The sequence below is a fragment of the Myodes glareolus genome, chromosome 7 (genome assembly GCF_982192425.1).
Source record: "Myodes glareolus chromosome 7, mMyoGla1.1, whole genome shotgun sequence".
NCBI classification, from domain to species: Eukaryota; Metazoa; Chordata; class Mammalia; order Rodentia; family Cricetidae; genus Myodes; species Myodes glareolus.
Window position 1 is genome coordinate 2,110,181 of NC_142032.1, and position 71,820 is coordinate 2,182,000.

Consider the following 71,820-nt stretch of genomic DNA (forward strand, 5'->3'; position numbering starts at 1 on the left):
GCCCCCTCTGGAGCCCTAGGGACAGCTGCTGTCAGGAGAACTCAGAGTCCCGCTTCTTGTTCCATCCAGGTAGATGAAGCCAGCCTTGGGCCTCTATATGCTTCCAGAACATAGCCCATTCATAATTAGGGTCTGTCTCCTTAATAATTATCAGGTGGTAGCAGTGGCCACAGAGGGCCCTTCCTAAAACACAGTGAGGGTCTAAGATGGAAGGCAAGAAACAACACCCACTGTCCCAAGGTGGCCAGGATCCTGACTCCAGGATCCTCTAGGACCAAGCCCAACTCAGGGAAAATATGGCTCCAGCAACTCTCTCATCCCCTCCTTGTCTCGTCTCAGTTCATTGTGCTTTTTACAAATCACTGCAGCGCTGGGCACTGGTGGTGCATGTCTTTAATTCCACCACTCGGGAGGCAGAGGCAGGAGGATCTCTGTGAGATCAAGGCAGCCTGGTCTACAAGGGCTAGTTCCAGGACAAGCTCCAAAGCTACAGAGAAACCCTGTCTCAAAAAAACAAAAATAAAAAAAATCACTGCAGGACAGAGGACACAGAGAGTGTGAAGCAGCTGAAAGAAAGATTATCAAAGGTTGCGGGTGAGCTGCTGAGAGCAAGGCAAAGCCAAGAACAAGACTGTGCACCTGGTTAGTGAACACCGGCCACCTGAGACTATGGAGTATTTGAGCCAGAGCAAACTGAGGTCTGTGAGGGTAGACTGGGCTGGACTCTGAAGACGTTGTACGAAATCAGACCCTAAGTTTTGGAGACCTAGCTATTCACCAGATACCAGCACGCGAGTTTCCAGATGTTGCGTGCGATAACTTATTAAAAAAAAAAAACCAATAGTGGTTCACACCAAAAGCTTTGATCACCTGCTCTAAGTGTTTGTTTATTCATCTAGCCCTGCTCTGTAGCCCGGCTCTGTCTTTATGTGAATGATGCCATCTGAGCACAGACACAGCCAATGACTGCAGAAGGCAGGCGTCTCATCACAGGGGGTCAGCAGTGCCCACAGAGGCAGCCCACGAGTCAATAAAACTCCAAGAGCCCAGCTGTTGCCTTTGTGACATGGCGAAGGGAAGAGCTGCTGCAGTAAGAGGTGCAGTCTGGGAATGGAGCTTTGGTTTGGCTTTGTAGGCAGAGCCTCATGTAATTTACAGCACAGCAGAGGATGACCTTGAATTCGGATGCTCCTGCCCTTGAGTGCCGGAGTTAGAAATATCCACCATCATACCCAGAATATGGAATCAAGGAAGGAAAAATAAAGGCCTTTGAGTAGGATGTGTGGTTAGAGGATTTATCCTTCCACGAACTGCTCATGCAAGCCGCAGAGGTTTGTTTCTCTGTGTGAACTTGGGAAGTTCCTGTCCACTCCCTAGGCCTGTTTCTCCACCTGTCAGAGATCGAGCTAGACTACACGCTCTCTCAATCCTGCCGGATCCAGGGAGATGCCTCCTTCCACACGCCTGAGAGCGAACTGCAGGGCTAGTCGGCTCTTTTGGTGAGGAGTAACCTCTGGAGATAGAACAAAGAGCCCAGACTTGAAGAGCTGGCTGCTCTGGGAACTCATGGGATAATGCCGTTGACATATCTTGCATGTGTCTGGCACACAAGACGTGCTCGATAAATGCTGGCTCATGTTGTCATCCAAGCAGCAATGGTCGGATCAGCTGATTGGCCAGTTCTGGGTCAACACATTCAGGTGCTCTGGCAATGACTATCCTGAAGCCCCACCCCAAACCTGACACACTCAAATGATGATTTGATCTGAGGCAGCTTCACCTTGAACTTAGCTTTTGAAGGTTTTGTTACTGTTGCAACTCAATTCCCTCATGGGTAACAGAAGCACCCGGGAAGAGGGTTGACTGACCAGGGGTGGGTGTGGGGTCTGGATTTTGTAACGTCATCTGTTGGAGTGTCAAAAACAAGACTAGAGGCTTTACAGCTCCGGGTGAGTTAGGGGCTAAGTTCTTTCCCCAGATAGTAGGGGCAAACGAAATTTTCTGCCCTTTGGAGGAGTGACGCAGATCGTCCCCGCTGGCCTTCTCTACCCCCTCCTCCCACCGTGGGAGACTGGCTGACCTTGTTTCTATTCAACGCTCTCTCAAATTTTTACACCTGAATTTTGGTAAACAACCTCCTGTGCCATGGATAGGGGCCTTATCGGCTCCCCAGCGGCCTCCTACACCAAACGCTTTTGTTAAGGGGAAAAGCTTGCCTTAGAAGTAAGTGGGGCGGGAGTTCACTCCTCCCCAGCTCTATCTTGCGTCGGCCAGAATCTTGAGATCAAAGCGCCGCCGCTCAGCCGTCTCTGGCGTTCCTCGGCTGCCCTCTTCTGGGAAGTCCTGGTATGACGTGGTCTCCTGGCAAGCAAGCTAATCCGCTGGGATGAGGCCCGGGTACTCAGTCAAAAAATATTTATTGAAAAGAAAATGCGCATGCGTCATAGTCCCGGACACTTGGGATTTATCACGGAACAAAATAGACACATAGCGTGTCCTCCTGCTTCGTGGTTGTGCAAAATGATCAGTGGGTCAAAAAATAAACAGAACGGAATACTATGACAGGGGAGTTGGAAACAGCAGGGGACACAAAGCAAGCTGCAATTCAGTTTTCAGAATCAGCTTCACGGCAGGTGACTTTTGGCCAAAATCTTGAAGAAAGCGAGTGGGGTGCTGCTTATCGGTGTGCTCACCATGGCTCCTTCTGCTTTCTTACAGAAGCCAGGGCCACCAGTCCAGAGAGAGCACCGTCCACAATGGGATGGTCCCTCCCCCACGGATCGCTAATGAAGAAAATGTCCTACAGGCTTGCCTGAAGCCTGATCTTCTAGGGGCATTTTCTCTCGCTTGAGGTTCTCACCTCTTATATGACTCTAAGCCTGTGTAAAGTTGACATAAAGCTAGCCAACTCACTACGTAAGTGTGGGGACCTGGGGTCAATTCCTCAGAACACCGAATATATACATAAAAGAGTCAGGCAGGGTGGTTCAAGCTTATAATTCGAGGGCAGGGGAGGTAGAGGCCGGCGGATCACTGGGGTTCCATGGCCAGTTATGGAATCAGTTGAATCAGCGCGCATCGGGTCCCAGTGAGAGACCCTGTCTCCAAAAACAAGATGAAGGGTTCCCAGGGGGTAGGGTGGGAAACACCCAAGGTTAATATTTGGCCAAATTGTTCACACCACACATGCACACTCACACACATGTACACACACAAAAGAGTGTGACTGGTAGAGGAAGTGGGTGCAAAGACCCTGGGGTGGCAGTTAGGGAGGAGCCAGAGGGGTGAGCAGAGAAAGGAAGGGAGTCAGATGCTAGGGTCTCTTGGGCCAGCTTTAGAGAACTGTCTCTATTACTCTACTCTGACTGAAAATAAACTGTAAAACAACTCGGGAGGGACCTTGGCGGGCCAAGGGGCCACGTGGCGGATGAGAGCCCACGGTGGGGAAAGACAGACACGCCACGCAGGCAGAGCTTGTGTGGGAAGTTTTACTGGGGAAAGGGAAGGGAGAAAGGGGGAAGAGAAGACAGAGACAGGGAAAGAGAAAAAGAGAAGAGACAGGAAAAGTTCTGCCTCCCCCTTCATAAGAGCAGGAGGAAAGAGAGATCTGGAGTGGGAGGAGCTCGTCTCTTAAAGGGACCTCTGCATAGTACCATAGCAGCCATAGGACCCTGGGCTGCCTAGGGTACTGCCTGAGTTCATAGCCAGATGACAGGCCAGGCCAGCAAAATGACTGAATCCTAACACAAGTACCACAGGCTGAGTGACTTAAATGCCACACATGGATTTCCTTGCATTTTTAGAGGGTGAAAGCTCAAAATGAATGTGTTTCTGCAATTCTGTTTCTGCAAGGACGCCCTTCCTGGCATCCCTGCTGCCCCTGGCAGTTTTCTCACTGAGGTCTTTCACTGGGAACTGCAGCAGGCATGCAGCATTCGACGTAAGAATGTGAAGTCCTCAACTCCCTGGTTTTTGCTTCAGAGGTGCTGTTGGAGGTGGGGGACCATGATGCCAAGACACCAGGAAAGTGGAGACATGGAGACTTGGAGACACTCTTGTGAGTCACTTCATTCACAGTGCAAATCAAATGGGCCCCAAACTGAAAACTGTCAATGTTGAAAGGCATTGTGTGAGGCACTCTGTGTGTGTGTGTGTGTATGTATGTGTGTATATCTGTATGTATGTGTGTGTATATGTGTGTATGTATGTGTGTATATTTGTGTGTATGTGTATATATGTGTGTGTGTGTGTATGTATGTGTGGGAGATGAGGGTATGAATGTGGGTGTAGGGGTGTGTGCATGTGTGTGTATATGTGTATATGTATGTGGGGGGTGTGTGAGGGTGAGGGTATGAATGTGGGTGTAGGGTGCAAGAGTGTGTCTGCGTGGGTGTGAAGGTATGAGTGTGTCTTTTTCGTGTATGGAGCGTGGAGGTGTGAGCGTATTTATGTGAATGTGCGTGTGGATCGGCGTGCCTATAGAGGGTGTGAATGTGTTTGTGTGGGTGGGATGTGGATGTGCATCTATGTGAACGTGGACGTTGTATTCACACTTGTGTGTCGTACCCTGCCCTTTGCCTGGGTGTGTGACAGAGCTGGGAAGGTCCCATCTGCTAACACCCTAGGGATTTGGCTCTTGGGGGCTGCAGTGCAGCCAAGGAGGCAGCAAGAATGTCTCTGCCTGCTGTCCTGCTCACCTACCCCAGCTTTTGTTCCTCTGGGGAAAGTGTCTCCATCTCTTGGAGGAGCTGGGGGGGGGGTCTCTGCTATTTACTGAGCACATTCTATGTGACAAGCTCTGGTGTGTGTGCTGCAGGTGTGCTAACATGTTCTATGTGACAGGCTCTGGTGTGTGTGCTGCAGGTGTGCTAACATGTTCTATGTGACAGGCTCTGGTGTGTGTGCTAGAGGTGTGCTAACATGTTCTATGTGGCAGGCTTTGGTGTGTGTGCTGGAGGTGTGCTAACATGTTCTATTTCAGTATAAAGTTGTGCCACTCACTCGATGCCAACATTTCAGATCAGAGCCATCTTCTGGGGGTGGGCTGTCCTGGCATGTGACATCCATGCCTGTATCCCTTACCCAGCTTTTCCCTTCCCTCCTCTTCCCTCCCTTCCACTGCCCTGCTCTCCCCTCCCTCCCTTTCCCTTCTCTCCTCTCCCCTCCCCTTCCCCTGAACTCTGAGAGGCTCAGTACACTCCTCCTCCCCTCCAGGTCCCAGTGGTTGAAGGACCAGTGTGCTCCTATCCAGGTCTCCTATTCCATACTGTTCCTCCCAGTAGCTTCATGAATGCCTCTGTGGGGAGTGTCCAGTCCTGTATGACCCTTCAGTCCCTGCTCTGACAATTTATTCTAGATTTGAAGTCTCTGCCTCTTTATATCCAGGGCCATTGTTTTAAAGAGAAAAGTGGTTGTGGTATTGTTTTTTTCCTTAATGTCATCCATGACAATGAGAAGCTGGGGACAGCCTAAGTGTGTAGCAGGGCATTTGAAAAACACTTCCTTGAGATTAACCCCTGGCCTATCAGCCTGTCGTGACCACAGAATAAGTGCAGTTCACACAATAGAGTGAGCAATGGTTTTCCCAGATCTGGAGACAAGCTGCTACTTTTACACCAACTGTGCCAGTGTCCAAGTTGGGAGGAGGAGGCCCAAGTCCAGGAACAAGACTGGAGGTGAAAGTCAGCCTCAGAGTCATCTATCTATCTATCTATCATCTATCTATCTATCTATCTATCTATCTATCTATCTATTTATCTATTTATCATCTATCTATCTATCTATCTATCTATCTATCTATCTATTTATCATCTATCTATCTATCTATCTATCTATCTATCTATTTATCATCTATCTATCTATCAATCATCTACCCATTTATCTATCTATGTATCTATCTATTTATCTATCATCTATCAATCATCTATCTGTCTATCACTTGTCATCTATCTTCTACCTATTATCTATCAATCTATTTCTATCATCTATCTATCATCTATGTCTATCAATCATCTATCATCTGTCACCTATCTTCTATCAATTATCCATCATCTACCTATTATCTATCAATCTATTTCTATCAACTATCTATCTTTATCTATCATCTACCTATAGCTAATATCATCATCTATCCACCCATCCATTTATCTGAGGAACAGGTTCAATTCTCTTTCTAGGTGTTGTAGTCAACTCCAGGTGAAGGACTGGGGAGACTGCTCAGGGGTTAAGAGCACTAACTGCTCTTCCAGAGGACCAGAGTTCAGTTCCTAGCACTCATGTCAAGTAACTCACAACCACCTGCAACTCCAGGGGATCCAATGCCCTCTTCTGAACTCTGCAGGCACATGAACACACACACACACACACACATTCATATTAAAGGACAAAGGGAAAAAGTGGTTATCATAGACAAGATTTTGCAAAGAATGCTGTGTAAAGTATTGAGATAGCCAACAGGTGTCAATGGCACAAACACACACACACACACACACACACACACACACACACACACGTGCCCCTAGCCTTGAAACTGGAATTGGAGACCAGTACTACTTCATACTGACTCACAAGTTCTTAGACGGCACATGTGGCCCAAGACACCAGGCAGGGCTAGCAGAAGAGCCATCAAGTCCTCAGGGTAGACTTGGGTGCATTACTGAGCCTTCTGGAACCATTCGTTCACCAGAAGGGTATCTCTCTGTGGCACTCTCTGATCTGAATGTGGTGATCAGGCAGCAAAGGGCCCATCTCCATGTTGATACATGGAGGGTAAGGAACTTCCGTCCACAGTTTGTTGGTGCTATTGCACAATGAGGTCACTGTAGCACAATTAATAAAAGCTCAGACTAATATTGGGGTTCAACCTGAAAACCCCCAAAAGCAAAGCAGCCAGCTACTGGCTTTTACCTCAACCTCAGTCCGAAATGGCAATCCTGCCTCCAGGAATCTCAGAATGAGACTGTTCCTGAGAGCTGTCTCCTCCCGTTTTTAATCCTCTTTAGTTCTGGGGTTAAAGATGTGCACTACTACTGCCTGGCTTCTATGGTAAGCTAGTGTGGCTATGGGGATTAAAGGTGTGTGTAACTGCTGTGTGGTCTATAAGGCAGGCCAGTGTGGCTGTTTTATTTTTCCGATCCTCAGGCAAGTTTTATTTATTAAAATACAAGTGAAATGCCACTACAGGGAACTTTCACAGACAGATGGTTTTTCTTTACTATTCTATCCTATGGTTTGATTTGGTGATGTCTCATACTGTAGCCTGTGCTGTCCATGAAGTCTTGTCAATCCATCTAGGTCTTGGATTACAGGGGGCAGAAGCCTGAAATGTGCTTGAATTTGCTTTGGTCTTTGAAACTTGATTGTGTGCTCCTGACATTCTTCCATCATGCTTCTGTATCTTGCTACTACCAGGGCAAGAAGTATATGGAAGGGCATGGAAGTTTGCAAATATCTAGAAGTAAGCATGGCCATTGAGAAAATGACCCAGGGGCCCTGGGGCTGAAGATGTGTGAGAATAAAACCTCCATTGGGAGGTCAATCACTCCTTGTAATAAGAAGTGAAGGTTCTGGGCCTGGGAAGAAGGCTCAGTCAGTACCATGTTCGCTATGCAAGCATGAGGACCTGGGTTTAGATTCACAGCATCCATGGAAGAAAGCCCTGCATGGTTGCACACCTCTGCCACCCTAGCATAAAAGGAAGAGACTAGCCAACATGTTTAGCCAATTGGTGAGCTTCTAGTTCAGTGGGAGACCTTGTGTCAAAAGATAAGGTGGAGGGAAGGAGTAAATATGATCAAATTACATTGTATGACTTTGTCAAAGAATTAATAAGCACTATAAAATAAGGTGGAAGGGGGGCCGGGCGGTGGTGGCGCACGCCTTTAATCCCAGCACTCGGGAGGCAGAGGCAGGCAGATCTCTGTGAGTTCGAGGCCAGCCTGGTCTACAAGAGTTAGTTCCAGGACAGGCACCAAAAACTACAGAGAAACCCTGTCTCAAAAAATCAAAAAAAAAAAAAAAATAAGGTGGAAGGGGATAAAAAGACAGCAATCCACTACATACAGTACCACACCCAATCACAATTGAGCACACACATGCCCACATCTGTGCAAACACATGGACACTACACATACAAATGATTGTAAGAGCTCTTTCTGCTTTTATATTAAATTGTTTAATTATTAATAATAATTAATTAAAATCAGCTATTTAAATCAATATATTTAAAAGAATTACCTGGGGGTTTAGGGTAGACTCTGAGATTTTTCTGGGAGCTTTTCACCTTATCACAAAGGTGAGAAAGGTTGTATCTTTGTTCTAAGAACTCCATCTTGTTCTGCGGCACTTGAAGCTGCCTTGGACCAGTATTAATGGTTGAGAGGGACCATTTTTCCTAAGATCCACTTTGCCTACTGAGTGTCATTATATAATACAATTGTTGCATGCCCCAAGGGGGCCGTGAACTTGAAGAGAAAAGAACCCCACTGTGTCCACAGGGAAGCCAAAAGCAGCTGTGGAGGTTTCTAAAGCAGTAGTAGAAGAATCGACCTATTTCTTTTAAGATGTTGAAGCTGTGAACACAAAGTGACTCTAAGTTTCTGCTTATTATCTTTTTAATGAGAAGATCCCTCCGTAGTGACAGTCTTTGTTTTGTTTCTGATACTATTCCTGTGTCTTCTTTGTGTTTTGTTTTGTTTGTTTTGTTTTAGATTTATGTTTACTGTTAGTCAGGTATCTGTGGTTATGTCAGTATGGACGTATGCCATGTGTGCGTGAGTGCCCAGTGAGGCCTCAGGAGGGCCCGGGTCCCCTGGAACTGGAGTTATATATGGCTGTCAGCTGCCCGACAGGTGTGCTAGGAATTGAACACGGGCCAACTGTAAGAGCAGTAAGCACATCTGTCAGTCCCCTGGTTTTCCTTCACTTTGTATCCATCTTGCTAGAGATGTATCTTTTCTTTTTTTTTAAGAACTGTCTTTCTGCTTCATTTGGTTTTCCTGTTTTCAATTTTACTGCTCTGCTCTGTGCTCTTGTTTTATTTTTCTTTATTTTGCCTCCTTTGGTTGTGATTTTGCCTTTTTTTTTTTTTTTTGGTTTTCTTTGGTGAAACCCTGATCACTGGCTTAAAGTGTTCCTCCTTTCTAATCTCAGTCTCCCGTGCTATGTGCACTCCTGTCTCTGTGCCCAGAGTTCTGTGCAATTTTTTCTTTTGAAATTCCTTTTTTGGCCCCATGAATCATTCAGTGGTGTGCTCTGTGATGTCTAAGTGTTTGGAAGTTTTCCTGTTATTTCTGCCTGCCGAATTTTAACAACAATCTTGGGTATTGTGTGGCTGTGAGAACAACATGTAGTCCATATATTCTGCTGTGATGTCACAAAGCAGAGCTCAAGACGTATGTGCTCAATAAATAAAAATGAATGGATGATTGGCATGGTAACTTAACAATCAATGAAGAGGGAGTTGCCTGCTGCAGGGGTGAGGAAGATGGCAGGACACTGACAGTGACTGTCCCCGGGTGAGGAAGTACAGCTGCCCATGGTTTCTTCTTTCTAGTTCCCATGTGTTCTGTCCCGAGCAGGCTCTGGGTTCACAACCAGGCTGCTGACCACTTTCACTCTCTCCTGGCAAGTGGTATCAGAATTTGAACCGCTGAAAGAGCCAACAGAGGAAGGGATTTGGGGTCCCACACCTGCAGAGAGCAGCCTCCCTCTTGGCCCCACCCCCAAGCAGCTCCAGAGTCAAGAAAAGGAAATAAGGAAACCAGGCAGGAAGAATGGAAGAGCAGCTCAGACAGCACTGAGCTCCCACTATGCTCTCTTGACCCAATCTTTAAAAGAAAATTATAGTGTGTGTGTGTGTGTGTGTGTGTGTGTGTGTGTACCTGTAACATCAGGTATAGAACTCTAAGGACAACTTGCAAGGGTCACTTCTCCTTCTACCAGGTGGAATATAGGAGCAAACTCTGGTCTTCAGTACTGGCAGCAGGCACCTTTTCTCACTGACCCATCCCCAGCCCCATGCAGTCAGGACCATTTTAATTGGTTCTCTGTCCTGTGGAACTGCCCTCTGTACACCACATGGTGGGCTCCATCCCCTTTGTGTAGACCACGTTAGAGGTTTCTTCCTCTTCCCTAAACACCATATTAAAGACTCTTCCTATGGACCATATTATAGGTCCCTGGTTAGTCTGGTCAGTGGGGGCCAGGGCAGAAGGGTGAGAATGGGTTATTCTTCCTCTGTCTCATTCCTCATAGTCACCTCAGATCGACTGCACCCACAACTCCCACTGAAGGTCACAGCTTCTCTCAAGGTCACCTCTCCTTATAATGGCCTCCTTCCAGATTCAGTTAATGCTGAATCTGGAAGCACACACTCACTCACATGAGTACACACACTCACATGCACATACACGCTCACATGCACATACACACTCACATGCACAGACATATGCACTCACATGCACTCAAACACTCACATGCACACATGCACACACTCACATGCACACATGCACACACTCACATGCACACTCACTCACATACACATACACGCTCACATGCACTCAAACACTCACATGCACACATACTCACACACATGTATACACATGCACACATTCACATGCATGCACACACATTCACACGCATACACACATTCACATGCACGCGTACACATGCACACACACTCACAGGCACATACATACTAAACTTAATAATTTTCTTTTAGAGACTGTGTCAGAAGGCGCTGAGATGAGCTTAGCATCCCTCCTATTGGTTCATACTCTGCTTGATTCACTTTTCTTGACTTTGCTTTGGTGTGTAATTAAAGGTGCAGCTGATAATGGAGGAGGAAACTTGAGGAAGTGTTGACTCTTAAGCAAGAAATGAGTACTTACAGGGCTGAGTGTCTTCCTGAATGAAAAGAAGGCTTTCCTCTTGACATACAAAGGCAGAGGGGACAAATCATGGCTTTTCCACCCAGGATGAGTTGAGCCCCGACCATGGTTAGGGCCTGGGTCTGACACTGCTCTTGACAAATCCTGGAGTCAGGATTTGGGGCCATCATCAAGCTGAGAAGTTCCCCTGATGCCCCCTTCTCTGGCATAGTTGACACCAGAATTCCATCTGTTATGTTTAACTTGAACTTGGGGACGTGAGACAGAGGCCTAGTGTCTAGGGACAGTTTGGCCTTTCCTTTGAAATTCCACCCAAGCTCAAAGGTGCTTGGGGAAGGAGCTAGTCCTCTCCGCACCTGGCAGTCCCCTGGGGGAGTCCTGCGGAATAGTCAAGGAGCGTCTCCATTGATTGACTCATTTTCAAAGTGGATAGTGGAGATGCCCTCGGGCTGGGCTTTGGGAGAGTTCCAGGCCAGAGCTCACTTTCTACCCTGAGACCACTCAGCTCCACCTCCTTTGGGAAGACGCCCCAGGAGGAGGTGGACCCCAGGAATCCCAGAGTTACCAGAAGCAGCTGGAGGTGCAGACAATGGCTTGCATACTGGGTCTGGATCCTAGGGAGGCTGGGTTGGGGCCAAGTAACAGAGTCAGAGGAAGCTCAGGTGGTAATTTGTAAGATTTAGGAGTTCTGAGGCTGTCATCAGATTTTACTGTCACTGGTGACAAGCCTAAGTTCTCTCCGGAGCAGGAAAGATGGGAAGAAGGAAGGCCAAGTATGCCTAAGTGCCAGCCCTGCACAGCTGGAAGATGAGACTAGGCATGGAGGAGGGGCCGGATGCTTCAGAAGGCTGAGAATACATGCTGGGGCCTGGGCTAGTACTCACCAGGCTGAAACTCCCCCAGTAGAGCCTGCCTTAACAATAGCTTTCATGAACACGAAAACATGTTCTTTCAGAAAGCCAGAAAATGAATGCTGCTTCCATCCATTCCCCACATAGCAGAGAAGTGTCTCATATCCCTAAAGATAAACCAGGTTGGCGAGGAGTGGCAGAGGGGAGGAGCATAAGGAAGTAAGAAGAGATCGAATGGGGCTGCCCTCAAGCCTTGCCTCATCGCTCAGCTACTGGAGACACGCTTTGCAACGCCTAAGATCTGGACTTTCCTTCAGGGATGACCCAGCTGGAGCTTCCCAGTGTACTCGATAGCATCCACACCTGCCCCAAGTCTTGTAAGTGATAATTTCCTAAGCCTGGCCTGAGACTCTGCATTTAGAAGAGGCCACCCCTGGTCAAGGTCAACGTTGCAGACCTATGGACACACTTAGATAAGCAGCAAGGCATCAGAGGTCACCAGCTCTGTTCGGTCATGCTTCTGGATACCTCCAACTCAACACAAAACCACAGCAGATATGAGTGATCTACTTCAGCAGCTTGGTGATAGTGACCCATGCCTCGACATTGTGCCCACGTGGCTACCTCAGCCCTCCCCAGCAAGAGAGAGCAGCGTGCTTACTCCTCTCTAGTGAAGGGGGAGCTGCTCACTAGTTCACTAGTGTAAATATATAGGACGTCTTGCCTTCCCAAGCTACAATGTCCCTAGATCTGTAGGCTCAGGAGTGTGACTTGTCATTCATTAATTCACCTAATCACTTTTTCAGTTCTCAATCTGAGGGAAGAGCGATCAATAGGGACACAGTGTCTGAGTAGAGCCGCTGCCTTCTCGGGAGCATTTATAAAAAGCAGTGCAGATGCTGGTGATGAGGGGTGGGGGGCTTAGACCCTATTAAGACCACATCCAGCCACGGTGCTAAGCTCTTCCCAGAAAACACTTCCTTAATTCTCACAGCAGTGGGAGTGGCAGGTCCTATGACAAAACCCACTCAAGAGACAAAACAACTGATGCTCAGAGGGAAAATGACTTTTCTAGGGACAGCAGGAAATGTGGGAGGGCGCTGGACTGAGTGTCTGCACAGGAGGGGTCTCAGTACCTATTCTGGTCACTTTCTTTCCATGCAGGAGAGCTGGGACCAGTGAGACAAATGCCCAGTGAGTCTGGGTTGGAAGAGGTATCCTAATCGTCTCCACGATATGTTACAGAATTCCCTTCCGAAGCAGCTTAAGGAAGGAAGGGTTTGTGCTGGCTCACAGTTTGAAGATGCAGTCCATCGTGGTAGGGAAATTACGACAGCAGTAGCTTGAGGTGGGTGGTCACGTGATCTCCAAAGTCAGGGAGCCGAGAGTGGTGAAGGCTGCTGATACCCAACTTTCTTCCTTTTATTAAACCCGGGATCTCCGAGTGTGGGATGGTGCTGCCCACATTCAAGGTGGGTTTTCACGGCTCATTTAAACATGGATGGAAACCCTCTTATAGGCACATACAGAGGGTGTTTCCATGATGATTCTAAGTCCCATTGGGTTGGCAGTGAAGATTAACCACAACATCACTGGCTGATGTTGACCACAGAAGCACCAATCGCCCTACATAAGATGACCTGACCAGACACCCCTACAGCACAGGCCAGCTTAATCTCTCACCTTTGGGGAAGGTTAAGCTTGACTTGGCTCTGTCTTGTTAAGAAAAGACAGTGTCTCGTTTTTCTTGGAACTCACTGTCTGCTGGCCTCACGTGTACACACACACACACACACACACACACACTTCTGAGGGCCTCTATCTTCTGGGCTTGTCTGACATTCTCTTCTTGGGAATTCTCTTGCCATGTTCCTTTTACTTAATTCTAAAGACAACTCTATTTCCCTGAACCCAGGCTCCACAGGCGTCCCTTCTGGGACTCAGAATTGCTGTCACCAGCTGTGAGGCCACGTCCTGTGACACCTGAAACACTGAGGAATATGTGAGACAGTCCTAGCCTAGATGACTGTCGAGGACACGCTCCACCAGGTTGGGTACTCTGCATCCCTCAGTGCAAAGGCTGCATGTTTAATGCACAGGAAGTGCCCTGTGTAGCTTACTCAGTCACACCAGGCTTGACCTTGGCTTGTTACTCCTGCACAGTTCCGCTGCCCAATGTATGCTGCGCCTTGCCGGTAGCCAGCATTCTTTTTCCATATTCAAGTTGCCATATTCCCTCCTTTCTTAACCACGTCAGATGGGGCAGCTTCTGTTAAGCTGCACTAGGGTTCAAGGGCTGCCTGTGCTGTGCTCCAGAGTGAAGCCCCCTTAGGAGACAACATACACATCCTGCAGGCTAAGAAGTCATGCTCAACCTAGGAAACTGTGCTAAAGGAGTCTCGAGAGAGGCATTGCAGAGCAGGGAGCACAGAGGGCTTCCTGGAGGAGGTGAGGCTTCTGAGCCTTGTTAAGAGTTGGCTTTTTATAACCTAGTTCAAAGTTCAAAGGGTCAAGAGAAAGCTTATTCGGGAGCAAGGTCATAGTCAGGTCATAACAGACATAATTAGGTGAAATATATTCATATTGCAGTAGTAAGGACCCCCCAACTCAATAGGATTGGACCCCTAAAGGGGAACAGGCACCAGGAGAGAGCACCACAGGAAGGTAAGGCAAAGATAGGCGATGCCTCTGCCAGCCAAGAAATGCCAGATGCTGATGGTGGGCAAGGGGCCCCTCTCCTTTAGCTGCAGAAGACTGAAAGGAAGGAGTGTTGTTGACCTTGTACTTCAAACCCCCAAACAAGCGACAAATGCCTGTTGCTTAAATGCCTAGTCTGTAATACTGTCCCAGAAGGACTAGCCAGGGATGCAGCTTAGACGCACAGCAGGGGACGCAGCTTAGACGCACAGCAGGGGGCTGATGTGGCACCCAGAAGGAAATCTTGCTGCTAGCTCAGCATCAGCATTCCCCATTCCCACCACAGTCAGCAAGCACGAGGACCCAGGTAACAACTCAGGCATCATGATGAGCATTTCTAATCCCAGCACTGGTATAAATGGAGATTGCTCGCTCGTTTCCCGACTGCTCAGACCCGAATAATCACACAGAAACTATATTAATTACAACACTTTGTCAATAGCTTAGGCATATTTCTAGCTAACTCTAACATCTTAAATTAACCTATTTCTATTAATCTGTGAATCACCATGAGGCTGTGGCCTACTGGTGAGGTTCTGGCTGGTGGCTGGCATCTTTTGGCAGCCACATGGCTTCTCTTTGACTCCACCTACTTTCTCTATCTCTGTTCGGATTTCCCACCTGGCTTTACTCTACAAAACCATTGTCTGAAAAAAAATTCTTTAATAACCAATGGTAATGAAACATATTCATAGCATACAGAGGGAAATCCCACATCACACTGGGAATGCAGAGACAGGCAGCTCCTTGGGGCTCACTAGCCAGTCAGCTTAGCTCAGTTGGTAAGCTCCAGGTCCCAGTGGGAGATACTGTCTCCAAAACAAACAAACAAAAAACAAAGAACAACAGCAAAATGAAAGTCAATGGCTTCTGGGTTCCTGAAGAACAGCATCCAAGGCTGACTTTAGGCTTTCAAATGCTCCCATATATGTGTGCTTGCACTTACATGCACACATGGGTGAATGAACACACATGTACACACACACATACCCACGCTCACACACATATGAGTGTTGAAAGGCATGCAGCAAATAGACACAGAGGCCAGGGCAGAGAGGTGGGTAGCCATGGGTTCCTGTGTTGCAGAACAAGTTCAGTATCCATCTCTTTGCAGATGAGCCCACAACCAGGCAAAGAAGAAATTGAAGGGAAACCTTGGCTAGATCCCCACCAGCTTCCCTGGCCCAGGTACGTTCTATGCCAGCTGGCTGGGTTCTCCACTGTGTACCTGGCTGGGAGTCAGTAGGAAAACAGTGTGTGTTTGTCAGGCCCTGAACTGAAGGGCAGTAGATCAATGCAAAGCTAATAAATAAGGGAGAAATAGGATTTGTTGGTTCACAGAGGTTAGAGCTATGGAATCTAGGGTGAGCTTGGGCTCTTTTCCATGGCTCGGAGCAGCTGTAGAATAAGCCTGTGAAGAAAAGTACAGTTCTAGGTTGAATGGTGTGGCCCTGAGTTGAAGGGAGCCAGGGACTAGAGTGATGTATTTGAAAGCCAAGGAGTGCCTGAGCTTGCTCAGCACCATCAAAAGATGGAGGAGATGAAGACACCTTCCCCGTGTCCTCAGCAGGAGCCTGGCCTTGCCAACAGCTTTCAGGCTTCTATCTCCAGAATGGGATGGAAACAATGACATCATTTTCAACTCTGTGGCTCACGGTGCTCTAGGAAGAATTCATAATCTAGCGGTCAGGAGAGGCTGACCTAGAGGTCAGTCAGCTCTAGGGACTAGCCTTTCTGTGCTTCTGCCTACCTCTGCCCTGCAGAAAAGCCGCTCTTTCACACTTACCCACCTCCAGCATTATACCCGTGTGGCGTAGCAAGCACCCCTTGGGGATGAGGGAGGCAGACAGTCGGGTAGTGGAGCTTCCTATTTTGACCCTAGGAATCCACAGGCATACACAGACCCCAGAGCATTTTTCCCATTGCTAAGACTTCTTCCCGGAACAAGTCAGGGTTTTCTCCATACTTTATTGCATAGATACAAAAAATCAAAGCAAATGAAGTATTATATTGGTAAACATATGCACAATGAGTCTATGACCTTCCCATCTGATAGTCCTCCCTCTCTTAGAATCACTGGTTCATTGTACACCATTGATGGGTTCTATTTTTCTGTTTCTTTTTTTGGAGGGGTACTTATAAATAGGCATTCTCCTACCAGCTTCCCAGCCCACCCAACCAGACAAAACTATACTACATATCCTGAAACTTGCTTTTCAAAACTCCAATAATAAATCCAGACCATTGCCCTAGCTCATATGCAACACAAACTGGACTCACTGGGGAACGAAGAAGAAACACTGTCGCTGATACTTTCTTTGGACTGCCAACCAGCTCCCAAATAAAGACATGGAGAATTATTATTAATTATGAATGCGACCTTAGCTTATGCTTGTCCCGTTGGCTCTTATAACTTAATTTAATCTGTTTCTATTCATCTGTGTTTTGCCATGGGACTTTTTACCTTTCTTCCATTCTGCAAGCCATACTTTCCTGCTTCCTCCGTGCCTGACTGGCCGACCCCCCACATCTCCCTAGTGTCTCTCCCCCCCCCCAGCTTAATTCCACCTCCTGCTTACTCTCCCTGCCCAGAAGTCCTGCCTATACCTTCTCCCTTGCTATTGACCATTCAACTTTTTATTAGACCCATCAGATGCCTTAGATAAACAAGGTAAAACAGCAACACATCTGTTGTAGAATATTAGTTTAAATTTTGTTACATTTGTTTTTGCTGTGGAATATTTGTTTAATGATGCAAAGATGTTATTTTTTATGTTGTATTTGTTTAACTCTATAAAGCTGTGTTACTTTGCCTGTCTAAAACACCTGATTGATCTATTAAAGAGCTGAATGGACAATAACTTAGGTAGAAGACAGAAGCAGGCAGGGCTGGCAGGCAGAGAGAATAAGAAGGAGAAGAGGAGGAGGATGCCAGGGGCCAGCCAGCCAGCCATGCATCCAGCCACTGGGTAGGAAGGAAAGAAAGATATGTAGAATAAAGAAAAGTAAAATCCCAGAGGCAAAAGGTAGAAAGGATAATTTAAGTTAGTAGAGCTGGCTAGAAACAAGCCAAGCTAAGGCCAGGCATTCATAAGTAAGAATAAAACGCCTTGTATTTATTTGAGAGCTGGGTGGTGGACCCCCAAATAGCAAAGAGTTAAAAAAAAAAAAGAAAACAGCCAAACACATCTTTAAATAATTAAGCAAATGCAACACATCTTTACAGAGTTAAACAAATGCAGAATATCTTTGCATAGGTAAACAAATATTCCACAGCAAATAATCTCAACGTAGGGTAGGAAGCAACAGGAGGGTTGAGAGGGTTATAAGAAGGGGAATTGGGGGCACACATACATTCAAAATACACTGTATGAAATTCTCAAAAAATTACAAGAAGGCCCCCGATGTTTCTGAAAGGTAGGGTCTGGTACAGAAATGCCCAAACATGCATGAATCAGTCCAGAGGGAAGACATTGTCATCCATCCATCTATCTATCTATCTATCTATCTATCTATCTATCTATCTATCTATCTATCTATCTATCATCGCCTGTCACTCACCAAGGAAAACCACTCACAGCCCTGAGAGACTGACAGGGAAGAAATAGCTCTGATGTGTAGTTTCTCAGACACCAACCAAAATACCCCGTGGTTACTGCTGGTCTGTTTTTAAATGCAGATGGCATCTCTGGTGGAAGGTTGGGAATGCAGGAACGAGGTGAGGTCATTGCACTGGGAAGTTGTGTGTGATGGAAAAGGTTATGGCCATAGGACATCACAGAAAGGCTGACAGCTACAGAGAGAAGGGAAGTCAACCAGCAGGCTCTCCACCCCTGCAACTTCACAAGTAGGCGCTCCGCGGCCCACACTCAACCACCAATAAGATTATAGTTTCTGGCCCTGGGTAGTTAAACTTTCTGGAAGATTCCTGAGCTTGTAGCAAGAAAGGGTGGTGATTGAAAGCAGCTTTGCTAGCTGACAAGCCCGGAAAGTCATATCCCTACCCGGTGATGCTCTTCACAGATCCTACATGAGTGACAGCCAGTTTTTTTTTTAAACAAGGTTTATTTAAAAACAAAAACAAATCAGCTTATTTTCAGTGTGAGATGGGTTGCGTTTGGCCCTAATCCCCTGTGGTCAGCCAGCGTTCTTCCACTACACCAGCTGTCCAGGTCCCCACGGACCGCCTCAGTGAAGGTTACGTCCCCTGTCTAAAGACAAAAAGCAGAAACCCACTAACGCATTCAGCGCTGTGAAAATGTAATCCCAAATATAATTTCCACTCGTATGAGGAGAGTGAACTGGCTGAGTGTTCAACTCAACAAACAGTGTTTCTGAATTGAGGTCATCATTCCCTTAATGGCCCCATTGCTGCTCCTGCGGGGATTTACACCAGGTAGCAGGTCAAAGCGTGCTGCTGGGTTTTCCTTATTGGGCTTGTGGGTCCCTCCCGGTAAGTGAAACCGGCGGAGAAGGGTGTGCAATGTGTCCTATACATGCCAGCAAACCTCCCAGGACACCCAGGTATCCAGATCACCAGCACAGGGTTGCTAAAGATGGGCCCCTCTGAAGTCCAAACACCTTAGAAAAGCCTCTTCTATAGGGGTTCTTTTGCCAGAAGGGGGGCTAAATGATGGGGAGACTATGAGCCTATAAAGAGAACCCTAGATTCCCTCAGCAAGGAACTGGATCAGCAGAATTCTCCGGGGGCGGGAGTGGGGGGAGACAGCCAAAAACTGTCTGTAGAGAAAGACTAGACTAGATTGATTATAAGGAATTTATTTACGCGGTTACAGAGGTGAAGTCCCACAGTCTTCAGGTTGAGTGGCAAGTTCAAGGACCACAAAGTGGTATGGCAGCTTGAATAAGAAATGGCCCCCAAGGTCTTGGGCTTTTGAGCATTTGGTCCCTAGTTGGTGGTACTGTTTGGGGTTCAGCCTTGCTGGAGGAAGTGCGTCACTGGGGACAGACTCACTATTACATTTGAAGATGTCAGCTCTCAGCATCCAGTTCCTGGCTGCTATGCCTGCCTCTTGCCACCATGCTTCCTGCCATGATTGACTCTTATCCCTCTGGAACCCTGAGTCCAAACAAGCTCTTCCCTCTGTAAATTTTCCTTGATCGTGGTATTTAATCACAGTGAAAGGAAAGCAATGAGCACAAGAAGCACTTATACTCCAGGAAATTGCAGTCTTTTTGTTCTGTGCAATTGATAGGTAAGGTCCGCCCACAGTGAGGAAGGCCATCTGCTCTTCTCAGCTTCTCAATTTCCATAATTATCTCTCCACAAACACACCCAGGATAATGGCCGGCCAGGTATCTGGGCCACCCCGTGACCCAATCAAGTACCCCAGGCATCCAAAAAACAAGGGAAGTAAAGATGGCCTCCAGGTCCAAAAGGAGAGTGGGCAATGGTCTCTCTTTCAATACGGAGATCAAGTAGGGCTGTCCCTAGCTCTAAGGCCTCTCGAGACAAGGCCATGTTTTCTCTGTCCATCCCCACTGCTGACTTCAGTCTCAAAGCTTTCCTACTTAATGCTAAGTCTGGAACCTGATCAGTCAATCATAAGGGAAGAAGAGGGAATGAGAACTCAGAGAACTTCTCCACATCCCGTTCTAGATAACGCTACACACATATTATCTCATTTGACGGAGGTGGCAGGGCCTGCCTATCATTGGTCACAGTTATTCATAATAGGCACCACGGTCTCAGTAACTGTCCCTGTGCCTTGCGATTTTAATCAATTTAACTAGAATCTCCCTCAAGGACAGGAACCATTATTCTTCTCATGTCGTAGACAATCATGAGACATTCAGAAGTAGTGTTGTCTTGCCTGGGCCCCACAGCCACAAGAGTCAGAGCTAGGATTAGACCCAAGCAGCCCTTTTGGAGTTAACTATTCTATACCACTACCTCCACCACCACCTACTGTGAGGGATTCTTTCTGTGGGATCCCCTAGGTTCAGAGTTACAGACTGGGCAGCTTGGAGCCTGAGCCAGGTGGAATAGGCTTGCTTTGGCCCTGGAGTAACAGGGACCCTGTCTCTCACCTTGCTGCAGATGCCAGCACCCTAACAGACTCCATTCATCCCAGCCTCCTTCTAAGGCAGGCTTCAGGCTGTCCTTTTCCCTGAGGAAAGACTAAGCCTGCTGAGCCCTCCCGTCAAGAATGAGTGCTGCATTTCAATTCTGGATTTAATTCTGTGGGTTGATCCGGGAGCCACAAGGAGATGGATTAGCAGCGCTGACATTCAGAGCCTAGTCTTTGGAAAAAGCAACATTAATTATTACCCACGAAACCCAACCCCTGCCATAGGGTTTCTCCCTATGACTCAGGTGAGGCTTGCAAGCAATGACTACTTCAACCTCCACTTAGGGATACCTCGCTGAGCCTGGCAATCTCATGGGGAGGCAACAAAAGCAGAAGAAAATGCAGCAAGAAATATGAGGACCGAAGCATAGCTTCTTGGGACGGGAGGCCTAAGGCCCAAGCACCCAGTGAGTGCTTGCTGCATGCACAGTAGGCAGGCTATGAAAGCAGGGCTGTGTGAGCCATAGCCCCCCAGAGAAACAGAACCAATATGTGTATGGGAGACAGGAAGAAAGAGGAACTATGGGGGAGGAAAGCAGGGAGGGAGAAGAGAAGAAAGGGAGGGAGGGGATGAAGAAGGAGGAAGGAAGGGAAAGAGAGAGAATTATCTCATTATCTCACACAGTCAAGGAGGCTGAATAAAGCCCATGGCCAGGTGGCTGGAGCCTAGGGAGATCAGTGCTACCCCAGTCAGATACTAGAAGCCTACTGTCTTAGTTTGCTTTCAATTACTGTGATAAAGACCATGACCAAAAGCAGTTTGGGAAGGAGAGAATTTATTTGGCTCACACAACCTGATCACGGGATCAGTGAGAGAAGCCAATGAACTCAAGGAACCTGGCAGGAGCCTGGAGGCAGGAACCGAAACAGAGACCATGGAGGAATGCTACCTATGGGCTTGCTCCCCTTCCCTTGCTCAGTCTGCTTATTTATACCACCCAGAACCACCTACCTGGGAGAGGTACCACCCACAGTGACCTGGGCCTTCCCACATCAGTTATTAATCAAAAAAATATCCCCATAGGCCAATCTTATAGGGGCATTTTTTCAACAGAGGTTGCTTTTTTTCTCTGATAACTCTATCTTGTTTCAAGTTAACAAAAACCTCAACCACACCAACAGCTTCATACCAGGAGAGCCACAGAACAAAATCCAGAACACTGTCCCCAAATCCCAAGACCCAAAAAGAGGTGGGTCAGATCCAGTTACAGGAAAGACCAATGCCAAGCAACAGGTTTGCCCCTTGTTTCTAAGAGTGCCAACCTTTGAGATCCACTCAGTCCTGCAAGGTGCCGGAACAGGCCAAATGGCATGAAAAAAAGCCATCTGCTTTACTCTGATTGAAGTATTAATCTTGACAAAACATGCTCAGAGAAAAAGCCCAGAATGGTGTTTGACCACATATCTGGGCATCTAGTGGCCTAGTCAAGTTGATACATAAAGTCAGCCATCACAGGATTCAAGGTCGAGAACGAGGGCACAGCATGAAAGCACTCAGTTCTACGTTCTACGTTCCAGAAGACTCACGTGATAGCCAGACAAAAGCCTGAGGTTCACACAGGTGCCGGGGCAGGGAGAGCAGTGAGGAGCCACTGGGAAAGACTGAGGGTGGAGGCCAGGGTGAGGGCATGCACAAAGGACAGACAACCCGGGCTGTGAGTCATTGACTAATACACCCATCAGGACTTTAGAGACTGCAACCTTCTGTTCTCTGTGATGGTGAAGCTACTTTCCATGGTTTCGTCAGAACTATCTCCCCATAGGCTCATTACCACCATGATGTGAGAAGACGTGTGTTCCTGCTGCCATGAAGTCTGCTATACTTCCCCTCCGTGATGAGTAAAACTTTGTCCCAAATAAACCTTCTCTCCCTTAAGCTTCTTTATCAGATAGTTTGTCAGAACAATTTTTAAAAGCCATGACTATATTACTTACACCGATGCTTCTTTGAGACAAACATTACAGACAACCTATTCATGAAATCTTTGGAATTCTTGCCAACTCATTCATGGGTAATTTTTCATTTTTTTTTCTGGCTTCTACTACTGTGTGTGGATTGTCACAGACACTTACAGGGCAATTCCCATCACACTAGTTTCTTGGAGTCTAATTTTTCTGTTACAGTCACAGCTGCCTGGAACTCTGGTCACACATCATTCCTGAAAACATGGTCTGGATATAGAGAACCCTGGTCCAGCAGCTGCCTGCCCTGCCACAGTGAAGCCACCTCCACTTCCATTGGCTATTCTGGAGTGACTGACAGGTATGTCTTCATTTTTACTGTCCATCCGCTCTAAGCCCTCATCCTCATGGCCTTCTCTGCCATGACCACCTCTTCCGAGCTGCTGGGGATAGTATTCTTGGCTGCTTTGCAGTCTCGCTGACTCACACTTTTTTGCCATCTGGTGAGAGATTTCACTCTTTTAATGAGACATTGGCAATATGTTCCCAGTGTCTGACAAGCCTGCCTGAGTCACGGGGACCAAGGGGCACAGGAGGTGTTGGAAAAGAGAAATTTAAAGTAAAGGGTTCTCTTTATGCAACCTCAAGAGTCCACTGAGGAACTCTAGGATGATCTGGAGAGAGAAGAGAAGCTGGGAGAACAGGTATGCTTTAAATATCTGCATTTTATACTCTTAAGTACCCAATGGCAGAAATTAAGGGCAGATCACTGTAGATAGATAGATAGATAGATAGATAGATAGATAGATAGATAGATAGATAGATAGTAGATAGATAATAGATAGATAGATAGATAGATAGATAGATAGATAGATAGATAGATGATAGATAGAAGATAGATAGATAGATGATAGACAGACACATAGATAGTAGATAGATAATAGATAGATAGATAGATAGATAGATAGATAGATAGATAGATGATAGATAGATAGATAGATAGATGATAGACAGACAGACAGATAGATAGTAAATAGATAATAGATAGATAGTAGATAAATGATAGATAGATAGATAGATGATAGGTAGACACCGAGATAGATGACAGATTTTATATATATATATATATATATATATATATATATATATATATATATGGAGAGAGAGAGAGAGAGAGAAAGAGAGAGAGAGAGAGAGAGAGAGAGAGAGAGAGAGGCAGACAGGCAAGTAGGCAGGCAGGCAGACAGACAAGCAGCAAGCAGCCAGGCAGACAGATAGACAGGCAAGCAGGCAGACAGACAGACAGACAGACAGGCAGGCGGGCAGACAGAGGCAGACAGACAGGCAGGCAGGCAGGCAGGCAGACAGACAGACAGGCAGACAGATAGACAGACGTGCTGCATGTACCCAGGCTAGGCCATCTGGAGGGCATTCCATACTTACTTCCACATTTTTTCATGCTTCCCAAAAACCTCTTTAAGGAATTTATTTCTCACATTTCACTTGAGACCAGTGGCATTCAACCAGAATGTCTTTGTCTCCCCATTCACCCAACACATGAAGGTGTAGAGGGTATACCAAGCACAGGTATTGGCTGACTCACAAAGACAAAGGTCTTGCCTTTGTGAGACCCAGCAAGGCAGGCATTAAAGAAAAGTTCTCAAGGTAATATGCCTTAAAACACACGGGGAGTAAGTACTAGCCCGTGGAGACCATGACATGGGAGTCATATCTCATGACTAGGTAAGCTGGGGTATGGGGCTTACCTTCCGAGTCCAGTACTACACAGGTGTTACTCATATCTCAGGCCATCAATGCCCAGGGTTCTGCTGCTGAAACTCCCTCCTTGATTTGTCACATGGAGTCGTGATGTCACCCAAAGGCAGCTGGTGACGGTCTTCCATATTTGCTGCTGCACTGTTTGTAATAGCTGAGCTGTGGAGCGTGCCCAGAGGTCCAGTAGCAGATGGAAGGAGAGAGAAAATGCAGTACCTTTGCATGATGGAACTTTGCTCACCTGCAACAAGGAATTAGATCAAAACATCTGCAGGAAGATGAACCAGAGATCATCATGCTTGAGAAATAAAAGCTCAGAAAGACATCATATTTTCTCCCACATGCAGATTTAAATGTATATGCGTATGCGCTCACAAATGAACATTGAAAGAACCTTGTGAGAGGGAGGAAGAAGTTTAAAGGTGCAGAGAACAAGAGAAGATTACAGAACGTTTGTGACTTGAAATCAGAAGGAAGGCGAGCAACAAGAAAGCAGTGGTAAATTGGTGACGTTTCAGTGTGGAGTGAGAGCTAGAGTCTACCCAGAACGAGGCCGAGACAGGGGTTCTGCACAAACTGCAAGAGGCCCAGCAGTGATCGGGGGTCCCCCTTTTCTAAGTGCTAGCCACATGGTTGTGAATGAGCCAAACCTTCTATGGCTGATTGTCATCCCTGAGTCTTCCCGTCTACATCCTCACCCTTACCATGTCCTGTGGTGGGCTGAGTCCATTTCCCTGTTTCTACCACGGGGCTCAGCCTTGGGGCTTGTTCTAGCCAATGGACTGCAAGTAAATAAGCTGCCCTAAAGGCCTGAAATGTGTTTGAGCAGTCGCTGGCATTGACTCTCTTCTGTGTCTTGTCATTACTGTCAGAAGAGTCCTGGGCTTTGTGAAACTCAACAGGTGGACTTGAGCCCACCAGACCTTCAGCTTGAAGCGGTGACCAGCCTGGACAAGGCTCAGAAACACCCAAAATGCTCATTAATTATCATGTGCTACCAAGATAAAATGGTTGGTTATTGCACAGCCATTCCTGGTCAATATACTTTGAACCGCCGCCACTCTGAGAGGCAGACTTTCTTCTCTCACCTCTGACCACTGTAGACTCTGAGGTTTACATATCGGCCAGCATCATAAAATTAGCAAGTGGCACTGTTGGGATTTAAATCTAGCAGACTCTGGAACTCTTATCCTATGTATGGGTTTTAGTGCTGCTTCAGGAAAGCCCCACAACGATGCACCCACATGTGTCATGTAAATTTGGATGTGACGTGGTGACAGCTGTGCCCTACATCCCAGAGCTTCCCAGATGCACACTCAGCCAGTCCTGTCACAAACTTTCCAACGACGCTCTTTACCTTCACGGCTGGGAACGTCCAGTCCATATTTCCAGCATCGTAACAGCTTTTACTATATTACGATGAGATGAAATTCAGGAGGAATTGTTATCATAAAACATTAGTGTATGCTGGGAAAGGGGTAAAAAGGAAGGGAAAGAAGTGGACTGTATTTTAGAAGCAAAAGTCCCAAAGAGAGCAAGATATGATTGTTATTTGCTACAAGGAGAGGTGTGATATTCTCACTTCAGCAACAGATCGGGGTGTGGGGTAGCAGAACAGGGATGGACAACTCAGTTCCCTGGGCAAATGCGCAGTGGTTGGATCCAGGATGAGTCAGGTAGGAGACCGAATGCTGATCCGTGTGCGCTAAGCCATAATCCAGAGGAATCGGGCAAGTTCAAGGCTCCCCGCAAGTTTTTCTCCTCAAACACTTCTCCAGCTAACTGGATTCCTGATCCTTTCTCCAGCCTGGGGCAGGAAAGTGAAGTGAGCTGGCTACAGGGCAAGCCAGCAGCAAGGAAAATTCCATGTCCTTGAAGCCTCAGAGGGCAGGAGGGGCTGCTCCCTAGTGATACTATTTGTCCTGACTTTGCTCAGTTGGGCAGGGGAGACACTGACTGCTGCTCCAACTCAGCTCGCTGCAAACCCGGACAGAGGAAGGCCCCAGTGCTGGGTCACACTTAGTAATGGGTCACAACTAGGGAGATTTGCGAAGGTCGGGCTTTCACAGAGGCCATGTGTGGGGAAAGAGTAGTCGGGGAAAAGGAATTTGGGCTGAACTATTTTGGATCCTGGCCTGCCTCTTCTCTGCTCATGAATTGAAAGTCAGAATGGCCTTAAATTCTTTCTTTCTTTCTTTCTTTTTCCTTCTTTCTCCCCTCCCTGCTTCAAGCTGAACTCCCATGGGAGTCCTAGGGGACAGGACACCACACACCCTTGTAAGTGTTAGGTTATCCCAGGGGGCTGCGGGCATCTGCTTCATACACCCGCAGAGCTTCAAAGGAAAGACAAGGAAAAGTAAGGACGAGAGTGTGGCTCACCACAAATGCACCAGACTTCAGCCTGCTGCCTCCCCGGTGCCTGCTCTGCCCAGGGTGGGTCGCCTCTCCCAGATCTGGCGGCTGGGTCACAGCTTTGCTATGTGTTTGTCTCTGAGCAGGCCTGACTTCAGCAGTGACTAAGCTTGGAAGCTGTAAAGCTTGGTAATAAACCTGTCAGTGAGGCTGTGGGCTGAGCCAGCATGCTGACCCTGGGTGTCTTCCTCAGCGGGGCAGAACCCCCAGGTCCCCCTCTTCCCAACACCCTAGCAGCCCTGCCTGCAATGCGCTGGGAGCCGGGTACCTCCCAGGGTCTTCCCATGCAGCCACAGCATCAGATCCAGGTCGAAGAAGATCCATTCTGCTCACTGAATCTGTCCTTTAGTCAGAGTGGGCAGAGGGAGCTGATGGCAGAGATCGATGTATGAGCATGAGCCAGGCAGAGTTCCAAGCCAGTCTCCAGTGTTACAAGTCAACATGGCCTTGGGCGCCTCAGCTGCACCTCGGCTTACCAATCTGAAAGGTAAGGATGGTGGTGCTTTAGGACAAAAGGACACTGTGGGCATTTCCTGAGGTCCTGAGGATGATGGTGGACTCAGGTGGACCCAACTGGGTGGGGGCGGCACAAACAAGTGCTCAGAATGGGAGAGGTCTTTCTCTGTGGGCGGATTCCTTTCAGAGTTTATTGCCCTTCTCCCTCCCCCTCATCTATCCTCCCCTTCTTCCTCCTCCCTCTACTTCCTCCCTCCTCCTCCTCCCCCTTCATTCCCTCTTCTATTCTTCCCGCAATCCACCCTCTTTGCTGCAAACCTCCCCATTTGTCCTCCACCCTCTCACCCCTCCTCTCTTCTCCGCAAACACTTGGGACCAGAGATAGCTCCCAGCCTGCCTCTGCCCTGTCCCCAGGTGGCTAAGAGGGTGCAGGTCCAACTCCTGATGGCAAAAGTAGGCATAGCTTGCCTGTGAACAAGCGCTGTCCTTGCTCTGGGTGGTCCTGTTCGTGGGACTTTTCCCTTCGAGGCTGAAGATGCATTGAGTTCCATTCAGACTCCAGGCATAAGATCCTCTGGTGGCCGTGAAGGAAGGAAAGGGGAGTTGCTGAAGAGAAACCTCTCACAGAAGCAGGAGGCCAGGAAAGTGGAACTGGTCTGGAGTTCTCAACCGCAAAGCTTCAAGAAGGAAGTCGAGACAAAGACCACTTAACAAAATCATACCAACCCTAGTCTGGAAGAAGTGATTGCACTTCATCTTTCTTCACCCATAATCTCCCACCCCCTCCTTCTGATGGGTGGGCCTGAAACAAAAGCATTTAAAACCAGAGGTGGGTGAAAGGCAGAGACGTCTGTGGCACCTTCCCGCCCAGCTCAGCACCAGGGATCAAGTCAAGAGGAGGCCCGATCGCCTTGCCAGATGATCTGCATACAATGAAGACATAAATCAGTCACCACCAATTTTTATCCTGCCCTGGTCCACCCTTTACTGCGGAGGCTGGAGGCTGGTCTGAGCTTCAAGCAAGGATAGGGTGGGGGAGAAAGGGGCACCTGGCCTGCCTGGGTGACTCCGGTCCTGGAGCTGCCACCTATCCTGCTCAGGGAGACTTGTGTCCAAAGACACGGGGAGACAGATTAGCTGCCATCTGGCACCCAAAGGTGGAGGCCAGGTACCCCAGCATAGTCTTCCACTGGTAAAAATAAATAAATAAATAACAGGGACTGGGGAGGTGGCTCGATGGTTAAGAGCACTGTTCCTGCAGAGGATCTGGATTCAATTCCCAGCACGCACATGGCAGCTCACAACTGTCTATACCTCCAGTTCCAGGAGATCTGACACCCTCACACAGACATACATGCAGGCAAAGCCTACTCTGGGAATGCAGAGCACTCCCAGAAGCTGTCTTTCAGCTGCACAGGGAAGCCCTTGCCAGCTACTCTTCCCCTGCCCCTCCCATTCGGCTTCCTCCCTTCCCTCTTCTTCTTCCTTAAATAATGGCTTCCAAACCTTCAAGACCGATGGGACCCTCAGCCCTACCTACAGTATGCTGTTGCTCTGGAAACCGCTCCTGATTCTTGGGCTCGGCAGAGACTGACATGGTGCTACCTGTTGGAATTGGACGTTTATGGAGGCAGTGGTCATGGAGCTATCCTTGGCAGAAAGAGACACAATTCAACCCGAGAAGCTCCCCTTAGAGATGGAGACTCAGTTGCAGCTGGGATCTTCACTGATACACAGAAAAGAACTCCAGGACCAGTCAGCGTGAAGCCGAGTTGGAGTTCACTAGGCGAACGGAAGTAAGCTCTGGATAGATCCCAGTGTGGGCATTAACAGACACGTACTTGGATGTCTTAGAGCACTAAAGTGTCTCTATGATTCAGTGGCTTTGGATACATTGTTCAAAGGTTTAAATTTAGAAAGCTTTTTAAGTTAACTTGTTTGCTTGCCTCCTTTTGTAAACAAAACTGTAAGGTGCCTTTTCAGGTGCATTGTCCAGGCTTGTGGCTGAGAAAGGAATGCTGGGAAGATTAAAGCTGAAGGGTTTAAGATATGTGTTTTGGCCCTAAGTATGGTTCATTACCTGTTTTAATATCCTTGTTTGAGATATTGCTCCCAGAACGGCTAGAGTTGGAGCCTGCGCAGTCCAAACAAGGCTGAGCCATCCATCCACAATAAGCCAAGCGAACAGAAGAGCAATAGAGAAAAGCCGCGGTGAACAGATGTATTAGACAAGGTCATGTGGGGAAAGGAACAAAAGGGTCCTACGAGACGTACACACACACACATACAGAGAGAGAGAGAGAGAGAGAGAGAGAGAGAGAGAGAGAGAATAAAACACCTTAATTGCAAAATTTAAAAAGGGACCTCAACTGTAAAAACTACAAACAAATCAAACAGGCCAGGCGGTGGTGAAACATGCCTTTAATTCCAGCACTCAGAAGGCAGAAGCAAGTGGATCTCTGTGAGTTTGAGCCCAACCTGGTCTGCTGAACAAGTTCCAAGACAACTAGGAGCTACATAGAGAAATTTTGTCTCAACCCCCCACACTCCAAATCACAAATTACCATCCAATGAAAATGAGACAATGTCACTGGAGACACCTGTAGTCTGCCACAGCCAAAATTGAAGGCTTTAAGTGTTTAAAACAGTATTCTTCAATATACTGAATAGACTTCAATAAGAAGTCCACAAATAACAATTAATTCACATACATGATCAAAACATAACCTAGACCCCCAAAAACCTCCCTCATGCCCAAACAAAAAGCTTAGTTACAAAAAAATTCCAGGTCTCTAACCTTCTGATCTGCAGTTGATAGATGAGAATTGAGCAACATCAGCCGCCGGCCCTAGAGAAACTGGGTGCTGCAGCACGCTTTCTCTCTGGGGACCTTTTCTCCGGTGAATAAACTGACCATAGCACTGGACACCCTCGGAGAACACCTGACCCAGGAGGCCATCTCCATGGGTGTAGTCGTGACTATGTAACATAGACGTCACTTCCTGGACGTCTATGAGGTGACAGTCAATCAATCACAAGAGGATGCTGGCTTTTTAAACAGGGGCTATGTTTTCTCTGTTGTGTCTTTGTGTCCCTGTGTTCCATTTCTGGATCTGATTCTGGCTGGGACTGTGTGATGTCTCTTGGATCTGAAGTCTCTTGACTACCAATCCAACTAGCTCTTCTTTAGCTGTGTGTTTAAACCTTTGCACAGCTAATAGCTGAACTGACTCAGTGGTAGGGTTCCAGCCGCATGTGTGTGAGGCCCTATATTGAATCCTCAGTACAAGAAGGAAAGAAAGGAGGATGGAGGAAGAGGCACGGGGTGGCAGGAGAGGGAGGGATGCAGAAGGAAGGGGGGGAGGATGGAGGAAGAGGTGTGGGGTGGGGGAGGGATGCAGAAGGAAGACGGGGGAGAGGATGGGGGGATACAGAAGGAAGAGGAGGGAGAGAAAAAGAAGGAGGAATATTTTGCTCACTTCAAGAAAGAATCATGAAGAGGCAAGAAATGTCATTGCCCTGGAACCTGATCTAAGAGGACAGAGTGTGCTGGGTGCCCTCTGAGAAAATAAAGAGGAGAGCTTAGACAGTCCAAGGTGTTCCCTGCTGCTACCAGAAACCGCTGGGGACCCGCCATTCTGCACATGCTCATTGGGGACCCGTCATTCTGCACATGCTCATTGGGGACCCACCATTCTGCACATGCCCATTGGAGACTCGCCATTCTGCACATGCCCATTGGAGACCTGCCATTCTGCACATGCCCGTTTCTTTGGCTTTGAAGGAAGCTGCTGGTGGGAACAAGCTCTAAAGGATGCTTGGACCACCAGAGCCTGCTGCTTGTTAACAGAAAGGCAGGGGAAAACCGGGTTCTTCTTCTTCTGTCTCAGTTTCAGCTGTCTTGCCTTGGGTTTCTCATCTGAAAAATGGAATAATGTTGAGATGATCCCTAGACAAGTTGCGACCTACAGCAATGGAGCTGCACTTAAAGCAGCCACTTTCTCCCCGTGGAGACAGAGCTCTATCTACAATTAGGCGCCAGCCATCCCCGTAAGTAGCCCAGGCTAGCCTCCAACTTGCCACCCTCCTGCCTCTGCCTCCAGGGAACTGGAATCACGGCTGTGCACCCCTGAGCTCTCAATGGGGTCTCGTATCCCAGGCTCTGCCACCTTGAACTTGTCGCAGTGCTCCCTACCTACGGCTCCAAAGTGAAGGGATCGCAGGAGTGTCCCACTGTGGCAGACCTGACAGCCCCTCTTCTGCCTTTTGAGACAGCAACATCCCCTATCCTATCACAGCTGATTGCCCAACAGGCTCTAAACGCTGGATCCACAGAACTCAGCACTGGCTCTGACTTCTTTTTCCCTTGGATCTGGGCAGTGGTCCTGCTGTCGCAACCTTCTCTAAGACTTCTGGATCATTCCAGGCTGCGCCCTCTCTAAGATTTCTGAAACACTCCAGGCTCTCTGTTTTACTTTCACGCTGCCTCCCTCTCTCCCTTCAGTACCCTCTTCTTACTGCGCCAACCCATATATATTTAGCTCTTTTAATCTTGCTTCATAAATCATTGCTGCATGTCAAGTTCCTGCACTGCTGCCAAGGCATATCTAAAATACTTCCTTTCTGGCCAGTGCTTCAAGGTCTGCCCAGCTGTCAGAGCTGCCTCTTACCAGGACGGTCGATAAGGAGGCTGCCAGAGCCGCTCTGGCATAGGCTGCAGCACTCCCAGCCCTTTCTTTGAGAGCTGTTGAAACTGCACTGGAAGATCATGGAGGTTACTGACGTCACCACTCTCCGCTGAAAGTGTCCCCTGATGGCTCTGACTCCAGCATCAGCATCTGAGCTGAAATCTGCATCTTTTATTTGCTGAGAGTTTTGGTTAAGTTCCTTAAATTCAATGTGCCTAAACATCCCAAGCTAAAAGATGGGGTGAATGCTCGCTTTGTTGAGCAGCTTTGAGAATTAAATGAGATAATGTGCATATTAATATAACTCTCAGCACAGTGCCTAGTCCTTTGTAAATGTTCAAGAGTTTTTAGCTCATCCTATTGACTTTTCCTGTGGTTCATCCACTCCTTTCACCATCCTTATTTGTGAGACCCTGGGTTTTTGTTTTGTGGGTTTTTTGTTTTTGGGGTTTTTTTGTTTGTTTGGTTTTTTTAAATCATGGATGCCAATACACCCAGTTGAAAAAGTAATAATGAAAATTTTTTTCTGTCTTCTTTTCAAGCCAGAAGTCATTATGCAACATGGCTCTTGCCAAGGAGACGTCAGCTGGAGACTGGAAAGCTTTTAAAAGGAAGCAGATTAAATTGCCGTGGCCAATCCACGTCTCCTTTCCTCTCTTTGCTTGTCCAGAATAGGGATGTGATGTCTGGAGCTTCAGCAGCCATACCACACCATGGGTCCAATTTGAGACTGGCAGTCACTGGCTCAGGGTGATGGAACAGAAGGGAAAGGGAGGGAGCCTGTGTCTCTCCTCCCAGGCTGCACTGTGGGGCTGCCCAACCTACCCTGGACCACCTGCCTCTGGAATCCTGGTTGGCAAATAAATGAATAAATAAGTCTATTACCTCTTCTTTTGTCATATTGCTAGCAATCTTTCTGATGAGTAACAACCCCAGTTAAAACTGAGTAAGATATGGAAGTACTTTGCAAAAGGAGTTCTGTCGAGCAGAGGGATTCCAGGGAGCCACTCTCAGACTGGGGATCCACGGGGCAGGAGTAAGGAGCTTGCTGTCTCTCCCACCTCCCCCTTTCCAGTTACTTTGCTTTAATGCATTGTACTGAAGAGAGGTGACCTAGTTAGGTTTTGTTTCAAGAACAGAGTCTGAGCAAATAAATAAATAAATAAATACGAGTTTAGGAAAAAAGCCCTTCTCATCCAAGCTCCTCATTTTCCAGATGAGTGATCTGAAGCCCCAAAAGTAGCTGGCCCAGTCCACTCAGCCAAGCCCAGCCAACAGGAGCCAGAACTGCTGATCTCCCCATGGCCACTGTAAAGTACTGGAACAACCACACACACACAAAAAAAGCAGATGCAAAAAGCTCCCCATTGCTGCCCAAGTCCCCATGCCAACAGATCCGAGATGCTGGCTGCAGGAGGGCAGGCCCCTCCAGTGAGATTAATGAGACTAGGCATGCCCCTTCGGGTCCTTCTGTGCCAGCCTGCCCTACTGCTGGGACAGAGTTGGACCCACTTCCTCTTCTGGCCCTGCAGCAATCCATTAATTGCTTGTTTGTTTATTTAAAAGCACACACTGTGGATGTGTGGAGCAAAGGGGGGGGGCGAGTGCCTAGAGACATGGGGTTCTTTGTCCCGGTTCTCGTCCTTCTCCTTCGCAATGGCTGGCTCAGCTGGTCACTTCCTCAGCGCCAGATCAATGGCCGCCAAGTCACAGCTGTGAACACCACCTCATTCAAGGTCAATTAGAGAGCAGCCGAGTGTTTTGTGAAGGGGAGGGGGAATGTTGGGGGCTTTTTATCATACAGCCTTTAGTAACTGTTTAGAAGCTCTCCGTTCTGTAGATTTGCCCTGCTAGGGCACAGTTGGTCAAATGGGAAAAGTAAAAAAGATGGCTGTTTGAGTGCAATCTTCAGATGCTATGACCACTGAGAATATCTAATTCCAGGACTTCAGCTAGACTCTCTTTATCCTTCCAGACCATTCCGTCTGTCCAGCCTACCTGTCCATCTGTCCAGTTTGTCAGCTGTTATTGTTGTTGTTTTGGTTTTTAGAGATAGGGTCTCTCTATGCAGCTCTGACTGTCTGGAAGCTCACTGTATGGACCAGGCTGACCTCGAACTCAGAGATCCACCTGCCTCTGCCTCCTGAGTCCTGGTATTAAAGTTGTGAACCACTATGCCTGGCTTTTCTCCATCTGCTTTACCATCTACTCATTCTATCGTCCCATCAATTCCATTCGTCTACTGATCCATTTCATCCATCCATTCTGTTCTACCCATCTATCATATCAATTCCTCTATCATTTCTGTCCATTAAACCCATTCCATCCCATCCACCCATTCATTTATCCATTTTACTCATTCATCTATCTATCTATCATCTATTTATCTATCATCTATCATTTATCATCTGTCTATCTATCATCTATATATCATCTATCTATATCTATCTATCATCTATCTAATCTATCTATCATCTGTCTATCTATCATCTATCTATCATCTATATCTATCTATCATCTGTCTATCTATCTATTTATCTAGTCTACTCCAGCCCATCTTTTCATCCAGTCAATTCATCCATGCAACCGTCAATGCCAGCTGAGCACCTATTCAGCTGTCTAGGCAAGGTCTCTTCACTTGGGGGAATAGGAGAGACAAATATACACAACTGAGCCTGTGTCCGGGCGGCCACCAGTAGGGGAAGAAGCAGGGAGGATGCACACTTACCCTCCAGCTTCTGGGGATAGCCAAGCCCTGTTGTCCCCTCTCAGTGCTCTGATTCAGAGTGCAACTTAAATCAGGTTCAGGACATGGGTCAAGTGCTTTCTATGGATTCTACTTAACTCTTTCTGGAAACAGGCTTTCTTCTCATCCCTCTGTCTTCCTCCACTGAGGACTCACATGCCCTAAGAGAAGCCAAGAGGTCAGTGGCTCACTTGGTATCTGAACAACAAGCGAGGGCACAGCTGCCGAAGGACTCTTGTTTGTTCTTGGTCACTGTTGAGAAAAGTCAGTTGAACCAAGACTCAGAATAACAGAACCCTCCATAGTTCATCCAGCAGCTGTTTTCGGGCTGTGGAGGGAATTGTAGCATACACTAGACTTGGTCTTCGAGACCACAGTTCAAATCCTATGGTTACCACCCCACATCCTCTGATAAGCCTAGAACTTCCTGAAGCCCTGTTTCTTGACCTGTAAAATGCTATTGTACCCTGAATTTTTAGGGAGAACTTGTAGAAAGTGATACTCAACATACATCTGGCTTATCATAACTGGTGGATAAATTGGGCTTGGAGGCTTAGGAGGGTAGTATAGAGTCATAGAACTTCTGACCCAGGGAGGGGACATAGTAAGACATTGAAGTGATAAGATCACTGAAGATCAAGGACTTGTCCACCATCTGGACACATGGGGACAAATGTCTGTGAGTGGAGGGAATCAAGGGCAACTTGGGATATCTAAGGAGTGGTGGTACCGATGAGGATGGGACACCAGCAGTATTCAGTGTGGAGATCAAGGTAACCAATGATATCTCAGGAGGAATATCGGGGTCTTGGCAGTTCTTCACTGTTAAAGCTGCAGAAGTGAGGAGCATGCATGTGCTCTTGGAGAAGGGAGTGCACACCCCTTCAAAAAGCCACTCCTCTGCTCCTATGGTAAATCTGGAAGGGCTCCTGTCATTGACTCTGCGCCATACGATACATCCCAGTGGGAGCATTGAGCCAGCACAAGACGCAGGACACTCAAAAATCCCTTCCCAGTGCTTTCCATTTGGAGGTGGAGGGGAAGGGCTTTACCTTTGTTCTGTGTTGTGTTTGCTTGCTTGCTTGCTTGCTTGCTTGCTTGCTTGCTTGCTTGCTTGCTTTGTGGGCTCTCTACATAGCCCTGGCTGTGCTGGAACTTGCTATGTAGACAAAGCTGGCCTCATAGAGATCTGCCTACCTCTGATTTTATCTTTCAACGAAGTCTTTCCCAAGGTGGGAAGATGCTGTCAGACATGTGTCCTAAGGTAGGAGGAAGCTGATTGGAGGAGACAACGAAACTGAATCAAGCAAGAAGGCTAAGGAGAGGAGAGGAGTGTAAAAGTGCCTCCAGGCCTCTCTCTTCAGAGCCCCTATAACTACAGCTTTCCTTTTAACAATGCAGAAAAAACTGGAGGGTGGGTATGGGAAAGAGAGAAATAAATCCCCTCATCTTGGGATCCGATTTATCTTCCCATTGCCTGAAAGAAACTTTGACACGGTGAATATAGCCACGAATGTCTGCAGAAATAATGCATGCTTCCCTAAAGACATTACCAACAAGGACATTGAAAACCATAAACTATGACCACTTAGAGAGGCACAACCTACAATCCCAGCACTTAGGAGGTAGACGCAGGATGATCGTGAGCTTCAGGCCAGCCTGAGTTATATCTTCCAAAAAAAGAAAGAAAGAAAAAGAGAGAGAGAGGGAGGGAGAGAGAGAGGGGGAAAGAGAGAGAGGAAGAAAGAAGAAAAAGTGAGGGGGGAAGGAGAGAAGGGAAAGGGGAAGAAGAAAGGGTGAAGGGAAGGCAAGAGAAACCTTTGCTTACTTAGGTCAAATGTTGTGAACTTCAAGCTTATCCACATCAGCACTTCTTTCTCATCCCTAGACTCAAGCCGTGAGACCTCCTTACAATTTCATTTATGAGAGAAAATTGTTTGGATAAGAGAAGTAAATAAACAAGCTCACATAGCTCTACTTTATTTAATATGTAATATTTTATTCATACTTTGAGAATTTTATACATCTATATAATGCATTTGGATCATATTAACCTCCATTCCTGCCCCAGTGCCTCCCAAATCTACTCCCCCTTTCCCACCCTCTCCCAAGTTTGTGTCCTTTTTGTTTGTTTGTTTGTTTGTTTTAAATTATCCACCGAGTCAAATCTGTGCTACCCATACACTCACTGGAGTGGGGCCAATCACTGAAGCATGGTGGATTATCAGGGGCCACACCCTCATAAAAACTAGCTCTCTTTCCCCCAGAAGCCATCAGCCATTAGCAGGTCCTCAGTTAGGAGTGGGCAGCTCATAAGTCCTTTCTCCTCCATCTCGGACACTGACTGGCTTGACTTGTCAGGAAACTAGAAAGGGACCATTGGTGGGGAAGGCAAGAAAACACGCTTGGTGGAAGAGGAAATAGCAGAATGATGACACTGAGGGAGAAAGGGGAACAACTGGGACAGAGGTTTAAATGGGGAGAGGAATGGCAGAGGGTAAGGCAGAGGAAACCACGAGGTGTGTGATAACCAACAACAACAATGTTTGAAAAACACATATGGAAATCTACCACTCTATGAGCTTCATAGACACTCGTAGTCATATGAACAAACTTAATTGGGGTTACCCTACCCAGGGAATAATGCAAATAATAATAATAGATTTATGTGCCATCTCAGGGGAGTTTCAGAGCCTCTGAGAGGACCTCGGCTCTCCTCACACCTAGTTTTTAGCCCTGCGGAATTCATATCAAGCTGTAGACCCCCAGCAAGGGAAGACAAATTTGCATCACTACAAAACACCGAAGGTTTGGTCATTGGTTATAGCAGCCTCGGGAAGTTTATGAGTGAGATATTCCAAGTGTGGGCATGAGAGGAGACGACATGGGAAGAACAGGGGCCCAGGAGCCGTTATGTCTGGTGAATCCCTAAGATGTTGCTAAATTGCCTTGAGGCCGTGGGAAGTCCCTCAACCCCTCTTCCAGCTGTAGATTCACCATCTGTGGAGAGGAAGTGTCAGTGTGGGTGACTTCTGGGGGCCTGCCAGCTCGGCTGCTGACCACAGGCCCAACTCTTTGGCTACTGGACAGTGACAGACAAGTCCTATAGGCCCCGGGCTTTATCTGGTTTGTCAGAGAGGCCACGGGAAGATGATAGCCAAGGAAAGTCAGTTACCTTCTGCGGAGGTGGAGCCTTAAGCCGCCAAGTGAGTACCCCCACCTATGTAAAAACACAGGTGTAACTCCAGGTCCGGGGGGTTGGGGGCCCTTTTCTGGCCTCCATGAGCACTACACGCTCAGGGTACACAGACATATGTACAGGTAAAACAACCACGCTCATAAAAATAAAATGAAAAAAATAAATTGTCTAGTTGTGTGTGTATGTGTATGCACGCATATTCCACACTACACAGCTGGAGGTCGGAGGACACCTCAAGGAAGCCACTTCTCTCCCACCATGTAGGTCCTAGGGATCGAACTCAAGTCACTAGCCTTGGCAGCAGACGCCTTTACTGGCTGAGATATTCCTAACAAGTTTGATTTCAGAACATTCTGTAGCACAAATAATAAAACCCAGAGACGGAAATTGGGGTTTAACCTGAAAACCAGAAAAGCAAAACAGCCAAGCCACTAGAAAAGTCTCACCTCCACCAAGACTGGGTGACCACAGACTAAGCAGTTTAAGCCTCTCCTCTCATTTTATATTCTCTCCAGTGCTGGGATTAAAGGCATGACTCCCTAGACTTGAGATTAAAGGTATAGGCCACCACCACCTGGATTTGTTTTGACATTGATATTGTGCAGCCCAGGGTGACCTTAACTCACAGAGATCCATCTGTCTCCTAAACCTGGGATTAAAGGTATGTGTCACCATGACAGCTAGTGGTTTTAGCTTTGTCTCTGGTCTTCAGGCAAGATTTATTTACTAAAAAACAAATAATATACCATTATAGTCCTCCTCAACGTTGACCTATAGAGCAGAATCCACAGGCGAAGGAGCCTCTCTCTGGCAATCTTTGTTTAAGGCTGATGCCAAACTACTACTTGACCTCTTAAAGATGTTTGCGATTAGGTAAGACCTCAAAAATGGTGTTTGTCACAAAGAGCAGACTGTGGGTTGGTTAACTAGCTCATCAAGGTTCAGGTTGGGGGAGGTCCTGATTTCAGTTGCTGGAAAACCAACTCTGAGCCACAGAAGGGAAAACATCAAAACCGTGAAGAAAACATTGGAATGATCACGAAATCCAACACATAGAGAGACGAGGCAAGGCCGCTCAAGATAACAGCGGTAACACAGTCATGTTCATACCACAGTAAATCTCAGTTGAGACATCACTGTTGGAAACACAGGCACTCCCCAACCTGGCAACTATTCTCATAGCTCAGTAGCTGCCACCCTGAATAACCTCCACTGGGTTGGAAATCCCAGGCACCCGCTTGAGTATAGGTTACGTGCTGCCCCCTAGTGGTTGAGTGTAAACAGACAGCCTTTCTTCTAATCCAGTTTACTCAGTGCGCTGGGAAGGAGGTGTGTGTGCGCGCGCGCGCGCACACACACACACACACACACACACACACACACACACACACACACACACACACACACCGCCCTTCATCTACAGGATGTACCAAGAGTCTAGCGGTTTCACAGGCCAAATCCTCTTGAAAAGGCTGAAGGTCCCTTTCACTTTCCCCTGGGATGTCCTTACTAGCGAAGTTGTACTAGTTCTTGCTAGACGTTTGGATCTATTAGTCTGTGACTTTCACGCCCAAAAGGGTGGTTAGTTAGCTCTGAAACTGAGACTGGAAGGTAAACCTTCGAGTTCCCCCGCACACAGTCATCCCATTCCCTCTACATTGTCCTGTAAACTCCAACTGCCCTATTCCAGTGTAGGACCAGGAGGCTGAGGAACAGGAGGACTGTTGCCGTGACAACCAAAAAGCACAGTTTTATCCAAGACGAGATGAATTTCTCGGACTTTCATACTTCTCCGAGGATGGGTGCGAAATCACTCTCCGTTAATCTTTATCCCTTTGTAAACATAACTTCGAGATGAAAACGTTGATAGCACAGCTAAACAAGTCTTTGCTGGGCTTGACACCCCTGCGTGATCTTTTGGAGATGATTGCCGCAGGGACAGGTCCCGAGGGGGGCGTCTGTGGGCAGCAGGACAGCAGGGAGCCACGGGGTCTTTGGTGAAAGAACGAAGAGAGGAGCCCAGCAGCCAGTTCGGGTCTGGAGCTTTCAGAGACTTCATTATTGTGCAGCAGGCTGGCACAGCCACACTGTGTCTCGGCTGGACAGGGCAATTAACAGCTCCCTGAGATCCTAATGAGTCGTTTTCTTGAGGTTTAAGCTGCCTGCAGAGTTTCCCAAGGGAACTTGTTCCTGGAAGCCGGTTCCTCAGAAGTGGCCTCCACTGGGTGTGCCCAGTCCAAGGCTACTGGATTTGGCCAGCTGGTTGGAAGTTAGACTCCCAGGTCCAAAGACCAGCTTGTAATTGTCACCAGCAGCGTGATAGAGTTCTAACTTCGACATTTGTACTGGGACCAGGCATCCCTTTCTGAGGCAGCTAGGAAGCACCTTCTGAGACCCTCTTTCCTCAAAGATTCACCCTGCATTGTCCCTCACTCATCTGGAAATGGATACAGTCCTCAAGGCACTGTTTATACACTCAAGGCCCAAAACTCTGTCCTAAATCAGAATCTGAGCTAACCTAACCACCTCCTGCAGAAGAACTTCAACTTGAGACAAAGAGAAAACTCTTTCTCTTCGCAGTAGCAAGAAACACGGAACTAGAAGCTGAGAGGAGCCAAGTTTGAAAAGGAGGGAAAAGGGTTTCCACTTGACCTCTTGCAAGCATGCAGAGGTCCCTCACAACACACCTGTGGCCTGAAGCAGTCTGACCTACAGGACCCCGCACACATCCTCACACAGGAACAGTGGGTGATTGATGCTGAGCTGTCAACTACCTCACTCAAGCCAGAGAGCTCCACTGTCCTCGTGAGAGAGCCCGCATAAATCAAAACACACCCCCAAGTCTTTGTTTTCTATTGTCTATGGGTTAAACTCCAGAAACAATCAGTGCCTCAAGAGGGATCAGTCTTCTCTAGAATTTCATTCTTTAGAGTCCCTGGGGAGAGCCAGAAAGCCATGTTTCTTCCACCCTAGGATGATGAAAGAAGGTGAGAAACATTTGGTCCTGTGGAAAACGCTGCCATCCATCCCAGGGGAGCACAGTCCCCGGGCCTGCGTATTTCAGTATGACCTGCAAGTTCCTTGCAGCCTGAAGCCCACCCTTACCTTATGCATGAAGCTCCAGCCACACGGTTGCTTCTGAGATATTGTTTCCTGGACCTATGCTTCTTACTTCTCAAATTCTTCCTATCCCTAGCTATGTAATCAGCTCCAGCCTAACCTTCAGTACCAAATAGTCTAGAATATGGACACTGGCTCAGATGACTGGAGGTTCTGGGACAGCTTAGATAGAAAATCTTACTTCTTTCCAATAAGGACAAGAGAGGATCACTAATGAATTTGGGGGTTGTCATTCTAGAGGAGTGGTTCTCAATGAGAGGCAATTCCCCACCCCCACACAGGGAACACTGACCTCTGTCATGAATAGTTGCTGGATGCTGCAAACGTTCACTGGGTGGAGCCCTACAGATGCTACAAACCCAGGACCAAAGCACCCAGGACCACTCCTTCCATCCCAGCAAGGAATGGACCAGCCCAAAATGTCCTTGGTGCCGAAGCCCAAGGTTAAGAAATCCAGCACCAGAAGGACTCCTGTCATCTTGACTTGGTCCCAATGACACCCAGTCTCTGAAACCTGGTTCAGCTGGAGGAAAATTTGATTGGCTCAACATAAGTACTTAGCCTTAGCCAGGCTTGTCAGGCATAGCCATAATGGACAGGATACCTAATAGAGACTTGAGGCAAGGGTTCCTTCTCTCCAATTTTGAGATTTTCTCTTTTTTTAAAAAAAAACAAAAAACAAAAAAAACTTGTGTTCCATGCAATGGGTCCTAAATCATTGAGGTCAAAGGACAAAGAGACTAGCCCCTGCTAGTCTGTTTCCCTACCCTGATGGTAGAGACATCTCCTGCCCTTCGGTTCACCATTAAATCTGGAGTGTTTGGTTCCACCACATTTTTGCTGATTGGTTCACGTGTCTATCTCTCCCAAAAGACTATACCCTGTGTGGGTCAATAGTGGGTCTTACTTAGTCCTACAACAATCCATGTCAGGGTTCTGGTTACACAACATAACATTGCACCATGACAGACACCCCCTAAAACTTAGTCATTTCCAACATCAGGCTTTCCCCCTTGGTGATTACATGGGGAGTTAGAATGCTTTACACTGTCAGTGACTTGGTGGTGTTCAGCTGGAGAAGAAGCTGAGACAGAAGATCCAGGATGGTTCCTGACATAGCTGACCCCTCAGTGGGGTAACTACGGGGCTGGAATCAGCTTTGCCCTTCCTCTAGCCTCAAGTCTCCTCCAGATGATCTCTCCTGAGTATCTGTTTCCTGGGTGGCAGATCAGAGCTCAGAATGCAAAGGTTTCAAGGGGAAACAGGCAGAAACTGAGAGCCTGCTTGGGACCTTCTGGAAGGTCCTGGGCATTGAGTCAGTTGCATCCTGTGGGTCAAGCAACTCACTAAGAAGGACCATGTTGAAGGAGATAGGAACCAGCCCACTCTTCTCACATAAGGAGCAGCATGTGAAAACAGAAAAGAAAGAAACTTATAGTTATATCCTTAGGGAGTTTCCCACAGCCTGGTATAGGAACTGTTCAGTAAACATAAAACAGATTCATTAATAGGAAAATGTATTAGTCCTACTGTTTTTACCCAGTTGGCAGAATAGTTAAATGAAAAATATAATCTCATTAAAATGCTTTCACAACTATCAAATACCATGAAGAGATGGGGTCTGTGTTAGGAGGAAACTTACTCTAATTTATACAGGAATGGTTCTTTTGCCACTCTCCCCTTCCACACAGAGGGCTGCGGTAGACATCACTAATCAACTGCTTAGGGCTGTGATAGACATCACTAATCCATCCCAGCTCTTCCCCTCCAATGCTATACTCACTCTCAGAATCCTTCTCAACTCAACGTTCTAGTCTTCTGCTACTAATTGACCAAAGTTGACAAGAGACACGGGATGCCAGTTGGGTGTTTGAAATGCATTGCACAAACTCCGCGTGTTTGAACACTCCGTCCTCAGATGGTAGCACTGTTTGGGGCATGGGTCATGCTGGCAGTAGTAGCTCACTAGTTGGCAGAGCATTGAGGGTTACACCTCTTTCTGGTCCTGGTTGTCATTCTCTGCCCCTTGCCTGCCACCAAGATGTGAGGAACCCCAGCCGCATGCTCCCCATATCAACCTTTGCCGTAGCTTCCCTGACAAAGCCTGTGAACCTGTAAGCTAAGGCCAAGCCTTCCTCTCTTTAAGCTGTTTTATCTGGTATTTTGTCACAGTTATGAAGAAAGTATCTAACTCATTCTTTTTGCTTAAATCCCTATTATTAAACCATCCTCCCAAAGCCTAGATTTTTGGTTTCTTTAACATGTACATGCACACAGTTGAAGCTTTAATAAAGATGACAGGTCAGACACAGTCCTGCAAAATCAAATTTATAATGGAAACAGAAACTGGCCGTGGCTGTGGCAGGGAGTTCTGCTGTTGTGGAGTGTTTGAAAAGAAAGTAGCTGCATGCAAGAGTTGGCATGTGGTGTCGCATAAAAGAGAGACTCTGTCTGCCTTGACGTGGTTTCCTCATGAAAACTCCAATTACATGGTGAGATAAGATAAAACATGTACAGCTGGAAGTGGGCTGCTATCATCTGCCTCGATGCATGTCAACCCCTCCCAAGCCTCCCTACTGTCCAGTTTCCCTGCCATCCAACCGTTAAGAGAATCTGGGAAATGGATCTGTGCGTGTGGGCATGTGTGTCTGTGTATGTCTGTGTGTTTGTGTGTCGGTGTGTCTGTATATGTCTGTGTGTCTGTGTATGTCTGTATGTTATAGCGCATACATGTGCATGTATATATATGGATGCCTTCCACATGTGTGCACATGTGTGGGTAGACAGAGGTTGATACCTGATGTTTTCTGCTATTGTTCATGTTATTTGTTTTGGAGGAAGACTCACTGAACCCAGAGCTCGCACATTGGCCACCCCTAGATGGCCACTGAGCTCTGGCGAGGCTTGTCTGATTCCTCAGCACTAGAGTGACAGACCACACCGAGCTTTTGCATCAGTGCTAGGGATTCACACTCAGATCCTGATGCTCACACAGAAGCCATCTCCCCACCCCTGGTAAATACAGCTTCACAACTCAATGGAAGCCTCCAAAGGAGAAGGGGAAAAAAACGACAGAGGGAAGACAGAAACACATACAATGGCTTCTGCTTCTGACTCTGGGCCAGCATCAACCGTGTTCCACAGGCAAGTGATCCCAGGAACTGCTTTTTGTCCTTCCTACACCCTGGAACTCCACTCCTACCTGCAAGCAAGAAAAAAATATATCAGGCTGGAAAAGACTGGAAGGCGCTGAGGAGACCAGAGGATGCTAACGGCCTCGGGTTTTGGGATGTGCGGGGTTAAAGGTGGCTGGAAGCTACCTGTTGTCAGAGGTCCCTGAACATCCCCGAGGGTGTTTGTTTATGACGTGGGAGTAACAACAAGGGTGACCTTGAGGAAATGATCAGGTCAAATGCACTGGAGGCTCCTGGTCACTGCCATGCCAGGAGATGGCAGCACTGTGTGATACAGAACAAGAGGACAATTAGTTTTCCAAATGCCAGCCTTCCAGTTTGCTCCAGTGTGAGTGAGCTATACAGCTGCCCTCCTCTGGATGGCAGTGCCCAGGCTCTGTTGGGCGTAACTGGACTCTGTGCCATCAGCTTGGCAAACCTCAGTAAGACTGCATTGTAACCCACCACACTCAGAGGATTTTTTAAAAGATTTTGTGTGTGTGTGTGTGTGTGTGTGTGTGTGTGTGTGTGTGTGTGAGTCAGCCTGTCCATGTCTGTGTAAGCATGTGCACATGGAAGGGGTGCACACAGAGGCCAAAAAAGGGAGCTAGGGATGCATCTCTCGGATGTATCTGTGGGTTCCCTGCTTGTTACCTGCGTGCTGGGGTCCTTACCACTGTGCCACATGCGCTCTTCAACACTGAGCCACCTCTTCAGCCCCACACTCAGGGTTTTGAAACAATTCTACAAAGAAAGCATGAGGCCATAGCATACAAGGAAACAGAGGCATGAGGTCAAGTAAGTGACCTAAAGTTTCTCAGCTAACAGCAGCTAATCCAAGACCCCAAACCACAGAACCTGCCTCGCTTGACTTTGACTGCCAGGTTATCCTGTATCTCTAAAAATGGAGACGGCTAAGAAGGGTCTCTCGCCTTGAGCCTCTTACACTGTGCAAGCAGGGTTTTCAGCCTCACGCCGCACTGAAATAATGAAGCATGGCTGCTAAAAACACTGGTGAAGCTCAACTCTACCATCATTGTGTTGAATGAAGAAAAGAGAAGAAAGATCCATTGTCACTACCTAATGCTTCTTCCTTCCTTCCTTCCTTGCTTTCTTCCTTCCTTTCTTTCTTCCTTCCTTCCTTCCTTCCTTCCTTCCTTCCTTTCTTCCTTCTTTCCTTCCTTTTTTCCTTCCTTGCTTTCTTCCTTCCTTTCTTCCTTCTTTCCTTCCTTTTTTCCTTCCTTGCTTTCTTCCTTCCTTTTTTCCTTCCTTCCTTCCTTCCTTCCTTTTTTCCTTCCTTCCTTCTTTTCTTCCTTCCTTCCTTCCTTCCTTCCTTTTTTCCTTCCTTCCTTCCCTTTTGCCTTCTGTTGTTGCTGTTTCTCAAGACAGGTTTTCTATGCATAACAGTCCTGGCTGTCCTGGAACTCGCTTTGTAGACCATACTGGCCTCGAATTCACACAGATTCACCTACCTCCACCTCCCGAGTGCTGGGATAGAAGGTGTGCACCACCACCACCCGGTCCTTTTTGCTTTTTGAAACTGCCTCATTCTGTAGCCCAAACTGGTCTAGAGCTCATCACTATATAGCCTAGATTAGCCTCAGACTTGAGACAATGCCTTCATGTCCCCACCTCCTCTGTGCTGGGATTACAGGCTCAACCATCTTGTCCATTCATTGACATGAACTCTTACAACATCACAGAAGGTATTACTAAGATTCTCTTACTTGTATAGATAGAGACAGCACCAAGACGTTCCTGGGCAGGAAGAGCAACACTGTCATGATTCACCTTGCAAGCAGGAGAATGTACTGTGATTTGAATGTGAACTGTCCCCTGCAGGCTCACTGTACATGTGGTCCCCAGATGGTGGTGCTATTGAAAATGAGTATGGGACTCAAGGAGGAGGAGCCTCCCGGAAGCAAGTAGGCAGGCCTTGGGGGGTCCCAGGGCTCTATTTCCTATCCCCCTTCTGCTTCCTGGTCCCTGGAGATGTGGGCCACCCCAGACCTCATGCTTGGCCACCATGAAGTCTGCCTTCCCAACCCCTGTGGGCTGTGCCTTCTCAACACTCCTCTCCTAGTCATGGTGATAAGAGTAGCAGATATGGGACATTCCCAAAAGGCTTCAAGGATTCCTTTAATTTTAGGTCAACTTGAATGGTAGGGGCATGAATAACTGGCAAATTTCTCTCTAGACCTTTCTGTGTAACTGGAAATACTTATTTAGAAAATACTTTTCTAATATTAACATCCCAGTGTTGATATCTGGTTCATCTGTCCCTAATTTATATTGCTTCCATTCCTTTTATCAGGATGTGGTGGTACACACGTAATTCCTACTATCTGGAAGCTGAGGCAGGAGGTTCAGAGGTTGGAGGCCAGCAGCACAGACTACATAAAACATTCTTGCCTTGAAAATAAGTAATTAAACTAAATGGACTATAGTGAAGGTTGACCCTGGGGTTACACTAATACCTGTCATATATTATATTTTGAATATATGTGTTGTACCATGTGCGATCTCTATCTCAACAAAGCGGCTTTGTTAAAGGTGTAGCAAATGGGACTTCGGTGATGGGACAGGATCTGAGCAGAAAGAACTGCAGGTTCTTGTAAAACTGTATGAGTCTGTGTGGGAAACAAAACAGCAAGGGGCTGGGGGCCGGAGGCTGCAGCCAGGTAAGGGCAGTGGAAGTCTCCGCAGGTAGAAGGCTTGACTTCAAAGCTTGACTTGGAAGAGGTGGAAATGGGGTTTTAAGCCAATAGGTCTGAGTAGAAAGGATGACAGGGACAGTTAGGGGCCAGAAAGAAAGCCAGTAGGCTAGGTGATGTCCTTATCACTGCAGTAACAATGTAATAACTTCTCTCACTCCCTCCCCCTCTCTCTTACTCCCTCTCTCCCTACTCTCCCCCCTCTTTCCCCCTCCTTCTGCCTCTCACTCTCCCTGTCCCTCTCCCTTCCTCACCCCCTCTCTCTCCCCCTCCTCCTCCCCCTCTCCTCCCCCTCTCTCACACATACTGAGGAATTATGCTATTACTTGTCTTTCTCAACTTGTTGGCCTCATTCCTATGTCTCCCTCTGATCTCTCAGTCATCCACATAATTGCTATCATACTTCTGTTCCTGTGAAATTCTTTTGTCAGGACCCAAGCATTTACCTGAAGATGGCTGTGAATTTGGAAGATTGCCCAACCTCTCTATAAATGTGTCCATGTCTTTACCCTAAGACTTAACCTCTCTGACCCACTGTCCAGGGAAGCCAAGGCTCTGTCACCACCCTCATCATGAGTAAAGTCAAATAATGTGGCTGTTCAGGCCTAACCTAGCAGAAAAACAAAGTGCATTGAAGAAGAGTAGCCATGAAAGCCCCCAGGATCTGTCTCCACAGTTAACAGAAGAGGAAATGAGGGCTTTCTACCTATCACCAGCTAGAAGAACAGATGGTCATCTCTCACCTGGGAGTCCCCCACCTGATCCACTAGCAGTTTGATGAATCCATACAGATCCACTCTGTGGACCTTTCCAGGTCCTAGAACGGCTAACTCAGAATTCACCAAGTGAGCCTCCACCAGTCATAGACCATACTGCTTCGTCTCAGCTGATGAGAATGTGGTATGTTGTACATAACCACACTGTTGATCTGGGAAGCTTCCATAAGTCAAAAAAGCTTCCAAAAGAAAAGGCATGGAAAGGCAAGGCTCATATGCCAGTCTGGAGATATCTGACTAAGTGTAGACTCTCCTGACTACATGAGGAAAGGCAGGAGGGTCCTGGGAAATCCTCCTAGTTCACAGTCCTGGTTGCACAGTTCCATGAGCTTGGGCAGAAACACCATGTCAGCGGAAGAATGTGGCGGAGGAGATCCTCCCCCTCCTAGAAGACAGCAGATGGAGAAAGAGGAAATAGCCAAATCCAGAATAACCTTCAAAATCCCAGTGACCTACTTCTGACAGCCGGGCTCAACTCCTCAAGTTTCTGCAAACTCCTAGCATCACAATCTGAGGACCAAGCATCCAACAGAAGGCCTGTGGGTGACACTTCACACTCACATCCTAGCATGCACTGCTAAAGATGGAGTCCAGAGAACCAGAGGAGAGAGGGGGGCAGGGAAACACAGCGGTTATTTAGAATATGTAACTGATGTGCACTTTGCCTATGGTCAAGGCTTCTCTCAGCTCCACTGGGAACCCGGATACAGTGAACTCTGCCCATCCCACCGAGAGGTTCGGTTATCAAGCACAGAGCAGTGCTGACATCCAGTGGTCATGGAGAGCTATCTGCTGGAAGCTGCATCTCCCTTCCAGGACCTGCGAGTGTTCAGATACGGAAGGAGCGGTGGGTGAGCCACTAGTGCTGCTTCCTTTGGAGAGCTTGCACGCCTGTGGCCCAAGGCCAACGAGCTCAGGTTTGCATCCTGACAGTTTACAAGATACCAACGGTCATTTGAACACTGACCTCAGATTCACAGGGATGTACGGGGCCATTGTTAACAAGGGAATAAGCTCATAAAGAACAAAATAAAACCAGTTATGTAGCCCTTTGGGAGACACACTTAACTTGGAGTTAAAAACCTTTATTCAGGATGTGGGGTAAGAACTGTGCCTTACAAATCTCTCACGTTTTCCTTCTGAGATAGGGCACCTGCCCCGCTGGTCTCAGGCTGTGGGAATAACAGATGAGGGTGCACAGAAAGGGTGTTGTAAACTGTGAAGTGCTGCACAGCACAGGCTGCAGGGATAAGATGCTGACAATGGGTGGGGCAGGACAAAAGGGAGCTGGAAAAGGGGTGCTAAGAGGTCTTGTGAGTCTTGGGGCTTGGCAAGATGACAAATAACACATCCAGTTTCTGGGCTTATATTTATGGACACCAAGAGCCTCACATTTTGTAAGCATGTTCCCATTTCAAGCACACACATCACTCCCTGTCCCAGATTTTGTTGTTGTTGTAGTTGGTACTCTCTCCATTCAAGGTTTTCTAAACTGCTTAATTCTTGAAGTACTTGTTGGCGTTCTGCTGTCCCCACAGTCACATTGATTGCTTAGGACAACTCTTATCTGTCCTGCTCATTGCAGGATCCCCAAACAGAGCCGGCATGTGGTGACCCCTCAGTAATACTTATTAAACGGCACTGAACACAATCCAGTGATTGAAGAGCTGTCAGATCACGTGGTCTGCTTTCACTCTGCCGCTGTCCCGACACTGCAATTTAGAGCTTTGTTCCCAATAAACTCATGAGTCACGTATTAGCATTCTCCTCACTTTATAGATGAGGAAACAAACTCCCAGAAAGGCTCGGAGATTTACCTGACGTCATGGGACCAGAAAGGGACAAGAACAGGACTCCCAGTCCAGTGCTCCTCAATCTCAACTCAGTGCTCCCCAAGTTAAGCCTAGTGCTCCTCTACACCAGTCTAGTGTTCCCCAAGCCAGACAGGCATGTCAAAGTCAGACGGAGGCAGCAAAGCAAAGGCTGCAACAAGGAGGTTTTCAGAACAAGGCGGTTATGAAATATCCTCAAGTTGTACTTTGTGCATTTGCTTCCTGTGAGCTTCATGGAATCTAAATGCGTACGGTTCAAAGAGGCCGAGCCCCCTGCAACCATTTTCTTCAGAAGCAAGGTCTCTCTTAAGGTCCAGGGGCAGGTAGTGGGACTGAAGGCCAATGGCTCTTGGTCTCCCAAGTGCTTAGCAAGGTTTTGTTTCTGTGAGCCAGCCCCGCACGGTGTGGTTGCTGCTGTTTAATGTGCGTGGGTGTTTCGCCTGCATGCGTGCCTGGTGCCTGTGAAAAAGGCAAGAGAACGTTGGATCCCCTGAAAGCGGAGTCACAGACGGTTTGAGTCACCATGTAGGTGCCAGGAATCAAACCTGGGTCCTCCGGAAGAGCCGCCGATGGCTCTTAAACATTGAGTCATGTCTCCAGCCCCTGTGGTTGGATCTTAAATCCCCATCCCAAAAGTTCATGTGTTGAAAGCTTGGTACCCATCTGGTGGTGCTACTGGAAGCGGAATCTGGAGGTGGGTAGGATGAATCATGGGGCATGCCCCCAGGAGATTGGGACCCTAGTTTGTTCTCTCTCTCTCTCTCTCTCTCTCTCTCTCTCTCTCTCTCTCCTCTCTCCCTCCCTCTCCTCCCCTCTCCCTCTCTCCATCCCCTCCCTCTCTCTCCCTCCCTCTCCATCTCCCCCTCTCTCTCTCCCTCCCTCCCTTCCTTACTATGTTTCTGCCTCATCCAGTGTAACATGAGGGGCCGGTTTGTTGGGGTTTCTGTCCCGCCCAGTACCCCAACAAGCCGGCAAGTCCCAAGGAAAATCATACACAGTACTCCATAAGATTATAAACTAATTGGCCCATTAGGTCAGGCTTCTTGTTAACTCTTATAACTTATATTACCCCATTATCTTTATCTATGTTAGCCACATTGGCTCCGTACCTTTCTCAGCTGGGCAAGTTACATGCTGCCTCTTCGGTGGTCTGCGCAGGAGTCCTGAGGGAGCTCTGCTTCCAGAATACTCCCAGTCTTTTTGCTCCACCCCTACTTCCTGTCTGGCTTTCCCGCCTATACTGCCTGCCTGGCCAATCAGCGTTTTATTAAAATGATTGACAGAATACAGACAATTCTCCCGTATCAATCCAGGCCCATAACAATGGGGTCAAGGGACCATAGACTAAAACCTCTACAACCCTGAGACAAACCAGGCATTTTCTCCTACAGGTTGACCTTCCGGGGTGTCTTGTCATGACAGCAGAAAGATGACTAACATAGCATACATTGGTCTGAAGTAACAGAAGTTCAGTTTAAACAAGCTCGGACCAACGGCGTCTCCCCAAAACACGAAAAGATGAAGGCAGCTGGGTCAGAGAAGCAGATGAGAGTCTGCCTGAAGACTTCCCCGATACAGTTGAGAACACGCCAAGCCATGGCTTCTAACTCACATCCCTGCTTCTCTTGCCTCCAGAAGGTCCAACATGAGAACTCAATAGGGAAAAACTCTGATCGGTTCCACTCTAATTAGGCACCTACCCGTGAGCCGTGCAGAAGCATTAGTGTGTTGTGAGTATATGGGGGTCACATGTCCCGGCCTGAGCTCTGCTCTTGGGTGTCTGAGCCCCCTAAGAGAAAAGGGCAGGTGTTGTAATCTAGACATCAGAATCCCTGCAGTTTGGCACCTGCTCATTCTGATTGCCATGTTCAATTACTTTCACAATACTAAGAGGTTCTCACTCTTCACAAATGGAAACAAATAAATGAGCTTGAGAGCATTGTGTGGTGAAGCAGAAACAGACCAACTACCCTCTCAAGTTCCTGTTCTCAGTTTCCGGGTGGTGGCCTCTCTGCAGCTCCAGTACTGACCTGGAGACGAGCCTATCGCTGCTCTCCTTACCCCCAGACGGTTGGCCCAGAGAACAAACTTGCCAGGTTGGTTGCACAATGATCTATAGGAGGAAACATCAGGACCACAAACACACCCTGAGCAAAGTTCAAGCCTCTGAACTCCATGCCACCAAGTCGTGCCCTTGTGAGCCCAGAGCGTGGGGCCTCTCTGTAGCAGAAGGAGACTTTTGCATGTGCAAAAGCCATCTCTTCTGCAGAGGCATTACTATCCACCTCTCCTGGAGGAACCCAGTTCTCCACATCCCAGTCCATTGGCTTGGGATGGACCTTGTGAAAGGTTTGGGCTCTACCTTTATTTCTGTCTTTGGCTCTGGGGAACAGAGACAGGACCAATGCCTAATAAAGCAGTGGTGGCTTACCACCAACAGGGCAGCACACAGAAGTCACTGTTGGGGTCTTAAACTGAAAACAAATGAAACCAATTGTTCTCCTTGATTGTCTCGGGCTCAGAGAGGCCATGCTGACCAATCAAAGACTGTAACTCATACTGGCGCCTCTGTGACAGGATACCAGGGTGAGAAATGGACCCAGCACTCACCACTCCTGAGAACTGCCCACATCCCAAGCTCCTCACATTGGGCCTTGCTTTCTGTGGTTCATAGCACTGGTATAGATTAAAAAGCAGATGCCTGGGGCTGGATAATGGCTCCGGGGCTAAGAATACTGGCTGCTCTTCTGGAGGGTTTGAATTCTAGCACCACATGGCAGCTAACAACTGTCTGTAACTCCAGTTCCGGGAGATCCAACACCTTCTTCTGGCCTCTTTATACACCAGGTACTCATATGGTGCACAGATATGTATGCAAATGAAACATCCACACACATAAAAGTAAATAAATAAATAAAATAGTTTAAAGTAGATGCCAATAGATGAGTGATATGTACCTGGATTCCGTAGGGCAGACAAGGAAGGACGTGGGGATGAAACCAGAGAAGGCCTCCCCAGAGCAGGGAGGGAATGGGAGAGCTAAGGCTTACAGTAATTACTCAAAAAAAGGACAGGCAAGAGAAAAATTTGTATGGGCATGGAATATTCCAGAAAACTTACTCTTAACTTAGGTTGGAAAGTCAAAGGTCAGCTCATGGTGATCTGGATGTCTCCCAAGGATTTTGTATCCGTGGATCTGGGACAGGGCAAGATGGTGAAGAGATTCCTCCATCTTGTAGTCTTGATGAGGCCATTTTGGTTTAACTAGAATCCACTCTCCTTGATGGAGAATTACATGAAAAATTACCCAACTCTGTTCTAGGAACTCGAGGTCAAGATGCCACAGTTAACGTAACTTCTGCTAAACAGCTTGTTTGTGTAAAACCTCCCTCTGCAGCTGCCGAGTGAGATACCAAGATGGGGCTTTTGTCTTTAAAAACCCCTGACCCCAAACACTACATACACTTGGCCCCAAATACCTGAGTATAGTCCCAGCCAGGTAGAATAAAGCCTTTCAGGTGGGTATCAGCTGCACCTGAGTGGTCTCTCTGGTGGGCTTCCTGTAATAGCTCCCTTTGCTAGAAATGCGGGGACCCAAAAGATCCAGTGCTGGTGGGCCACACAGGCGGCCTAAACCACCTCTTTCCTCAGAGCATCTAGCAAGCCCCATGGGTCCCCAGCTTGCTCATTCCCAGTTTCCCTACCACAATAGGCTGTGGCGGAAGTGAAAGACTCAAAGCCCAGGGTGACAAACTGACCAGAACATCCAGATAGCAATATTAAAGCTGGTCCTATTGAGCTGCTGGTGGCCGACCAGGCCAAGATTAGAAAGAGAGATCTCTTTCTGTCCAGCAGACACAGTGCATCCTCGGGGAGTCACACAGGGAAAGTCAGGGGGCCACAGTGTATCGTGAAGCCCCTCCTTTGCTGTCCTTGGGGAAGGTCTGGTGAGGATGAGAATCATGGAGAGCACCAGCCTAGAAATTTCCTCCTTCTTGGGAGCCATGGGACAGCAAGAGAATTAGTCTCCAAACCAGAAGTCTCATACCCCGCCTCCACCCCTCTCTTTAGTGGCAGGCAGCTCTCCTGATTAATTTCTGGGTGCCTGTTATTGTCTCAGACTGGCAATCAATCCCCAGGTGTGCCAAGACGCTTCCTCTTTCCTTAGAATTACTTGCCCGGGCCTGCAGAGTCCGCAATCCTATTAGCAGGATTTGTTTTCACTGTGTTTGTGAAATGAAATACAATAAAAAGCCTCTCTCCAGTTCTCTGGGCCCCTGTGTCTCGGAATGCCATCGTTCTACGGGGGATGGTAAGTTCTTCCTGAGGAGCCGGCGGTACCTTCTGTCTCTTTGGTGTTGTGGCCGCTGAGCCACAGCTAAGAAACTGGGATACAGGTCAACAGCACCCAGGTAGAGAGAAGGGTTCGAGACAGAGCTCTGCCTCTGCCTGGTGACCTGGAGAAATGATTCAGGCTTCCCATTTGCAGAGTGTGGGGAACAGTTTCCTCCTAATAAGGGGGAATAGGGTGAAATGAAATCTGTGTCTTAAGGACTGGAGCCTCAGCTGTTCCCCTTCAGTCTCCCCGGTCCCACCCCGGCTCGTCCTCACAAGTCCTGTTTGTGCACGCAGAGAGGGGAGGTGGACATGTATGCACACGGGTGCAGGTGCATGCATGTGGAGGTCAGAGGTCAACCTTCAGGACCCCTCTTCAGGTGCTGTCCAGTTGTTGTTTTTTTCCTTCAGACAAGACCTGTAATAGGCCTGATTCTTGTTCACTAGGCTAAGCTAGGACATCGGGCTAGTAAACCCCAGGGGGTCTCTGCCTCCCTGGTACTGGGATTGCAAACGCCCCTTACCACACCTTAGACTGAACGTGAATTCTAGGGATCAAACTCAAACCCTTGTGCTTACAAAGGACCATCTGAACCATTTAAACCATCTCCCCAGACAAAGGTCCTCCCTTTGTCTCTTTGTCTAGAAAGAGACGCAGCTTGAAATCCTGGTAGCCAACCCATCACAGGCAGAACAGAAAAGTTATTTGTAAGTCATTAGGAAATATTTTACTGAAAATCTGTTTCCTTCCAAACATCCCTGTCCAGTGCTATTTTAGGAACAAGTCACAAAGACATCCTCACAGTCCTCTAGCAGGTACATGGTTTGATTTGCAACTACATTTAAGTCTTGGAATTGCCTAGTGGCTGCACGGCCCTTGCAATGCTTAAATAGAAGCATAATAGAAGGGCTTGATCAGAGCCTTGAAAGTTATCTGTTCCTGGGGAGTTCAATGATGGGCTTCCAAGGAGCAATCCACTCTTTTAAGTTTGTTTCTTCCCATCTCCCACAGGAGCAGCTTGGTTGGGGGTTTTACTTCCCTCTCTTTTTTGTTCAGATATGGACTTGTGTATTATTAGAACCCATCCGTAAACATGTTCTGAAATATTAATGGCGTCTCTCGGCTCTGCACTCAAATGCATTGTCTCCGCAGGCTTCTGAAGTCTAGATCACGCTGAATGTGAAGTGCCCAGCAGCCTTCAAAACACTAGTCTGCAAGTCCCCATCTTCTCGGCCACTGGGGGTTGAGGATGGCCTTACTCCTGTCTGTAGAAAGGCAATCTGGAAGCACCAGGAAACATCCATCCAAAACACTGGTTTAACTGAGCAGTACAGAGCCAGGGTGCTCCATGGGGTGCAGTAGACAAAGGTTGGACCAGATGGGGCCTTTCCTATTCCTCTGCAGCCCAGCCCTGTTGGGAGCCTGAATAGAGAACCCCCACAGACAGTAAACAGAACACAGGCTCTGCAGGCTCAGAGGGAGGACTTGCCTGCTCTCTCCAGACACTTCCTGGGTGACCTTAGGCAAGGAGTTCCGCTTGCTTAAACTGTTGAGTTCATCTGTAACAGGGAAGGAGCCTGTTAGGAAAACATTTTACACAATCACAACAGAATGATGATTATGTAAGAAAGTGCCCGTACCTTTTAGAGATGCAGGGTACACAGAGATGATAGAACCGAAAATCTGGGGATTATTTTAAAATAATTCAGCAAAAATAAAGTGAGGGATGATTCGTTTACATCTAGTTCAGGAACAAGCAAGACTAATCTATAGTGATAAAAATAAGTAAGAACACTGACTGCCTTTGGCAAACAGCACCAGGAACTTTCTAGACTATGGAAGGTGTTCTACGACTCAAGTCAATTTGAATGACAACATGGCCATAGACCTACTAAAGGGCCCAGAATAATAATAGCTCTGTGTATTTAGAAACAATGTTAACAATTTCATGTCTACAAAATGAGAAAACAGGTGTAGTTAAAAATGTTTACATTGGGGGAATTTTAGTCTAAAAGATATGAGAATTCTCTGCATCTTTTTTAGCTTCTAAATTTTAAATTATTTTGATGTAATAAATATTTTTAGAAGTCATCAATCTGGTCCACTCAGCTTGGCACATTTCACTGTATATAGATTACGTACAAGGGAGGGAAGAATGGACCACCATAAAGGGTGGGTGACTGGCAGGCGTGAGTGATAGACATGTGAAGGTTCCTTCTGCCTTTTCTACCTCATTTGACCATTTTCATTATGTGTAAGTGTTTTTGTTGGTTTTTGTTTTGTTTTGGAGGCAGAGTTTCTCTGTAGCTTTGTAGCCTGTCCTGGAACTAGCTCTTGTAGACCAGGCTGGCCTTGAACTCCCAAAGATCTGCCCGTCTCTGCCTCCCAAGTGCTGGGATTAAAGGTGTGTGCCACCACTGCCCAGTTGGTTTGTTTGTTTTTGAGGTAGGTGTTACAATCTTCTGGCCTGGCCTGTCACCTGGGTACCCTGTCCCTTTAAGAGATAAGCCCTGCCCACTCCCCAAACTTCACTGAATCAAGAAGATCTCCCACCTCCTCCAGCTTTCCCTCTTCTGAAGAGGTAAATTCCGCCTCTCTTCCCCCCTCTCTCTCTCTCTCTCTCTCTCTCTCTCTCTCTCTCCCTCTTTCTCTTCTTCCCCCTTTTCCCTTCTCCCCTTCCCTTCTTCCCCCTTCCCTTTCTCCTCTATAAACCACTAAATAAACTCTATATCCAAACTCATTCCGCATGGTGTATCTGTGTCTGTCTCTCACCCACTGTGGTCTCCCACCTGCCAAGGGGCCCACCAATGCCTCAAGTGACCCACCAATGCCTTGGGTGACCCACCTTGGCTCCTTGACAGATCACTGCCCCTGGTGGGGAGGGGACCATTGCCCCTCCTTGGACTCGTCCCCTACCACCTATATCTTAAAAAAAAAAAAAGAATAACAATAAGGTCTTAATAGACCACTGTAGTGGTTCGAATGGAAAAAGCCCCCATAGGCTCATAAATTTGAATGTCTGGGCCTCAGCTGATAGAGCTGTTTGGGAAGGTGTAGGTACCCAGGTCTTTTCCCCTTTTCTTCCATGGCATTTTGCAGGGCTGTTTGACCTCTGGCCCCTGGAGATTCTGCACTAGCCCTGGCTTGAGGGTAGCTTAGAAAGAACTTGGCTGTCTTTGTTATGGTAATTCCACCTGTAAACAAGGTTGCAGCTGCTGCGGGCCCTACACACCTCCCACGCCTGCCACCCCCCCCCCCCAGCTGATTCTGCCTGAGGCGCTGGGAATGTATCAATCTATTCTACTGCTCCTGATGGGAGGGGGCCATGCCCTTTTGAACCCTCTTGCCTCCTGGTATAAATACCCGACCTGAGTTTAATAAGGGGCTTTTTTGCTCTTTGGCAAGCGAGCAGGTCTCTTGTGTTTGTCTATTTAAACCCTTAGGACAATCGTCCATTCTCGTGGCCCTGGTTCAGGAAAGCCCGCTCCTGGATTAGGCCTGGGTATCCACAGAAAGTGCGGAGGTTTACAGGAAGGATTAGGAAGTGAAATCTTGCTGGAGGAAGTATGTTATGGGGGAGAGGGGGGCACCGCGGGGGGTGGACTTTGATGTTTCAAAAGCCCATGGCATTGATTTTCCTAACTAGCTGTCTTACCTTGTGCTTGTGAATCAGGATGGAAGCTCTCAGACCATGCTGGCCTCCTTGCTGCTCTGCTCCTTGCCTTGATGGGGTGAACTCATACTCTGAAGCTGTAAACTCTGGGGCTCCGGGCAGCCTGGCCACACATAATGGGGTGCAAACCACACAGCTGCATGGCAGGCAGCACTGGGTTCCAGGAAAAGCCATAAACTGACACCACCCAGGCAGGGCCAGCATCTGGGCAGGACCTGGCAGCCCAATCATTACATAAGATTAGATAAGCTCACCTGACATCCTGAGCTCAGGACTCACCTACTCCCCTTTTGCCAAACCCCCTAGACAAATGTCAGCCAATCAGGGTCTTAAACCCTGGAAATCCCCTCACCCCAACCTCTACTATAATAAAAACCCTGTCCCAACTGGGCTGGGCACTCTCTGCTCTCAAGTGCTGTGTCAGACAGACGGAGAGTTCAAGCTTAAGCTCAAATAAAGGCTGTATACTTATTCATGCGAGCGCAGACATGGTGGTGGTTTTAGGGGGCCCCACCATCTGGGTGTAACAAAAGCCCAACAAGTGTTCCTTCTTTAAGCTCCCTTGGTCCTGGTATCTCATCACAGGAATAGAAAAATGATTAAGACACCGGCTCTGACCCTTGAGCTCTTTAAGTAGTCAAAGATGACCCTGAACTTCTGACCTTCCTGCCTCTATCCCTAAGTGCCAGGATTACAGTGTGACCACTGTGTCCATTTCATGCAGTATGAACGCTGGGTAAGCACTTAACAAACTGAGCTGTATCCCCAGTCCTATGCAAAGATTTGTTTGCTCTATGAAGCATTCACCTAATTAATCTTTATCAATAAAAATCAGGAGTCAGATATCAGGGTGAAAATCTGGAAGATCCGAGAACAGGGAGCAGCTGCCTGTTGTTTCCTGCCCCTCCAGTTCAGAGACCCTGTCTCTTCTTGTCTCCTCTCTGTGCGGACCTCCAGACCTCTGCAGTCCTCTAGTGGCTAGCTCTGCTCTGACCTCTGACTCCAAGCAAGCTCTGACCTCAGAACACAAACAAAATACCACACAACAATTTTATAATTAAAACAAAACAAAACAAAACAAAACAAAAGCGTCAGTCTGGCCCCTGGCTCCTAGCTGGCTCCCTACCACACTGGGAAAAGCACCACCAGAGCTACCTACACCTTCTGTCTGGAACAGTCAAAATGTGGCATACACGCCGTGCTACTGATGCTGTGATCATTCTAGACCCAAAATGTATCCCAAGCTATTTTCCTCTAAATTCCAACTATTGTAGAAACAAACATAATTGCTTTTTAGGGTTTTTTTTTTTTTCTCTAGATAGTGTTTTTTCTCTGAGCAACAGCCTTGGCTGTCTTGGAACTTGCTTTGTAGACCAGGCTGACCTCGAACTCACAGAGATTCACCTGCCTTTGCCTGAAATTGTGTACCACCACCACCTGGTGGCGATAAGCGTCTTTTCTAAATGCCCACTTCAGCGAGACCCTTTGGCCCAGTGTCTTCTTCCCATAGAAGCTGCTCTGGGCAGGCAACTACACAGGAAAAATCACAGAGAATAGATACAACTTAATACTCTGCAAGACAATTGGGAACCACTCAGGATGGAATTTTTCACTTTGGCCAAGAAAACGTCTGCCCTGCCTGAGACCAGAGGGGAAAAGTTAGGGCTAGTAGTGACCTTTCAAGTAAACCGAAGACTTTCTCCCAGGACTGGTGTTGGAGCAGGGGTCCCATTCTACAGACCAAGGCTCTTTCCTCACCTGCAGCACTGGTGACCCCTGTGACCTTGGCCTCCTGTCTCTCCTGACAAATGAGTGCTTATATCAAAGGAACTCTTGAGGACAGTCTGTCTTTGTAGCTCCTTGAAGCAAGAGAGAAGTGTCTGGTGAGGAAGGACTCTGGGTCATGAGTGGGTGGCACCTGAGTCTCAGTGACTTCCAGAACCAAGGGAGGATACAGGACAACTTGAGGCTGTCAACAGCCACCTTGTATGGTCAGAATCTCCAAATCCTGGAAAGAAGTTGAAAAATCTAGATTTATCCCCCCCATACAGATTTCTCATTTTAAAAATGACAAAATTTATCTAAAAGGTTTTTCGAAGTGTTATATGAGTCAAACAAAAATGTTCGTGTTAGTTCCCAGGCTGTCCTTGGTATGGTGTCTCTGCCCCCACCCACCTGAGGCCCCGATCTCTTTAGAATCAGAATTTGGGGGCCTTACTAAGTCTCTCAGAGATCCCAACCTCAAAACTGAAAAGAAATGCTAACGATGAACACTTTAACCTATCAACTCCTAGAGAAAGACTGCTGGGACATTTTCTATGTAGAAGGTTGTTTGAGACTGCAGACGTGTGTGTGTGTGTGTGTGTGTGTGTGTGTGTGTGTGTGTGTGTCACACAGAAGAGAGTGGCAGATCAGCGCTCCTGCGACACGCAATGGATGTCGGGCTTTTCCATTCTGTTTCATCTGAACACGGGTGGCGACAACTCAGGAAGCTGAGTTCACAAACCATAGTGGAAAACATTACTTTAGAATTTGTATTTCCTGACCTCCCATCTAGTCTCCTCTCACCTTCTCAGGTAGGAACCTTCACCTCCGGTTCACACAAGAGATAAATAAATCTTGAGCTTCACCCTCTGGGCCCAGGCTTTTCTTCTCTTGCTCTATTTATTTATCTACTTATTTATTTATTGAGACAGGGTTTCAGAGAGCCCAAGCTGGCCTTGTAGCTGAGGTTGGGCCGTGACCTTGATTCCTGAAGTGCTAGAATTCTAGGTGTGGACCACAGGCCTGACTTCTCTTATTTTTCTCAGACAGAAAGGAAAGAAGGAAGGAAGGAGACTTCAAAGGGCCAAGTCCCAGAGGAAACTCAGTCAAGGAGAACCTTGGGGGCTGAGACTGTAGCTCAAAGGTAGAACACTGGTCTAGTGTGCCTGAGGCCCTGAGTTTGATCTCCAGTCACTGAAGAGACAAGAAAGGGAAAGGAGGCTGGGGAAGGGAAAGAAACACTTTGGGAAGAACAAAAAATTCAAACAATGGGATGTCAGTGATAAATGACAAGGAGGACATAATCACTCAAGAAGAAGGTTGAGGAGAAAGTTGTTATTGTAGGTAAGAGAGAGAGCACAGCTAGAGGCATCTGGAGGAGTCCTGCCTGAATTGGGCCATGGGGGTGGGGAGACAGAGAGCATATGGAAACCAAGAGACCCAAGAGGGTGCATAACCAAAATGACAGAGCTGTTTAGAAGTCAGAATAGCTAGGGGCATGGAAGTGAAGCTCAGGGGGTGGGAAGGTTTACGGTGGGGGATGGGGTGTGCTGTCCAAGAAAAGGGTAAGTAGGGAGTGGGGAGCCTAGAGGCTAGCACAGATCTTGAGATGCTAATAGGCACCACAGGCATAGGCTAATGGAAGAGCTATAGGTCCCTTTGCCAGCATGAAAATGGCTCCTCTTAGCAAGTAGGAACTATCTTCTTAAGTCCCTGAGGGAATGCTGACTTCTGTCTACATGCCAGACTTTGGGAGAAGGAATTTCTCAAGACCTAACCACGTATATTTATACTACAAACACTGGAACAGGCAATGTGGGGGACCTCTCAACCCTTTGTCTCTCTGCACAGTCCCTGTGAGGATTGTGATTGGCAACTTCAAGGAAGAGTCCAAGGTTATCCATGTGAACTAAGGATAGTCGGAGGGAGAAACGGTTGGGCCAAAAAATTGAGAGGTTGTAGATGTTCAGATCAGTCATGAATGTGTAGCTTCAGGTCCCAGACTTGTTGCTACAGGTGAGAGGGAATGGCTAAGAGTCAAAGCCGAATCTATTTGACAGTCAAGGCTGGCCCAAGAAACCTTATCTCTGAACTTGACCGTTCACTTCATTGTTGTTGAACTGACAGCAGTCCAGAGCCTTCTCTGTGGGCAGAGATCACAGAGAACAGGCAGAGTTGCCTGCAGGGGTATCGGTGAACAGTGTTTATGGGGTGTATTTGCTTTTTGTCTGTTTGCTTGTTTGTTGAGAAAGGCTTTCTCTATGGAGCCCTGACTGACCTGGAACTTGTTCTGTGAGAGAAGTTGGCCTGGAACTCACAGAGATCTTCTGCCTCTGCCTTCAGAGTACAGAAAAGAAAAGGGTGTCCCACCTTGCTAGAATACATGTTTTCTTTCTTAAGATGAGTGAGTCTAGCTTCTAACTGGACCCAGTACAGACTCTAATGGTATTGTTTTTAACCAGTCTCACCATAGCCTTCAGTTTGGGGCAAGAAGCCTGGCATCCCCAAGCAGGGCCTTCCCTGAGAGCATATTTGGATTATTCTGCTACGGTCGAGTCTCTCCCTGTCTCTCTATTCTGTTGTCTCCAGATTCATAAAGAGAGATGAGGGAAGATGGGGTGTGTCTTAAAAGCCCCAGCAGTAATTTCAAGCCCCAACTCCCAAGCCTTTTGGCTTTCTCTGACGTGTCAGTGTGGAACAAAGAGCAGCTGGGCCACGTGGAAAGCCTTAGATTAGCATCACAGAAGTCAATTAACAGAGACAATTTCTCCTTTGATTTGTATTTGTATATTATTAACAGCTCCAAGACCTCTTAGTGCAGTAAATTAGCCTAGGTAACTGGGGAGCAGAGTACAAACATTTTTTCCCCCTTTAATGGCCCTAAAGATTTATCTCATACAGAGAAAACTCTATCCAGGCCCAGGGAGCACTCCCTGCCCTCATACACAAGAAAACACACGGGAGCTGCTCTGATAAATATGATGTTTGTTTATCAAAACGTTACAGACCATCCTGGCTAGCTGCCACTCTCTCCCACCCTGGTGCTGCCTTAATGACAGGACTCATTATGCAAGAAGGAGATATGGGAACCTCAACTGCCTTTGCTAAAAGATTCACAACCTTGGTTTTCTAAATGTTAACAATAGCAATAGTAATAATATTGAGGCCAAGGAGGCTGAGGAAGGAACCAGCATCTTAATCTACAGTTGGTTCCAATGATAGAAACTGGGTCCTCCTTTAATAAAGGGCATTCTCCCTGCTCTTACGTGCAGAGAGAACAGTAATTGGAGACTATCTTTTTCACTGAAATGACTATCTTGGGAGGTCTGGATGCTACCCATTGGTGCTGTGTTCTTCCAAAAGGAATGCCATTAAGAGTGAAATAGTGTCACACATATGTTCCAGAATATTAGCATGGGGCATTTATAACTGCTGTATAAACTGTATGGTTAAGGGGGCGGTTTTATTGTAGATATTAGAGAGGGTTGCGAGAGGCATCTGGAACAGTCCAGAACAGAGACAGGAAGTAGGAGGCGGAACGTGGCCAGCAGACTGGACCTAGCCATGAGAGAACCAGGAGCGGGGATGGGGGTGTGAGGGAAGAGTGAGAGATGAAGAGAGAGAGAGAGGCAAAGAAGAGGGCATAGGGGAAATAGCAGGGTTATAAAAAACGAGTTAACTGGCCTTTCTCTGTAATCAGATTGGTGAACACCCCAACTATCATCATAGAGCCTTCATCCAGTAACTGATAGAACCAGATGCAGAGATCCACAACTAAACACCAGGCCGAGGTCTGGAAATCCAGCTGAAGAAAGGGAGGAGGGAATATATGAGTAAGCGAAGTCAAGATCTTTATGGAGAAATCTGCAGAGATAGCTGAACCAAGCTCCTGGAAACTCATGAACTCTACACCCACAGCTGTGGAATCTCCATGGGACCAAACTAGGCCCTCCATATTAGGGAGTCAATGTGAAGCTTGGGCTATCTAAGAGGCCTCTGGAAGTAGGACCAGGATCTATCCCTGGGGCATGAGCTAGCTGGTTGGAGCCCATTCCCTATAGGATGCCATGTACAGCCTTAATGCAGTGGGGAGAGGGTTGGTCCTGCCCAAACTTAATGTGCCAGACTTTGTTGACTCCCTATGGGAGCCCTTACCCATTGGGAAGAGTGGATAGAAGCAGGCTGGGGGGAAGTTAACTGTTGGGAGGAAAACTCAAGAGCTGCAGAAGTTTAGGGTTGGGGAGGGGTGAAAAGAGCTAGGTACTTTGATACTGAGGTATCCAGGAGGCCCAGCATGCACTTTGGTTTGCTGATAGCCACCACATTTTTGTCCCTTCCACCAGTGATAAGAGAAATGGCTCCTTTTGATAGAGGGGAACTGGCTTGTCAAGTTCCTGAGGAATGCTGGCCTTTACCTAACATAGAATTTGGGGAAACGGAGTTTCCTTTGACTCTGACAACTGCCCATTCAATAAGTCACCATGGACCCAACTATGTACAAAGCGGTGGGAAAATACCGGTAATGTAATAATTCTACTTACCCATTTCTAGGCAACTTGGTTCAGCCTCGAAAGATTTGGAGATTAAAATAGAATACAGATTAAAAAGGTCTCTGGGGCCAGGCAGATGACTCAGTGGGTAAAGTGTTAGACAGGCATGCCACTGGGGGTTCAGATCACTTGCATCCTTATGCTAGGTGTGTGGCACACACCTTTGATCCCAGCACATTGAGGGAAAGGCAGGAAGATCTCTGTGAATTTGAAGCCAGCCTGGCCTACATGACAAATTCCAGGCTGACCAGGGTCACATAGGAGAAAGTCTATTTCAAATATAAATAAGGTAAAAGACAGGCATGGTGACATTTGTCTGTAATTCTGGTGCTGGTTGCCCAGGGACAGGGAATGTGGGGCATGGGGAAGAGGGGAGTTGAGAGAGGTGGTTTCTAGAACTCACGGGCCAGCCAATCTAGTCAAATCAGTGAGCTCTGTGTTCAATGACAGACGCTGTCTCAAAAACTAAGGTAGAGAGCCAGGCGGTGGTGGTGCATACCTTTAATCCCAGCACTCGGGTTTAAAGTGGCAGGCAGAGGCAGATCTCTGTGAGTTCGAGGCCAGCCTGGTCTACAAGCGCTAGTTCCAGGGCAGGCACCAAAGCTACAGAGAAACCCTGCCTCGAAAAACCAAAACCAAACAAACAAAAAAGTAAGGTGGAAAGCAATAGATTAAGACATTTGGTATGTCAATCTCTGGCCTCCACACTGATTGCAGACAGATGCAAGCATGTCAACACACATATGAACATGTACATATGCATATGCCACACATACACATGATAAAAATGTGTTGATTATTGCAACAAATATTTATTGGATCCTTAACATGTATATGACAGATGCTAGACATCATAAACTGAAAAATACAGGTCCTTCAAAGAACCCTGTACCCTTCTGGAGGGAGAAGGTAGGCTCATAAAACCTCAGAAGCTAAAGAGACAGTAGGATCAGGAGACTCAAGAGGCCCCTCCCCAAGACTATGTAAACAAACCATAAAAGGAAACAGTGACAAATGGACAAGCGGGAGGATACTATCTTCAATGGCACCATCTGCAAGCTGAGCAAGGAACTCCAAAGATGTAATCGCGTGAGTGCTCACTCACGTCGCAGTGACCTTCAGATGATAGAGCTGCCTTTGCTCCACCTGTGCTCCTATAACTCCGAGAAACTCATGAGTTCTCTGGTCTAGACATGGGTGGAGCCTTTTGTTTGCTCTGTTGTCAATGTCTTATATGGGGGGTAAGTAGACATTCGTCCCAGCCCCTTAGGAAAAGTCACACATCAGATTGGGACATGCTCCCTAGGTTTCCTGAACACAGGGAATGGTGTGGTCCGGTGGGAATGCCCAGGATGGTTTCCTAGGGAACCTTCTACTCTTGGTCTCTGCTTTCTCCACATTGGTTCTTGTGCCTAGGTGTCAAACTTTGTCCTTCAGGTGGCTTTCTTGAATGACAGGCAGGCCTTAGCTGAGTGGGCTTCAGACAGAGGTCAGAGGTAAAAGCCTTAGTTGTACATTTCTCTATACTCAAAGAATCCCATCTATTTCCTTCAGTGACAAGATAAAATAATATGAAAATTATTTTTCTCTTTGACAAAGCCTACTATATTCTGGTTGTCTGACTCTCTAGACAGTCTCTTCATGCACCATGGATAAGGCTGACCAGAGAGAGCTCTTGGGACACTACCAGTCCCAGGATTCCAGGACCTCCTCAAATCTTCTAGAAAGATCTACATGTTATTAGAGGTAGGTGGACAACTTCAAACAACCTCGTCTACCTATAGAACCCAACTATGTGCTGTCTCATCTTTCACAGGGGCATAGATTTACACATTATGGCTATCTGCCTGAATCAAAAATCTGCGTTCAGTGTTCCCTTGGCTGGAAAATCTTCCCAACCCCCACTTTCCTTCTTTCCCTCAGTGAAACACCCACTCAACCTTCAGATCTCAGGCAAGTACGCCTTCTTTGAGAAGCCTTCCTGCCCCTGGAGCTGTTGCCTGTGGTATTTGCTCTCACCCCATCCAGACACCTGCCTGCCATGACCTTCTTTAGCTTGTGATTACGCATTCATTTGTGTCATTTCCTTTCATCTCTCCTTTCCTCTTCCAAGGTCATAAGCTCCATGTGGGAAATATAACACAGAGCTGATTCATCGCTATGACCCTCGCCTGCTAGCTCCCTGCCTACCAGTCAGTAGGCGCTCAGCAAATTCTCATTGGCTGGTGAATGAACGCAGAGAAACACAGGACCTCTCCCTAGGCTCCTATTGTGCCACATCCCCAAATGGCCTGGGTTTCTATTAGCCTGGAAGCTTTGTCAATCGAAAGCAGTATAGTCAAAGGCAACATCCTTTAAATTTCCAATAACTCAGGTACCACTGACCCACAAGGAGCTGAGGGAAAACAAGTGTGACAAAATGATGAACCAGAAATTGTATTAAAGTCTAAGACTTAAAAACAAGGCAAGTATTACGTCAGTAGTGGCACCCATGAGCTGCTTCAGGAAGAAGACAGGAATAGGTAAGAATCAATACTGTTTGTTTTTCAATTAGCTTCATGTTTCAAAGAGGAAGAGACTCTGGACTTCTTTCTGTTGCTCTTTACCCATTGTTGATATGATATGGTTACACCAGAGAAAAGAGCTCAAGGCACAGAAGGTTAGAAAACCTAGGACTTCAGCTTATTCATGAGAGAAGGTTCAAGAAGGTTAGGGTCTTACCTGTCAAGCTGGAGGATAGAGGGAGCTTAGTGACTAGCTGGCTGCCCTTCAAAACTATCTTTAGCATTCAAGAAGAAACTGGGGAGATCTACAGATAAAAGCAAATTGAGCTGTTATTCCCTTTGGGAATAGAAAGCATCTAACTTGCTGGTTTACAGAAGCCCACCGGTATCCCTGGGCCATATAAGAAAGCTAACCAACCACGCATGAGCTTACTCCTGAGGCATCAGGCACATTCCTCCATGGTTTCTGCTACATTTTACTGGCTTTGAATAAGTCCCCTGGCCAGAGGTAATGTGTGTGGGAGAACAAATGGACTGTCTTCACGTTCCTGCCCAACTTCCCTCAACATTGTGCTGTGACCTGAAAGTATAAATCAAACAAATCCTCTACTCTCATTAGTTGCTTTTGGTCAGGATGTTGGTGTGTGCTACAGACCACGTTACTGAAGACAATGGGAACTTTGGTGTCACTGTTCTGCAGGTTGGAAGTCTGAGGTCAAGGTGTCCTCAGTCAGGACCCCCTCTCAAGCATCTAGGGGAAAATCCTTCCCCGCTTTCTTCAATATTAGTTGACTCCCAGTGTCCGTTGGCTTCATCATGCGAATATTTGCCACTGACTCAGAAGGCCCCTGGGGGGACGGCTACTAACATCTATCACCAGCACTCTGGAGCAGAGGCTCAGAAGTTCATGGTCATCCTTGGCTAAAGCAAGCTTGAGGCCAGCCTGGGACATATGATGTCCTGTCTTTAGAAAATAAAGGTGTATGGCTAAAGTAGAGAGAAAGGGATTCTTATTTTCTCGGAACATTATTCATACAAGCTTAGTGTATGATTTCTGAACTCAGAGATAAAGTCATTTATGCTGGCTTTTTGGTAATAAATAATAAGTAGTCCTCTGAAGGTCCATGGCAAAGTAGAAGATTCATAGTCTTCACATGCCACTGGAAGTGTGTTCATGAGAATAAACCAATTGTGTGTAAAGTATGGTAGCAATTGTCTAATCAGCCTTTGTCAAAAAGACAGACAGGAAAGGACTCCCTCTGTGTCATCGCCATGGACACTGAGGTCAACTGAAAAACATGGAGGAAGAAAATTCTGCCTTGCTAAGCACTGTTGTGGTCAGGCCCTAATACCTACCAGCCTGGGAACACTCTTAATTACTCCCATACTGACTGTGGGGATGCCTATAAAAAGACACCTGACATAAAGCCAGCAGGATCAATAATCTCAGGCCAGTGCCAGGTCTCTTTTTAGCCCGAAGATATTTTTGTCTAAGCCAGAAAGTGAGAAACCTGAAGTCCCTTCAACTAATGACCCAGAGATAGCGAAGGAAGCAAAGAGCCAAGTGTAGCTTGAGGGGAATGGTTTTATGCAGAGGATTCCAGAACTGTCCGGTGGATGCTCAAAATCCAGCTCCGTCCCTACAGAGCTACAGGAAAGGAGTTTCAGCAAACATGCATTTATCTGATCAATGAATTCAAACACTCCAGTAATTCAGATCATGGGTTTCTTTTGAACATGCATTTGCTAAGCTTCACGTGGTAGTTCTTAATAAACCAATGCCCGCCAATGGTCATCAATTCTCTCCGGTTTGTAAGAGAAAATTTACTTGCCAAAGTGCCTCTTATGATTAATGTTTAGACATTTTGAGTGTATCTTACTTCTGCAGTTCATGTATACCAAAGTGCCCAGATTATACACTCAACATTCTTTCTTTTATTGTGTGCTTCTTTGTCTTGAAACGGAGTCTCCTGTATCCCAGGATGAATTCACAGGACCTGGAACAGATAAGGCTATAGCTCCTACTCTGAGAACACCAGCCTAGTTGAAGTGAAACACATATTTGCACACTAAAGAGGCATGTGGAGTGACAGAAGTAAGAAGAGAAGTATGTACACAGAATGATGGGGACCAGGGGAGGGGTGGTCAGAATGCCTGGGTGAGGGGCCTAGCCTCTTCAGAAACAGGGAATAAGGAGATGCCTGGTCAGTAAGTTGGTTGCTGTCCATAAATAAGGACTAGAGTTCTGATGCCCAGCACCCACATAAAAAGTTCAGCTCGGCAGCAAGAGTCTGGAATCCCTGAAACACAATGGAAGCCAATCTAGCTGAATCAGTGAGGCGAACCCAGGTTCACTGTCTCAAAAGATAAGTCCAAGAATGATAGAGGCCAAAGAGGTTCAAGAAAGATAGAGGTCGACCTCTGGCTTCCACACTCATATGTACATATGTGCTCTGTGTGTATGACTGTCTGTCTGTCTGTCTCTCTGTCTCTGTCTCTCTTACACACACAACGTAGTAAAGGAATCAGTGGAGGAAACGGATAAAGAAAAAGAAAGGCCTCCATTATATTTATTCATATTTTGCTCTGTATTTTAAAAGTAGATGGTCATGAGATCTCTGGGTAAAGACGGCAGATTGATCTCATTTATCTAATTCTTCTATGAATGCATAAACAAATTGCATATTCACATATGATTGGGTATAATTGGGTCCTAAAATGAATCTGATACACATACAACATAGTAAGCCTTGAAGACACTGAGCTAAACCCAAGAAGTCAGTTGCAAATGACCACATAACTGGTGTATCCAGATTCAGAAAATCCACACAGACAGGAAGTGATGAAGTGCTTTCTGGGTTGAGAGAAACTGGGAAGTGTCTTGGTGTATATGGGTTGCTTTTTAGGGTGTTAAATATGTTTCTAAATTTAGACTGGGGTGGCACAACTCTGAATATATTAAATACTAATGCATTGTACACGTTAGATGGGTAAGTTTTATAGTACAAAAGGGTCTTAACAAAACTGTTTATAAACCTCATCCATAAAAGAGACATTGGCAAAACAGAGCTGCTACTAATATTTTTGCAATGCCATGACACATTTCCTCATATTATGATGCAAGACCATTGGGTACCTTTTCAACTCGAAGTAACCCTGCAAGGCCTGTTGGTCTTCGAGAGATGAAAGAAGCCAGCACTTTGTAATTAGAGGTTCTCTGAAGTTCAGCAGCCAGTTTTTACTCAGCTGAAGAAGTAGGTCAGCAAACATTGCTTTATGATGGCTTCTGGCCTGGCTCTGTCATGCAAGCTTATTAACCATTCGCAAGGAGTTAATAAGACTCATTTGTCTCTTGGGATGAACTTGAAGAATGGGCAAGGGAAAGATGACTGGCCAGTGGTCCCAGGGAGATTTTGGTAATGTTGATCATCTGTATCCTTTGACAGTGACGATGTACCACACTGCTGACAAGGCTGGTGTCTGCACAGGTGGACAGGGCACCAGGCTTACAGCACTACCCTCACGACTTAGCTTGTGACCTTATGCAAGCCACAAAGCCTCTCTGTATATCCATTTCCTTCTCTGTAAAATGAGAATTCTATACTTTTTTCTAAATGATAGCTTAGCCTGTTGTCACGTGCCTATAAAAGTCTATTTTTAAAAGGCTCACCATAGGTATTTATGAGTTATCTTGGTGACTTTTTTTCCAAGACTTTAAGAAAAAAGTTTGGGTTAGGAGATAGCTCAGTTGGTAAAGTGCTCAATGCACAATCATGAGGGCCTGAGTTCAATCCCTAGTACACACGCACACATATGCACACATACACACGCATGTGCACACACACGCTGAGCTGGATGTGATAGCATGCTTTTAACTCCTGTGCAGAGGAGCCAGAGACAGGTGGCCTAGCCTATTGGTGAGCTCCAAGAGAAAGATTCTATCCCAAGAAAACATAATGGCTGGGTGGGTGAGATCACACAGTGGGCAAAGTGCTTGCTGTATGAGTGTGAGTAAACTCAGTTCAAATCCCCAGAAGCCACAGAAAAACCCTGGGTCCTTTAGTGCATGTCCATAATTCCAGAACTCCTACAGTGGAGACAGGAGCATCCCTGGGAGTCTGCAGACCAACTGCCCTGGTATGTGCAGTAGCGAACAGTAAGTGACTCCCTCTCAAGGTGGAGGCCAGGACTAGCAAAGGTCCTCTGGTCACACATACAGTCCTTTGTCCTTTGGGGGAATGCGTTCATGGACACACACACACACACACACACACACACACACAATGTGGGGAGAGATGTTAAGGAAAACAAGGTGGACTGTGCCTTAAGAAGGACAGCAGAGAGTGTCCTCTAACATCAACACACACGTGTGTAAACATGCACACACACAGACTTGGCATTTCCTGGAGAATGGACTCTTTCAGTTAGTTTTCATTTTGATACATTTATTACCAAGTGACTTGTAGAGTTCTCACCTGAAAATGTCGTCAATAGGTCAGGAACTTAAAGACTCAAGTACTTCATTTCTTACCAAATGTGGCTGGACTGCTCAGCTAGAGTTTACCAAGTGCAGAGTCAGCGAGAACTGCCCAGCTGCTGAACCTCTTCACCAGGGTGTGTGTCATGGCCAGTGGCAGGAGCCAGGAAAAGCTAGAGGCATCTCCTCAGCTCCAAATAGCCTTCAGAGGTCCTGTTCATCCCAGAGAGTTTTTGGAGGCCCAGTACTGTTTCCTTACAATAAATAGGTACCTCAGTGACCACCCTCCATCGTCCAGGGAGCTGCTGCTCAGGTTTCCCACCCCTCTGATCCGCTGGTACTTTCTGCACCCCAGTCTCTCACATTTACATGCCTTAGAAATCACGGAGGTGCTTCTATCTCTCTGCGCCTGCTAACACTGGCGTCCACTCCTGGATGCCCCGCTGGTCAGGCTCCTAGAGGAAAGGTCTGTGCGTTAGTCCTTCTCCTGTCAGCACTGGAGTGTGAGAGGACACAGGGCTGAAGGATTGGGCACCCTTTGTGAGAAGAGAGGCAGACCACAGAGGCTGTTGGCTTCTCCCGGAGACCAACTAGGTGGATTTCGGTAATGTCCCGTATTCAGCCCTGTACCGCTGAGAAATTTTCCCCTTTATCTGTGTTCCTTTTGGGGTTCCTAAACTGCTTAGGAATTAGTATATTCACAAAAGTAAGGTGCCTATGAGTAGCTGAAAAATGTACAATACTATTTTCAAAATCCATTTTATATATATATATATATATATATATATATATATATATATATATATATATGTATTTATATGTCTAAGCATAGCACAAGGGATGCGCAATGCTGGTTATTTAAACTGGCAACTAAATGAAGAAAATGCAGGCTAGAAAAGGGCACGCTTTCTTTTTCTTTCTGGAGACGGAGTCTCATCACATAGTCCAGATAGGCTGCGAACTCAAAATCCTCCAGCATTTCGCCTCCTGAGTGTAAGACTGCAGGCATGTGCCATCATGCCCAGCCTTATTTATAAAAGTATTTAAGTTTTTAATTCCACTGTCAGAAGCTTAAGTAATGGGCCCCCAGATGGCTCAGCAGGTAATGGCATCTGGCACATGAGCCTGGTAACCTGCGTTTGATTCCCAGTGCCCACGTTAAAGAGGAAAGAAAAAAATTAACTACACAAAGT

At 47.1% G+C, this 71,820-nt stretch overlaps 3 long non-coding RNA genes across 5 annotated transcripts; 1 reads left to right on the forward strand and 2 right to left on the reverse strand.

Annotated features, from left to right (window-relative positions):
- Window positions 1-3,630: 3,630 nt before the first annotated feature.
- Window positions 3,631-32,654, forward strand: LOC125393497 (uncharacterized). Of its 3 annotated transcripts, none has more exons than XR_015738314.1 (5): window positions 3,631-4,057; window positions 22,654-22,792; window positions 26,969-27,106; window positions 30,966-31,125; window positions 32,306-32,654. It is a non-coding gene; the product is annotated as an uncharacterized LOC125393497 (long non-coding RNA). The 3 variants fall into 3 exon arrangements; XR_015738313.1 differs by having other exon boundaries at window positions 32,310-32,654; XR_015738312.1 differs by lacking the exon at window positions 30,966-31,125.
- LOC125393496 (uncharacterized) lies at window positions 18,401-27,001 on the reverse strand. The gene is made up of 3 exons (XR_007229817.3): window positions 26,888-27,001; window positions 24,198-24,448; window positions 18,401-18,648 (listed from the first exon to the last, which is right to left on the reverse strand). It is a non-coding gene; the product is annotated as an uncharacterized LOC125393496 (long non-coding RNA).
- Window positions 32,655-48,560: 15,906 nt separating the features above from the next.
- Window positions 48,561-57,528, reverse strand: LOC125393453 (uncharacterized). The gene is made up of 3 exons (XR_015738315.1): window positions 57,315-57,528; window positions 50,433-55,218; window positions 48,561-49,782 (listed from the first exon to the last, which is right to left on the reverse strand). It is a non-coding gene; the product is annotated as an uncharacterized LOC125393453 (long non-coding RNA).
- Window positions 57,529-71,820: the final 14,292 nt, after the last annotated feature.